The sequence below is a fragment of the Arachis stenosperma genome, chromosome 9 (genome assembly GCF_014773155.1).
Source record: "Arachis stenosperma cultivar V10309 chromosome 9, arast.V10309.gnm1.PFL2, whole genome shotgun sequence".
NCBI classification, from domain to species: domain Eukaryota; kingdom Viridiplantae; phylum Streptophyta; class Magnoliopsida; order Fabales; family Fabaceae; genus Arachis; species Arachis stenosperma.
This window is the reverse complement of record NC_080385.1, coordinates 27566133-27638221: the sequence shown is the minus strand read 5'-3', so window position 1 is coordinate 27638221 and position 72089 is coordinate 27566133. Positions and strand designations below refer to the sequence as shown.

At 35.3% G+C, this 72089-nt stretch overlaps 3 protein-coding genes across 4 annotated transcripts; 1 reads left to right on the top strand and 2 right to left on the bottom strand.

Moving 5' to 3' along the window:
- Positions 1-29138: 29138 nt before the first annotated feature.
- On the bottom strand, positions 29139-31930 carry LOC130951718 (uncharacterized). Of its 2 annotated transcripts, none has more exons than XM_057880424.1 (6): positions 31845-31930; positions 31258-31326; positions 30994-31134; positions 30809-30882; positions 30552-30689; positions 29139-29639 (listed from the first exon to the last, which is right to left on the bottom strand). In XM_057880424.1, the coding sequence occupies exons 2-5, from the start codon at positions 31315-31317 to the stop codon at positions 30557-30559; spliced, it is 408 nt and encodes a 135-aa protein (XP_057736407.1). In that variant the 5' UTR covers positions 31318-31326; positions 31845-31930; the 3' UTR covers positions 29139-29639; positions 30552-30556. The 2 variants fall into 2 exon arrangements, with proteins under 2 accessions (XP_057736407.1, XP_057736408.1); XM_057880425.1 differs by lacking the exon at positions 31845-31930 and adding an exon at positions 31649-31744.
- A 23635-nt stretch (positions 31931-55565) lies between these two features.
- Positions 55566-57769, top strand: LOC130950625 (putative expansin-A17). Its single transcript, XM_057879177.1, has 3 exons — positions 55566-55736; positions 56345-56666; positions 57164-57769. The coding sequence occupies exons 1-3, from the start codon at positions 55598-55600 to the stop codon at positions 57471-57473; spliced, it is 771 nt and encodes a 256-aa protein (XP_057735160.1). The 5' UTR covers positions 55566-55597; the 3' UTR covers positions 57474-57769.
- Positions 57770-58470: 701 nt separating this feature from the next.
- LOC130947839 (protein COP1 SUPPRESSOR 2) lies at positions 58471-61412 on the bottom strand. Its single transcript, XM_057876559.1, has 6 exons — positions 61168-61412; positions 60801-61016; positions 60403-60526; positions 60177-60250; positions 59292-59449; positions 58471-59128 (listed from the first exon to the last, which is right to left on the bottom strand). Exons 1-6 carry the CDS (start codon positions 61287-61289, stop codon positions 58959-58961), a joined length of 864 nt encoding a protein of 287 aa, XP_057732542.1. The 5' UTR covers positions 61290-61412; the 3' UTR covers positions 58471-58958.
- Between the last annotated feature and the right edge of the window lie 10677 nt (positions 61413-72089).

The following is a 72089-nucleotide window of genomic DNA, read 5'->3' as shown; positions in this document are numbered from 1 at the left end:
TATATCTATGTACAGGAAACTATTTTAAACTTTTAATTTTATTTTTTTTAATCAAGATTTACATTTTATCAAATTTTAGATTGTACCATAAAAAAGATAAACAAACTCAATAATCATGTATAATCAAATTCAGTAAACATGCAAATTTAGTAGTCAAATATAGCACTGAACATGAGTATAATCAAACTCAATAAACACATATAATCAAACTTAATAGTCAAATATAGCACTAAACTTGAGTATAATCAAACTCAATAAACACGTATAATCAAATTCAGTAGTTAAATATAGTACTGAACTTCAGTATAATCAAACTCAGTAATCAAATATAACACTAAATCTGAGTATAATTAACTCAGTAAACATGATAATCAAATTCAGTAGTAAAAAAATTTGCTAACATGATAGTCAAATTCAGTACTAAAAATTCAGTAGAAAATTTTTACAATTAATTCTTTTTCCCTCGATGTGTCCCAAATTTTTCTCGGACTTTCCTTCTTTCATCTCCAATTATTTTTTCTAAGGTTTCCGTTCCAACATTTGCATACGAACTAACTTGGGAGGCTTCTAGTTTTTTTTGTCTTGCCACTTTTGCCTCCTTCGGGTATCCAAACCTTTCTTTTTTTTTTTCTTTCTTTTCTTTTTATTGGTAATCTTTGGGGCTTCCTTATGTTATTTTTTCTTTTGTTTTTTCCCTTTCATTTTTTCATGAAATTGGTAACCCTTTGCTAGCTCCAAAATCTTAGTTCGAAAATTATTTTTGGTTCTCTTTCTACTCATTTTGGTGCAGTCTTCTTTTGCATTTTTCAAAATTAACAAATTAAACAACCAAAATCCAATCAAATTCAAAAAGTAAAAAAAGTTAAAACTCAATAATTAAATATCAACTATGCTATAATCAAACATATTGTAATATCATATTTTAAAAGTTGAGCATAATCTAACATACTCCAAATTATATCAAAAAAATTTAGTTATAATCAAACATGTTATAGATATCAACTATGCTATAATATCATTTTTAAAAATTGAGCATATCAAACTTATTTAGTATAATAATCAAACATACTCCAATTCATATTACAAAAATCCAGTTATAATCAATTAATAGTCTACTAATAGTCAAGAGCTAGAGGGAAAAAAATAAAAAGAACTGACCTCCTATATTATCAAATTTCCAATAAATCAAGCTACTCAATAAAGTTAAACAAAACAACTATACTATCAATCAATTGTTAAAAATAGCATACTAAGACTTCAATTCAAAACCCTAACTTAAATATTTTTAGTATAAATTTTTGTTTGAGAGTACAAATTATGCACAACACAAATTGATTTATAGAAGCTCAAAATGAAGAAGGAAAATGCAATCGAAGAAGCTTATAGAAGCTCAAAACAAACAAGAAAAATGCCGTAGAAGAAGCTGATAGAAGTACAAGGAATAGAAACTTACCTTGAAGAATTAAACAAGGAAAATGCAGTAGAAGAAATTTGCGCCTGAGACAGAGAGCACCGCGCCCAAGACAGAAGAAGGAGAATCGCAACCGCGTTTGAAAGAGAGCGAAGGAGAATCATGCCGCCGAAGAGAGAGGGAAGGAGAATCACCCTTGAGAGTGAGAATGAGGAAAGAGTCGCGTCGGAGAGTGAGAGTGAGAGTGATGAAAGGAGAAAGAGGACGGTTGTTTCAGCGCGTGTAAAGAGTGAAAATGAGTTTGAGAGTGAGATTTTGAAAGGGTGTTACTACACCAACAAGATACTTGCACTTCACTGGGTACTTGGCACAGTTTCACATTGATTGTATCACACTAAGTTTGGTGTTCTCACTTTAATATTGCCACACTTCACCCATGCAAGGTTGATGAGCAGGCTTTTGTATGGTCTAGAATTTCACTAATAAATTTTCGTTGCAAGTATAGTTTCTAAACTAACAATAATCCTTTCATACAAAATTTGTTTGTCACAAGTAACAAACTCCTAATAAATCTAATACCGAAGTATTTAAACCTCGGGTCGTCTCTCAAAGGAATTGCAGGGTAGTGTTCTTGTTATTGGTTATGAGTTGTATATTTTGGGGTTTTTGATAAGAAACAAGAAAAGTAAATTGTGATGAAAATCAAATGATAAAAAGGTATTGGCAATGTTTGGTGGTCAAGGATCTCTATCCTTATCACTAATCACAACATGATAATTGTAAGGATCAATCCCATTAAATCATCCTCTAACTAGTAAAGGAGAATCAAATGAGCTATATCAATCCAAGTCCATAGGTCCTAACTATTCACTAATTGAATTAATGAGAGCTAGAGTCAATGGCTACCAATCATCACTTACTTGGATATTAGTAACTCAAGAATTCCTAAGTTACCATCTCAAGCCAAGAACATAAAATTCTACTCTGACGCCATTCCAAGCATTTTATCAAACACTTGGAAGGCACAAAGGGAAAGCATAGTAAATTGACAATAAGAATGAATTCTAACAACAATTAATTGCAAAGAAATTAACAACAACAATCAAGGAAAACACAATTAACATGAATTACCTCAAGTTACATTAAAAAAAATAAAAGGAACAAGAGTAAATCAACTTACAAAGTATAGACACAAAATAGAGAAATTGCAACAAGAGAATAGAAAAACAAGATGTAGCAACATAGAATTGAATGGTAGAAGTAGATGAAGCAAGGATTAAAACCTAGATTTAAGAAATTCTATCCTAAACCTAATCCTAATTCTAGAGAGAAGGGAGAGCTTCTCTCTCTAGAAAAACTAATACTAAAACTAGATCTAAAGTCCTAATGTCTGTAAAATGATGGAATGGTGCCTTCCCCTTCAATCCTTGGTCCTCTTAAGCATTTTGGCGCTAAAGTTGGTTCCAAACTGGGCCCCACAGCCTTTGTGAATTCGCTAGGCACGATTTCACTTAAAAATCATGTGCCAGCACCGACGCGTACGCGTACAATACGTGTGCGCGTCCATGGGGTTTTTACAATCCACGCGTATGCATCTAGTGCGCGTGCACGTCCATGGACGTATCCCAAATCTTTGGCTTTTCCATGTGTTCTCCACTTTGCATGCTTTTCTCTTCACTCCTTTAATCCATTCCTAGCCTTTTCAACCTAAAATTACTAGCAAACACATCAAGGCATCTAGTGGAATCAAAGGAAGATTAAAATTATCAAATTAAGGGTCCAAAAGCATGTTTTCACATTTAAGCACAAATTAAGGGAGAATCACAAAACCATGCCATTTCATTGAATAAATGTGAGAAAAGATTAACAAAATGCTCTAAATTCATCACAAGATAAACCCTAAAAATAGGGTTTATCAAAGGTCTACCTCCATGCAACACATTAGTAACCTATTTATTTTATGTTTTTTATCTTTAATTTTTTTGTTTTATTTGAATAAGCATCTGCATTACTTGATTGCTTTCACTAGATAATCATGATTATTCCTATTTCTATCATTATTATTTTTCCTTTGTTGCTCGAGGACAAGAAACTACTCTAAGTTTGGTGTTGGAAGCTATGGAGGCAACAACAATGAATGAGGTGGTCAAGTTCTTTTACATTTTTTTACCTTTTATTTCATTTATTCCTTTCTATTCTGTTTGATTTTTCTTTTGCTTTTGCATTGTTTTTATGTTTTCTCATTCCCTGTCTTGTCTGCTGAACTTACTACTTGTAAGGTCCTCCTAAGCACTCTAATCACATAAAAAAGAGTTGTTCATATGAAGGAGAGTTAAATTTAATAAATAAAGTTATCTTATGAAAAGTGGTGGTACACTACTTATGATTGTCAAGGATTGAGCTAAAATGTTGATGATCTTGCATGAAAAAGAAGAATGATTTCTTATGAGCATGAGGTCTAGAGAAGTATTATGAGACCTCTAAATAAACAAAAAGATTCTTGAATTAAAAAAGAAAAAAAGAGAAGGAGGAAAAGAAATAGCAAAGAAACAGAACAAAGAAAAGAAATCAAGATAAAGATTAAAGGTTGCAAAGCTCTGAGCATTAATTGTTAAAGAGCCTAGTTATGTGTTTGTGGTGTTGATTATCCAAGGATAGGGCTCGAGTGACTAGATTTGAGGGGTGCCTCATCACCTGGTAACTTGGGCCATCTGGTACGGGATTATCGATAAAAAATTCACCATCAAGAGTTCCCTTGAGACAAAACATTTAGAAGACCAAAGAGGCTCTAGACATCGATGGCTGAGAAATCAAAATCTTTAACTATACATTTGTGGTGCAAACGTATCAAAGAGTGGCTCAGGTAATTAGATCTGAGGGGTGCCTTATCACCCGGTAATTTGGGCCAACTGGCCCGAGATTATCAATCGAATGCCCACAATCAAGAGTTGCCTTGAAAATGGAGCATTTAAAGTTGTCATCCCGAAATGCTCTCTGTAATAAATAAAGGATTCAAGGATCAATCAAAGCTTAAAAGAAGGGTATTATAATATCATCTGGCCTTAATTCCCGGGGATCCTTCACTCCCAAGAATGCAAGATTCATCAAGAAGGAAGAGAAATTAGAGATAATCACATGGTTTGCTAAACCTCACTCCTAAGAAGGGCATGAACTTCAAGAATGATTCAACCCTCCTTCATCTAATACAATTCTTTACTTTTCTTTTTCTTTCTTTTTCTTGAGGACAAGCAAAGTATTAAGTTTGGTATTGTGATGCATGAGCATCTTAAATACTTTTCATTGGCATTTCTTATAGAAAATTGATGACCTTTGCTTGGTAATTATATGATTTTCAAGGCTGTGCTTTGATTTCTTTGATTTTATCATTTTTATAAGGAATTGCTAGGGAAAGAGGAAGCTTAGAACATAAGTAGCAACTCAAGAGCAACAAATTGAAGCCTCTGGGTACACTTCATGTCCAACGGCAGAGAGGGAGTTGTGCGTCATGCATGCACACACAACTAGCGAAAAAGGGATACTATGCGTATGCATTTGTCATGTGTACACATGACGACAATAGCTGTGATGTGGGATCCCAGCCATGGCAAGGTTGGGGAGCAAACAGAGAGCAAAACTTCAGGTGTGAAGTGTAGTCGTGGGACGTGAAGACATAGTCGTTCGTCGTGGGGTGTTATGCGTATACATCTCATGTGCGTACGCACAACCAATGCGAAAAGGGACATCATGCGTACGCATGATAACATTAGTGTGCAACGTGAGAACAAAGCCGTGCGACGTGAAGAAAAGTAAACAGAGGCTGAATTAAAGCAAAGTGAAGCCACATTCAACATGGAACTCTTTACGTCTAACGTAAGGATCAAGACAGAGAGCGAATTGGACCAAGATTTGGCTTCACGTAACGTGAAGGGACTCACGTGTGACGTGGTATTATAGGTCACCTCCCAGGGGCTTTAATTCATCCACTAAGTCCTCTAATTTTTCAATACTTAAGTGATTTACTTAAGGCTCAACTTAAGCCCATAAATTCTATCATTAATTGAGGGTCATAAGGAGAAAGATCTAAAGTCTGACTTGGGAAGAAAAATATTAATGAGTTAGATTTTATTTTGATTTAAGTTGATTCTATTTTAAGTTTTGAATTTTGAATTTGTTTAGGGTTAGTATATAAGGAGAGAAGTCACACACGTGCTCTCTTCTTCGGCAGCTTTTACAATTCAAAATTTTTAATTTTTCTCTTGAAGCATGAGCCACTAATCTCCTTAGATAAAGTTAGGGGCTCTGTTGATTCCTATGGACTAACATTCTAGCTTTTTTACCTTTGATTAATGCATTGATATTTTCTTAAAAAAAAGTTTCCATTCTTCATCCAAATGATTTGAATGTGTTGGAAAACAATTCTTCTGTGACTTGAATTCTTTTAATTTCTTGAAAAAGTTAATTAATTAAATTAAGTTTAAAAACTTCTTCTCACAATTCTAAAGTTTGAAAACTAGACTTGATATGTGATATCGAATCAACTAGGAATGATTCTTGTGAATTGTGTAGTTCTGAAATCAGTGAGAGCGCTTCACTTCTTTTCTTAAATAATTGACTAAAGGATTAGCGATTAATTAGGTTAAAGCAAAATTGAATTAGTAAGGGATTGGGGTTCGATTACTAATGATTTACCATAGATATATCTTTGCATGATCAAGGTAGAAAGTGAAAAGTGTTTTTCCAGAAGTCTCAACATCTCTGAAACCTTAACTCTCTTAATCATGTTACTTTCTCAACCAGTTTTAGTTTACTCTTGTTTAATTCTCTATTTTCATGCTATTTGCTATTGAAACCCTAAGTTGTGCTTGTCTGACTAGGTTAATCAATTGACTATTTCTTGCTTAATTCGTTAATTCTCGTGAAAACAATAACCCACTCCTGAGATATTACTTGGTACGACTTTGTGTACTTTCCAATTGTCTGTGGTTTTGTAAAATCCACATCAATAGATCTACAAGAATTTCTTGATCCAAAATTGCAACCACCAATAACAACAAAATGAAATAAAATATCAAAGCACAATTAAGCTAGATGATGAAGAAATAAAAGAAGATGCAGCTGATCTAATTGCAGATCCATTTGCTATAGCAACTCACAGTGATAACACAGCAGCACGAAGTTGAGAAAAAGGATATGGCTGCAAGAATGAGGAAGAAGTAGGTGCGATGGCGCATGGCGAAAAGACGCGAAGGAAGAAGGAGATTGAGAGCAAACCAACACCATCTCTGATCTTCTATTCTAACTTCGAAGGCAACAGCAGGTAGAAGCAAGAGCGGTAACAACATTTGGCGAGACATTGTAACACCCTAATTAGCCTAAGCCATACCTCGCATCGTAAAACAAAGGTTAATCAAAGGTTACGATAGTTCTAAGCTTATACTTATATTATATAGAAGGAATTAATAATATCTAGAAGCCCGATGAAGGATATAGCTCAAAAACAGGATTTGAAAAGCGCAAAGTGTACTTACGAAGCTACTAACTTAGAGCACAAGAAACAGATGTAATATAACAAGATATAGTAGTATAATATCATAAGGATCTAGCCACAGCTCGCGAAGTTTAAGCCGGCTAGCCATAAACAGACCATATGTGAAACCAGACGGTAAAAACAGCTTATACAAGTTTTGTTCTCTCAAATACAAGCCTTTAGGCGAAACCAAAATGCAAAAGTGAGAGACATATACATAATAAACTGAAAAGACTCCAAAAGGTATCCAGATCCTCCGCTCCTGTCACCAATAGAATAACTCACCGTGGTAGGTTGCGACCTGTATCTGAAAATAACAACAGAGATATTGTATGAGAACCAGAGGTTCTCAGTATGGTAACAGTTCCCAGTGATGTAGGATATAAAACCCCGGGATGCCAAAGGTAATCCTAGACTCCATATCCATCACAAGATTCAAGCTTAAAGCATTCTAAAACAAATGAGCATAGTATATACTTCCTTAACAACACTTAAACCATTGCACCAAAAAGGGGTAATCTATCTTAAGGGATTTCTAATCTAATCGAACACCGCTGTCCCACAGCCTTCACCAACCGATCCTCCATGTGATCCCATCGCCACCACCTTCCGAACCTCCTCAATCTCAGTAGAAAACACAAATATATACAATACAAGTAAAACACATATAGATGCATATATAGCAGTTAATTCAAATAGCAATTAGACATGCTATACAGATAGGAAATCAATATCAAATCGGCAAAACATACAAATAGATAGAAAATACACATGGTGAATACCTGCCCTACTGGCTGTGATATCACATTGTCGGTTCAACTGCCAACCCGACACATCTCCATGGAGATGTTGCCCTTCGGATTCATGGTGTGGGTGCCCCCAAGATATAGTGCTCGGATCACTATTCAAGATTTTGCGCCTGTACGCTCTGATGATCCGAAGGGATGCGGGCAGGATTACCTTCGACCTCACATCTAAGCGCAAGCGGGACGAACCACCGCCCTTACGCCGCCGCCACTACCTCGACAGGCAGGATCCAACCTCGGCCCCTGCCGGGCGTATAGCGTCTCATAATCTCAATGAAAAAGTGGTATAGCGGTTTTCAAAACATTTATAGCACAAGATGGATCCATTGCTTCATTGAGAGTCCTCGACTCTTTCCAACTACTGTCATTTACATTTCAGTTCCTTGATCTCGCATCTCATTCATCAACCCTTCATCACACATCATCAACCTCCCCAGTACAATAGAAACCTAGCACTCTATTTGCTAACTTTTCCCAAATAGTGTGTCTAAGACCCTTAGCTCATCTTCCCATGTTAGAGTAACAAAAAATATGCCCAAAAGTCTTAAAAAGGTATTATAGAAGCTTACAACCTCGTCTGGAAGGTGAAATAGTTGAAAACAAAACAAAACTTGAGAAATAGGGCGTGTGCGTCCACACATGAGTGTGCGTGTGCACGCTCAGGAAATTTTTAAAGGTACGCACAGGTATCAAAACATAAAAGGATCTGTTCACTCGCACAACTTGTGCGAGCGCCCTCAACAGACTGGCCTCCCCAACGTGTGCGTGCGCGCGCACAAGCTGTGCCAACAATGCAGGCAGATTGCCTGCCTCTGCGTGTGTAGACGCACAGGTCTGTGCGTGCACACAGGTCGCCATTTACACAGAGTGTGTTTGCACAAGGCTGTGCGGGCGCACACACCAGAATACTCAGAATTCTGTAACTTTGCAAAATTTTCAGATTTTTAACACCAACTTTGAATGATCATAACTTCCTCTACAAAATTCCAAATTTCACAAACTTTATACCGATTTAAAGGGTTTTCAGAGATATTTAATTCTAAGAAATTTTAACAAATTTTGAAAATCGAGGCAAAAGTTATGATCGAACAAAGTTCACCAAAATTCCACTTTTACCCCAAAATCACAATTTTCACAATTCTTTCACAAAACACAACCAAATCAACCCAAACCACTCCAAAACTCAAATTCTCATCAAATTCGCACTCTATGGCATATTACACCAAACATACCACATTTTTCCTTATCCACAACATCAATATCAATATATTTCATATATTCAACTTCATTAACAATTCTCCAACTATATTACCCATAGATCAACACCAATATCACATTTATCAACATAGTCACTACTCAACTTCACAAATCATGCATCCTCAACATATCACTATAAATCATCATTATCAACTCAAAATTTCTCATTTCATCAATCATCATCATATAATTAAATCCATCAACTCATCAACCATTCAAATCCAATCCTATCCTATGGGTCACTAGCCTAAGTGTCCATGAATATTATATACTACACAGAGGGACCTGAAACCATACCTTAGCCGATTTCCAATATGAACCAAATAAGCTTCCAACCAAAATTCAACTACCAATATAGCTCCAACAAGCACCAACAACCTCCAAACTCACAATAATCAAACTATATATGCATAAACCATCACAAATCAACCTAGGGTTTCACTTAATCATAAACTTACAAGGGTTTAGTGGCTCTTACCTTTTCCAATAGATTTGGTAGCAAAAATCCAACGCTAAGCAAGGATTAGAGCAAACCTAAATATCCAAAATCACAAAAACTCACTTAATCCAAAATCCTAAATACCCAAAATTTAGAGGAGAGGAACTGGGAAGATTTCGAACTTTCCTTACCAGTTTCTTACATGGGTTTTGTAGAGCTCTTCACAAGGAACGCGTAGCCGCTGACGGCACGTAATCGAAACACTGTAGCTAAAGTTATAAGAGGAATAAGGAGAAGATGAATAGTGAATGAAACTCTCACCTCTCCTCTCTTCTATTCACGCTGCTGTTGCTGGTGTGGTGTTTAAGTGGCTGAAATGGCCACTTAATGGATTTATATAGTGTTAGGTTTGGGCTCAACTTGGACTCGGTCCAACTCGTTAGCGTTTTTTTGCCCGTTTGGCCCACTTTTGGGCCAAACCTTTAACATGAACGCCCAGTTTTCCACCTCTAATGTTTTTCTAAGGTTTTTGACTATTTCTACTTTTTCTCGTATAGTACCAGACAGACTTGAACCGGTTTAATCGATTCGCGATTTTTCACTGTCTTTTATAGAAAGCACATTTCCTGACTCAGAACGAACCACTGAGTCCAAAAATGATGCTTAAAACCTCAAAATCTCACTCTAACTTTTCGGAATCAAATTGGGGCAATATAACCTCTTAATTAATCAGTTTGATTAATTGCGGTTCTTATATTCTCCCCACCAAATAAGAAAACTTTCCCTCAAAATTTTAATTACTTGAGAAGAGCTCGGAATAATCCTTTCGCATCTCAGACTCCAATTCCCAAGTATGCTCTTCGACTCCTGCTTGCTTCCAAGCAACTTTAACTAACTGAACTTCTTTTCCTCGCAGCCTCTTTACACTGGTGTCGTCAATTCTAACCGGTGTCACTTGGAAAGTTAAATTCTCCCTCAACTCGACCGTCTCAGGCTCCAACAGATGAATCGCGTCCGACGTGTACTTACGGAGTTGTGACACGTGGAACACGTCATGTAGGTTAGATAGGTGAGGTGGCAAAGCCACTTGGTATGCTACCGGCCCGAAAGCCTTAGGATCTCAAACGGTCCTATATACCTTGGATTCAACTTCTTGGTTTTGATTACTCTTCCAATTCCAGTTGTGGGTGTAACTCGTAGAAACACATGCTCTCCCACTTTAAACCCTAACGGTTTCCTTCTCTGATCCGCATAACTCTTTTGTCGACTTTGAGCAGTCAAAATCCTTTCCCGTATTTTCTTTATCTTCTCTGTAGTCTCTGCTACCACATCTGGACCCAATACACTTGCTTCTCCTGATTCATACCAATAAAGTGGAGACTGACACTTTCGTCCATACAATGTCTCATACGGAGCCATCCCAATACTCGCATGAAAGCTATTGTTATATATAAACTCCACCAATGGCATGTAGTGGTCCCAACTTCTGGGTTGATCCAAAACACACGCTTTTAGCATATCCTCTAACGTCTGAATAGTCCTTTCTGACTGTCCATCTGTTTGTGGATGATACACCGTACTAAGACATAGCCTCGTACCTAAAGCCTTTTGAAAAGCTCTCCAAAACCTTGATGTGAATCGGGGATCACGGTCCAATACTATGCTCGACAACACACTATGCAACCTTACTATTTCCTTTATATACAACCTCGCTAGCTCCTCCATAAAACAGTTTACTCGAATAGGTATAAAATGAGCAGATTTGGTTAAGCGATCCACGATCACCCAAATCGCATCAAACTTTGGCCTAGTTCTCAGTAAACCGGTCACAAAATTCATTGCAATTCCTTCCCACTTCCACAGAGGAATCTCAAGAGGTGGTATCATTCGTGACGGCTTCTGATGCTCTACCTTCACCTTCTGACACGTCACACATTTGAATACTACTGTAGCTACATAACCTTTCATTTCAGACCACCAGAACATCTTCTTTAAGTCATACTACATCTTCGTACTTCAGGAATAAATGAAAAACCCACTGTTGTGAGCTTTTGATAACAAATCTTGCATAAACTTCTAACATCTGGTATACGAATCCTCCCCTTATATCTCCATAATCCTTCACCATCCTTAGAAAAATCCTCACACCTCTTATTACCAACTGGTTGGAACAATTTCTGAAGCTTCCGCTCATCTTGCTGACTCCCTTTGAATCTCCGTCTTAAACGTACTTGGAATTTGCAACTGGTTCAAACAAGTTCTTCTGGCAACCTCACCAATGTCCAGCTTAAGATCCACAACTTATCCACTAGCTCCTCTTCCGTGATACTCCTCCAAGCAATTGTTAAAGACTTCCGACTCCAAGCGTCTGTTACCACATTCACCTTTACAAAGTGATAACTCATTTCAAAATCGTAGTCCTCAAGCAACTACATCCATCTTCTCTGACGCATATCAAAATCTTCCTGATCAAGGATATCCTCGAAACTCTTATGATCATAAGAAGACACTGAACCTTACTACATACAAGTAGTGCTTCCAAATCTTCAGCGCCAACACAACGCCGCTAATTCCAAGTCATGACTTGGGTAGTCAACCTCATGCGGTCTCAGCTGACGCCATGCGTCAGCCACCACATTCCTGTGTTGCATTAACAAGCAACCTAAACCCTTCAGAGAAGCATCACAGTATACTTCGGATGGTTCATACGGTTCCAATAAGATTAAAACTAGTGCTAACGTTAACTTCGGCTTCAATGTTTGAAAACTCTCTTCACACTCCGGCGTCTAAAAAGACACTTCCTTCCTTGTCAACTTCGTCATCGGTAGTGCAATCCAGGAAAATCTTTCAATGAATCTTCGGTAATACATGGCTAAACCTAAGAAGCTTCTGACCCCCGTCACCCTTTGTCGGTCTTTCCCATTTCATCATCGTTTCCAACTTAGAAGGATCTACGATTATTCCTCCTTTGCTCACCACGTGACCTAGGAACTTCACTTCCCCCTTCCAGAACTCACACATCGACAACTTAGCGCACAACTTCTGCTGCATCACTCTGATTATCGTTGTTAAGAAATCGAAAGTTTTCCTTAAACCAAATACCGATTTTTGTAATGTTTGTCAAAACCTTTAAAACAACCTCAATCTAAATGAGTCTATTGCTAAAACCTTATTAAAATAGTCGAAGACCGTTTAATTGTAGATCAAACATTTTAAAGCCTGATTTGTCTAAATTCATTGAAACTTTTAAATCAAAACCTTTCCATTGATTCCCTTTTTGTTAAATTAAAATTCACAAACCAAAATCACAAATGAACAAAATCTTAGGGCTCACTCTTTCTTTTTAAATCATATCATTTGATCAAAAATTCCAATCTTAGTTTTAAAACCAAATCTTTCAAAATAGTTCATTCTAGACCAGATCACTGTTGAGTTTTCTAAAAGGAGTCAAAATAGTTTACTCGAAAGTTGCCTACTTCAAATCATGATTTTCTTAAATTAAAACTTTTCAAATTGGATCCCTTTCGATAAGAGAAATTGGAAACCATTTTCACAATTGAACAAAATCAAAGAACTCACTGTTCTTTTAAACCTTATCTCTTAAATCAAGATTTTCGACTAACTTTAAAAACCGAATCATTTAGGCCAAGGTTCCAAACCAGATTAGAAAACATTCTAAACCTTAAAACCGCAATAATCATAATTAAAAACCGCAAAGGCGTCAGTCTATACTCTCATTGCCACTAGTGCTGAACCGCAACCATCATCCATGCAGGGAACCGTTAAGACTTCTAGTCATATCTGTTAACTATTCCGGTACATCCACTTTGATCGTTTATCATCCCAAGTCCAAAATCCTCGGTTACCGCCACTAGAATCCTTCTTTCCCATGGTTTACTCCCAACAAAACCCCAAGCTCTCGTAACCCTAACAACAGTTTTTTTTTGCAAAAGATAGAACCAAACTATCCTCAGGTCCAGGAAATAGAATACTCAAGACATACGCTTATCCCTCGTCGAAGGATCCGACCCTGTCGCATCACGTGCATCCACGGCACACACACGGCCTGATTGTTGATTCTGATCCTTATCTCAGTTCCTCCCGCGACGACAATCTCTAACCAAATGTCCTGGTGCGCCACCCTTGTAACACAGCTTCTTACCCAACTGGCATGGGTTATTCGGATGGTAGTTCCCACATTCCTGACATTTTATAGTAGGGGAGTAAGCTCTTGACCGCTTTCCTTCACCATATCTCTTGAAGTTTTGTCCCATTGGTCCATGATAACCATTGCGTTTCCTACTAGAATTCCCTCTATGAGTGTTCCTTGACGAGGTTACTATCCTTGCATATTCCTCAACAAACTTCGCCATGTCCACCAATTCCAAAAATCTCCTCATCATAAGTGGAGCCACAGCACGCCTGATATCCTCTCTCAACCCCACTTCGTATCCGATGTATTTCCATTCCTCATAAGACTCAGGAGTACCCTGACTTATCCTCGAGAATCTACATAGTTCCTCAAACTTGCTGGTGTATTCTGCTATAGTCATGGACCCTTGCTTCAGCTGCAAGAGCTCCAATTCTGTGGCCTCCCTTAATGACTCATGAAAGTACTCCTATAGAAAGCTTCCTCGAATAACGCCCAGGTAATATTTACGTTCTGTTGGTGTCGCAATCGGCGCTCTCCTTGCCACCATTGTTGAGCTTCTCCCACCAGTTGATAAGTCGCATATTCGATGAACTTGTCATACGGTACATGTTGAGTTAGCAATGCACACTCCATAGCCTGGAACCAATCGTCTGCTTCAATATGGTTTGCCGAGCCATTGAAAACCAGCGGGTGATGAGCGGATAATTTATATGCTTTTTGGCATTGTTTTTAGGTAGTTTTTAGTATGATTTAGTTAGTTTTTAGGAGTATAATTATTAGTTTTTATGCAAAAATCACATTTATGGACTTTACTATGAGTTTGTGTATTTTTCTGTGATTTCAGGTATTTCTGGCTGAAATTGAGGGACCTGAGCAAAAATCTAATTTAGAGGCTGAAAAAGGACTGTAGATGCTGTTGGATTCTGACCTCCCTGCACTCGAAATAGATTTTCTGGAGCTACAGAAGCCCAATTGGCGCGATCTCAATTGCGTTGGAAAGTAGACATCTTGGGCTTTCCAGCAATATATAATAGTCTATACTTTGCCCGAGTTTTGATAACGCAAACTGGCGTTTTAATGCCAACTTTCTGCCCTTTTGGCGTTAAATGCCAGAACTGACATAAAAGCTGGTTTTAAACGCCCAAACTGACACCAGAGCTGGCGTTTAACTCCAAAAAAAGCCTATGCACGTGAAAGCTTCAATGCTCAGCCCAAGCACACACCAAGTGGGCCCCAGAAGTGGATTTTTGTATCATTTACTTATCTTTGTAAACCCTAGGTTACTAGTCATTATAAATAGGACCTTTTACTATTGTATTTTCATCAAGAGACCATTAGATCATTTTTGAGACTATCTTTGTATTACTGTTGATCTCTTGATCACGTTTAGGGGGCTGGCCATTCGGCCATGCCTGAACCTTCATCAGTTATGTATTTTCAACGGTGGAGTTTCTACACGTCATAGATTAAGGTGTGGAGCTCTGCCGTTCCTCATGAATTAATGTAATTACTACTGTTTTCCATTTAATTCAAGCTTATTCTTGTTCTAATATATTCATTCGTACTTCAACATGATGAATGTGATGATCAAGTGACACTCATCACCATTCTCACTTATGAACGCGTGCCTGACAACCACTTCCGTTCTACCTGAAAACAAGCTTGAATGTATATCTCTTGGCCTCCTAGTCCACGACGCATGGTTGCCTCTCCTGACAACAGAGCCTTACATTCCGTGAGATCAGAGTCTTCGTGGTATAAGCTAGAATCAATTGGCAGCATTCTTGAGATCTGGAAAGTCTAAACCTTGTCTGTGGTATTCCGAGTAGGATCTAGGATGGGATGACTATGACGAGCTTCAAACTCGCGAGTGCTGGGCGCAGTGACAGTGCGCAAAAGGATCATTGGATCTTATTTCAACACAAGTGAGAACCAACAGATGATTAGCCCTACGTAACCCGTAGCCGGACCATTTTTACAGAGAGGACGGATGGTAGCCATTGACAACGGTGATCCCCCAACATACAGCTTGCCATGGAAAGGAGTACGCATGACTGGATGAAGGCATTAGGAAAGCAGGGATTCAAAAGGAACAAAGCATCTCCATATGCTTATCTGAAATTCCTACCAATAAATTACATAAGTATCACTATCCTATTTTATGTTTTATTTCTCTTTTAATTATCAAAACCTCATAACCATTTGAATCTGCCTAACTGAGATTTACAAGATGACCCTAGCTTGCTTCAAGCCGACAATCTCCATGGGATCGACCCTTACTCACGTAAGGTATTACTTGGACGACCCAATGAACTTGCTGGTCAGCTGCGCGGAGTTATGAGAAAAGTGTGAACTCACGATTTCATGTACCAGCGGGCCAGCTTTCCAAAAAGAAGCTAGAGCCCTTGGGATGCCACTCAAGCTATCCTCAACACCTTCTCTATTTTTGTTTCTGCTTTCGGACGGTTGGATTGACCTCCGCACAACTTGCAGAGTCGCAGCAGTATTCGCTTCCATGGTGTTCGCCAGGTTCGCCATCGCCGCCGTGAACTCGGCATGGTTGTCAGCCGGTTGCTCATTCATACTCTCTCGTGAACGTGATCGACCTCGTCCGCGAGTGGCCATTGGGTTTCCTGTCTACACCAAACAATCGATATCGAGGTGATCAGTCCCAATATCAAAAGCCTAGTGTTTTAATTATCCCAAACAGGCACTCACAAACAAGCATGCTATGAAATATCAAGTAGATAACCTAAATAGCATGAAAGAAAAGACACAGAGTATGCAATGAAGCACAATCGGTCCATTCCTCAGGCTCACGAGGACGAACCGCTCTGATACCACTAAATGTACCACCCTAATTAGCCTAAGCCTTACCTCGCATCATAAAGCAAAGGTTAATTAAAGGTTATGATAGTTCTAAGCTTATACTTATATTATATAGACGGAATTAATAATATCTAGAAGCCCGATGAAGGATATAGCTCAAAAACAGGATTTGAAAAGTGCAAAGTGTACTAACGAAGCTACTAACTTAGAGCACAAGAAACAGATGTAATATAACAAGATATAGTAGTATAATATCATAAGGATCTAGCCACGGCTCGCGGAGTTTAAGCCGGCTAGCCATAAACAGACCATATGTGAAACCAGACAGTAAAACCAGCTTATACAAGTTTTGTTCTCTCAAATACAAGCCTCTAGGCGAAACCAAAATGCAAAAGTGAGAGGCATATACATAATAAATCGAAAAGACTCCAAAAGGTATCCAGATCCTCCGCTCCTGTCACCAATAGAACAACTCACCGTGGTGGGTTGCGACCTGCATCTGAAAACAACAACATAGATATGGTATGAGAACCGGAGGTTCTCATTATGGTAACAGTTCCCAGTGATGTAGGATATAAGACCCTGGGATGCCAAAGGTAATCCTAGACTCCATATCTATCACAAGATTCAAGCTTAAAGCATTCTAAAACAAATGAGCATAGTATATACTTCCTTAACAACACTTAAACCATTGCACCAAAAAGGGGTAATCTATCTTAAGGGATTTCTAATCTAATCGAACACCGCTGTCCCACAGCCTTCACCAACCGATCCTCCATGTGATCCCATCGCCACCACCTTCCGAACCTCCTCAATCTCAGTAGAAAACACAAATATATACAATACAAGTAAAACACATGTAGAGGCATATATAGCAGTTCAAATAACAATTAGACATGTTATACAGATAGGAAATCAATATCAAATCGGCAAAGCATACAAACAGATAGAAAATGCACATGATATATGCCTGCCCTACTGGCTGTGATATCACATTATCGGTTCAACTGCCAACCCGATACATCTCCATGGAGATGTTGCCCTTCGGATTCATGGTGTGGGTGCCCCCGAGATATAATGCTCGGATCACTATCCAAGATTTTGCGCCTGTACGCTCTGATGATCCGAAGGAATGCGAGCGGGATCTATTACCTCCGACCTCACATCTAAGCGCAAGCGGGATGAACCACCGCCCTTACACCACCGCCGCTGCTACCTCGACAGGCGGGATCCAACCTTGGCCCCTGCCGGGCGCATAGCGTCTCATAATCTCAATGAAAAAGTGGTACAGTGGTTTTCAAAATATTTATAGCACAAGATGGATCCATTGCTTCATTCAGAGTCCTCGACTCTTTCCAACCACTGTCATTTACATTTCAGTTCCTTGATCTCGCATCTCATTCATCAACCCTTCATCACACATCATCAACCTCCCCAGTACAAGCTGTGCCAACACTGCAGGCAGATTTCCTGCCTCTGCATGTGCGGACGCACAGGTTTGTGTGTGCACACAGGTCGCCATTTACGCAGAGTGTGCGTGCGTACAAGGCTGTGTGGGCGCACACGCCAGAATACTCAGAATTCTGTAACTTAAAGTTCACCAAAATTCCACTTTTACCCCAAAATCACAATTTTCACAATTCTTTTCATAAAACACAACCAAACCAACCGAAACCACTCCAAAACTCCAATTATCATCAAATTCACACTCTGTGGCATATTACACCAAACATACCACATTTTTCCTTATCCACAACATCAATATCAATATATTTCATATATTCAACTTCATTAACAATTCTCCAACTATATTACCCATAGATAAACACCAATATCACATTTATCAACATTGTCACTACTCAACTTCACAAATCATGCATCCTCAACATATCACTATAAATCATCATTATCAACTCAAAATTTCTCATTTCATTAATCATCATCATACAATTAAATCCATCAACTCATCAACCATTCAAATCCAATCCTATCCTATGGGTCACTAGCCTAAGTGTCCATGAATATTATATACTACATAGAGGGACCCAAAACCATACCTTGGCCGATTCCCAATATGAACCAAATGAGCTTCCAACCAAAATCCAACCACCAATGTAGCTCCAACAAGCACCAACAGGCTCCAAACTCACAATAATTAAACTATATATGCATAAACCATCACAAATCAACCTAGGATTTCACTTAATCACAAAATCACAAGGGTTTAGTGGCTCTTACCTTTTCCAACAGATTTGGTAGCAAAAATCCAATGCTAAGCAAGGATTAGAGTAAACTTAAACATCCAAAATCACAAAAACTCACTTAATCCAAAATCCTAAAAACCCAAAAATTAGAGGAGAGGAACTATGAAGATTTCGAACTTTCCTTACCAGTTTCTTATATGGGTTTTGTAGAACTCTTCACAAGAAACGTGTAGCCGCTGACAGCACACAAATCGGAACATCGTAGCTCAAGTTATAAGAGGAAGAAGGAGAAGATGAATAGTGAATGAAACTCTCACCTCTCCTCTCTTCTATTCACGCTGCTGCTGTTGGTGTGGTGTTTAAGTGGCTGAAATGGCCACTTAATGGATTTATATAGGCTATGTTTGGTTGGAAGGAAAGAAGTAGAGAGGAAATAAATAGAAAAGAAAGAAAAGAAAGGAAAGAAATTGAGTGGATTTTTATTTTCCTTAGATGAGTTTGGATGAAAGGAAAATAAGAAGGAAAGAAATGTTATAAAAAGATAATTTTATCCTTATATTATAAAATATATTAAAAAAGTAAAAGGGTAATATTGGAAGTAGAGAGAGAGATTTAGTTTTCTCTTCATTTTCTCTCTATTGTTGGAGGAGAAAAATTTGGTGGGTCCCACCAATATTTTTCCACACATTTTCCTTTCTCTCTTATTTCTCTTCTCAACCAAACAAGGGAAAATAACTATTTTCCTTCCAATTTCTTTCCCTCCCTTTTCTTTTCTCCCATTTTCACCTCAAACAAACATAGTGATAGTGTTAGGTTTGGGCCCAACTTGGACCCGGTCCAACCCGTTAGCATTTTTTTGGGCCAAACCTTTAACATTAACGCCCAGTTTTCCACCTCTAATGTTTTTCTAAGGTTTTTGACTATTTCCACTTTTTCTCGTGCAGTACCAGGTAGACATGAACCGATTCAACCGGTTCACTGTCGGTTTGCGATTTTTCACCATTTTTCGCAGAAAGCACATTTTCTGACTCAGAACGACCACTAAGTCCAAAAATGATGCTTAAAACCTCAAATTCTTACTCTAACTTTTTGGAATCAAATCGGGATAATATAACCTCTTAATTAACAGGTTCGATTAATTGCGGTTCTTACAGACATCAACGTCGTCATTGATAGCAGCAACAAACGGCATCACGCTTGTGGCAAGGCAGCTAGCTATGGTGGCGGTGCTATCCTTGTTTCACAAGAGGGAGCTTTGAAGAAGTAGAATTGTTGTTGTATAAAATATCTTTGGTTAGAATTATCGAGAGTTGTTGGAAGTTGCTGATATTTTGTAGACAACTGCCTAATTGTTATTGCCTTGTCCAACTTAATTAGTTAGAAAGCTTAATTATTTAGAAATATTAGCTACGAAGATTCCACACTTAGCTAGCGTATTATAACTATATATAGTGTGTCAATTATAATCAAGTGAAATTTTTTCACTCAATAATAAATCCAGTTTCTCATTCATCCCTTTAGTTCATCTATGCAATCTTTCTTTGCTCTTTCTTGTTTGAAGAACTGCAGCTCCGAACACGTTTTAACATGGTGCAATGAGCGTGGAGATGCTGTAGATTATTGAACACATAGAGAATCGACGATTTTGTCTCTTCCTTCTAGATCAACCATGACAGAACCTGGAGAAGGAGTGGAAAGCTCAATCACAGAATCAGAACTCTCAAAACCAAAATTTCTCTACAGAAAATTTACAAATCTTGGCAAGATTGATGAATCAACTTGCATCCCTACAATCGCAAGTAGGAAGAACCAACATCACTCCAATTCAAGATCCAACAAACCCATATTACCTTCATCCGAATAAAACTCCAGGTTTAATCCTCACTCAACTCCTTTAACGACACGCAATTAACATTCTTGGGCAAGATCAGCCTCATTATCCATAAAATCCAAGAATAAATTGGGATTTATTCACATATTTCTTCCAAAACCAGAAAGATCCTATCCAAATTTTTAACTCTAGGACAGATGCAATATTTTTGTATTATCATGGTTACATTCCTCTTTGAGCAAGGAATCTTGCTGAGTGTCCTCTCCTGCAACATAGCTTCAGACCTTTGGAACGATCTTAAACACAGGTTCTATGAGGGAGATTTATTTCGTGTAGCAGAACTCTAAGAAGAAATGTTTGCAATGAAGAAAGAAGAACTCTCTATCACATAATATTTCACCAAATTGAAGGAAATTTAGAAAGAACTTGATGAGTTCAGACCCCTTCCAAACTGCAATTGCGGGTCACAATGCTCATGTAGATTAAAAATTGTGCAAGAATACTATAATCAAGAATATGCTATCCGAATCTTGAGAGGATTAAATGATTAATATAGTAAAGTCAAGTCACAGATTATCTTCATGTCACCATTGTCAAAAGTTAATTCCATATACTCTATGCTTTTATAATAAGAAAGACAACTCATAGGACCTGATCATGCTAAAGAAAATATTATTGTGAATGTTGTAAACATTAATGCTGGTAGTACCAATTCTAAAGAATTCACTCCAAACTTTATCCCATTTATGTGAGGAGAAAGAAATGGCAATAATTGACCAAGCAAAGAAAAAATTGGAGCAGGTAGGGGATCAATGAGGGTTGTTCTCATTATGGCAAGTCTGGCCACATAGTTGAAACTTACTATCACAAATATGGTTTTTTCCTCATTTACAAAGAAGATTTGAAACTGCTAGTATCAACAACCTTATTGTTGCTAAGAATGCTCTTGATCCAAGCAACAATCTTAAAAGAAACTCAGCCCAAAATGAAGAGAAATAAAGCCTTGATGATTTGTTCTCTGAAGATCAAAAGAAAGTACTGATTACAGTCTTTCAATAGCAAAGAAGTGATCATCCTCATTCTACCCTCTAATCTCAAGCAATTGATACTATTATAGCTCTATCAGCAGGTGTTTATCATATTCTTTATGCATCTCACACATCTCTACAGTCTAATAATTGGATAGTGGACACTAGCGCTACTGCACATGTCACTTTTTCTTTTAAATTTTTTTCAAATTTACAATATAATTGACCCTATTTTGATAAAATGTCCTAATGGCACTGAAACAATTATAAATATTTATGGGACTGTTATGCTATCACAAACCTTTATTTTAACCAATATTCTCTATGTACCATCTTTTACATTCAATCTCGTCTCTATGTCCAAAGCAACTAATATTTTATCTTATGAATTTTTGTTCAAAATCACATATTTTGAGGTCTAGAACAACCATTCCATAAAGATGCATGATTGGGCATACTAACCAGAGAGGTGAACTATACATACTTGATAGAGAGACATTTTACAACTACTGCAAACCAACACTTACACAAACAGTAAGATCAAACAGTACTATACCAGGATACACTACTATCACTGCTAACAATTTCATTAATCATCACATTTGGTATTGTAGATTAGGCCACATTTTCAATAATAGGTTGTTAGAAATGCAAAAATATTACCCTTTTATTATTTTTTCTTTGAATAATATTTCCTATGAACGTTGCCATTATGTTAAATAAAAACATTTATTTTTTAGCTTAAGCTAAACAAAGTAAAAAAACTTGTTTGAGTTAGTCCACATGGACATTTGGAGATCTGTTTTCACCCCATTTTTTACTGAACACAAGTATTTTTTTTTACTATTGTTAAAGACAAAAGCAGATTCACATGGATTTTTTTTATAAAAAATAAAAATGAAACTCCCTTTCTTGTTCATTATTTTATGCAATTTGTTAAGCTTCAACATCAAATAAATGTTAAATGCATTCAAATTGATAATGGTGTTAAATTTAAAATGTCAAAATTCTATGAATCAAAAAGCATCCTCTACTAAATCTCATGTGTTGAAACACCTCAACAAAATGAGATGAAGGAGAAAAAAATACAAAAAAATATTAAACATAGCTAGATCACTCTTATTTAAGGTTAATTTACCAAAAAGATTTTGAAATCATGCCACTGCTCATGTTGTTCACATTCTTAATAGAGTGCCTAGCTCTGTCGGTAAGAACTCCTACCCATATCAACTTCTTTTTAGCAAAATGCCAAATATTCAACACCTTAAAGTGTTTGGATGCCTAGCTTTTGTATCAATCTTGACTGTTCCCAGAGAAAAATTTGATAAAAGAACAAGAAAATATTTTTTTTTAGGGATACGATATGGCACTAAAGGCTATTTACTCGTGGATGTTCACAACTAGGGTTAGCAATGGGTAGGGTAGGGTATGGTTTGGACTCTACCCTAACCCTACTCGCGGGTTGAAAAGTTTTTTAAAATTCTACCCTCTCCTACCCTACCCGTGGGTTGAGAATTTCTCAACCCTAACCCTACCCGCACCCTAAAATTCTAAACCCTACCCACAGAAAAATAAAAAAATTTTAAGCAAATATAAAATTCAAGCATTCTAAATTTTATACATATTAATAAAATAGAAAATAAAAAACTAAGTTCAAATTAAAATTAAAAACAACAAAATCTTAAAGAAATCTAACATAAAATTACAAATAATATGACCATCAACTAGCTTGGTGGTTATTTCAAATTTTATAAGAAAAAGATTGTAGGTTCAACACTCACTTTTTTCACTACATATATAACTTTTACATATATATTATATAATATATTAGAGGTGCGAATATAATAGAGTAGGGTATACCCTGAATCTGTACCCTACCCTACTCGCAGACAAACTCACATCGCACCCTACCCTACTCACAGCGGGTCGGGTAGCCAACCCTACCTAAACGGATTGGTTTGGGTTGGGTACCTGCGAGTAGGATATACATTGTCAGCCCTATTCACAATAAACAATTTTTTATAAGTAGAAATGTTATTTTTTATGAGAATATTTTTTCTTATCTTAACTTCCAAAATACTGCATGTTTCACTAACTTTCAATCTCATTTACCTATGCATCCTCAAAACACTATTACTTGTAATGACAACACTTCTCATTTTTTTTTTTTAACTATATGTCTATATCATTCCTAACATAACATCTAGCACTACTTTCACACACACATGGCATGATGCATCCCATTATTTTCAAAACCATGATGATATAACAGGTAGAAATTCCACGAACACTACTCAAGACAATGGTCTCACACCTTACACACAACCCATTATTGCTGATAATGCTATTTTACAAAGGTCTACAAGGGAAAGACATAGACCAAGCTACCTAGATGGTTATCAATGTATGCATACAACCGTCTCTCCAAGTCATGACCAACCATTTACTCCTCAGAGGTATCCCATGTCAAATCATTTATGCTATGACTCTCTTTCTCAATCACACAAGTCTTTATCTATCACCATTTCAACAAATCCTGAACCAACATCCTATGAACAAGCAATCATTCATGATTGCTGGAGACAAGCCATCAAATCTGAGCTACAATTATTGGAGGACAACAACACTTGGACGATCACCGCTCTCCCAAAAGGAGAAAAGGCAATTGGGTGTAAATGGATTTTTAATAACAAAATATAAATTTGATAGGAGCATCGAAAGGCACAAAGAAAGACTTGTTGCGAAGGGATTTACACAAACTCAAGGTTATGATTACTTTGACACTTTCAGTCCAGTCATTAAAATGATAACCTTTCGATTTCTCTTAGCCATTGTTGCAAGCAAAACTTAATTCCTCCACCAAATTTTTTGCATGGTGACCTACCTGAAAAGTCTATACGAAAGTGCCTCAAGGTTTGAGTGCTCCACCAAGGTCAATTTGCAAGCTCCAGCGCTTTTTATACGGCCTCAAACAGGCAAGTTGCTAATGAAATTCAAAGCTCTGCTCAGCCTTGCTGTATTTGGGTTACGCTCAATGGAAGGCAGACCATTCCTTGTACACTAAGTCAACTTCAACAACTTTTACATTCATATTGATCTATGTAGATGATCTAGTAATCGCATGGGATAACATAAATGAAATTCAGAATATCATGAAGAAGCTGGATAATTTGTTCAAAATCAAAGACTTGGGTGAGCTTAAATTCTTCCTAGGTATGGAAGTAGCACGAAGCAAACAAGGTATAGCTCTATACCAACAAAAATACACCCTAGATTTACTAAAAGAATATGGACTGCTCAATTGTAAATCTGCCAGTAGCCCAATGAACTATTTCGCCCAACTTTCAAAGACCACAGGAACACCTTTGGAGGGTATGAAGCCTTATAGGAGACTTATTGGAAGATTAATTTACCTCACAAACACGAGAGCTGACATATGTTATGCTGTCAGCAAGCTTAGTCAGTTCTTAGGCTATGCAACGAATGAGCACTTTAAAGTTGCCTGCACATTTTGAGATATTTAAAGCAAGCTCCATCAAAAGGATTGTTATTTGACTGCAGTTGTGATTTAATACTGCAAGGCTTCACTGATTCTGATTGGGAAACCTGCCCAGATACTCGAAGGTCAGTGTCAGGGTATTTCTTCTTTGTTGGCTGCTTCTTATAGTTTCATGGAAAAGCAAAAAATAGAAAACTGTGGCTCGATCATCATTAGAGATAGAATATTGAGCCATGGCCTTGGCCACTTGTGAAGGAATTTGGCTCACTTATATACTAGACAGTTTCAGAATTAAGCTAGTAAAGCCCTTGACATTGTTTTGTGATAATCAATGAGCAAGACATATAGCTTCTAATCCAATATTTTACCAAAGAATAAAACACATAAAAATAGATTATCACAAGGTCAGGGAGATAGTGCAAGATGAAACCTTAAAGTTGATGCCGATGCCATCAAGAAAGCAAACAACAGATGTCTTAACTAAAGCTCTATCTGCAGAACCATTTGAAACATTATGTGGTAAGCTAGGCATGTATAACATATACACTCCTAGTTTAAGGGGCTGTTGCTATATAAAATATTTTTTATTAAAATTATCGAAAATTGTTAGAAGTTGCTGATATCTTGTGGACAGCTACCTAATTGCTATTGGCTAGTCCAACTTAATTAGTTAGAAAGCTTAATTAGTTAGAAATATTAGCTATAGAGATTCCACACTTAGCTAACATATTGTAACTATATATAGTGTGTCCATTATTATAATCAAGTGAAATATTTTTTCACTCAATAAAAAATTCAATTTCGGATTCATCTCTTTAGTTCATTTCTGCAATCTTTCTCTGCTCTTTCTTGTTTGAAGAACTGCAGCTTCGAACAAGTTTCAACAAGAATCATGGAGGGTGGCGGCATGAGTGTGAAGGGCATTGAGGTTGCAATCACAAACATCGTTCAAATACCACAAGCGCCATGCAACCAAGAAAGCAATGGCATCGCGGCGACGAACGGCGTAAGTGGTCATGGTTGCATGACCAAGAGAGGGATGCCTACGATTACAACGATGGCGACATGTGGGAGGGTAGAGGAAGAGCAAAGAAAAATTGGGTTGGGATTACTATTTTGTTAAACAAAGCCCAACTTTTCAATAAGCTTGCAACAATATATTCTTTCAAATTTATCCTAAGAGTTCAAACAATATTTCTGTTTATTCCAATTAGACTTTGGGACTCTAGAAAGACTTTTATGTTTGTATGTAAGGTGATTGCTATAGTGATGATGACTATTTTTTTTCTCATGTGATCAACTGACTTGGTATAGTAGTGGTCTCGACACGTTATCTTTATTCTTGACCAGTAGGTTTGGGTTCAGATGACTAGTTTTAGAGGACTAGAGAAGTCACCCTATGTTTTCCTGGTAGTTATCAAGGAATATGGATTGTGGGAAAATTGATAAAATAGTAAGGTGAAGGGTTAATCACCATTAATTTTGTAATTTTTATGAAATGTATGTTTCACTGACTTAGTAATTAATTCCTTATTTTACTACTTTACTAATTTTTTTATTTTAAAGTATCCTGATCCATTATCAAGTAATTAACATCAATATTATAATTAGGACGATTATTTTCATACTACACTCGTTAATTATAGGCCACCATGCCCCTTTTTGTTGGGTTTTACAATGTTTGTCTAAGTTGGAAGAAGTGGTCTACATAATAATATCCAAAAACCAAAACTTGTCTAAATAATAATAAGGGTAAAATGTTAAATTGGTCTCCTATTTTTGAGTGTAATCCTTTTTTAGTTATTAATGTTTAAAGTGTCTTATTTAAATCTAAAAGAATTTCATTTAGTTTTAATATAGTCTCACCGTGAGGTCAGTTAAATAATTAACTGAATGTCCTACATGACAGCAGTAAGAACAAAATTGATAATCTGGAGAACAAATACAAACTCTAAAGGTACAAAATAAACCGTAGATGTATCAATACATTTAATTATTATTTTTTTTACAATTTAAAAGAAATATTTTCTATAAAACTAAGGAGAATGATAAATAAATGTATTGATACATTCACGATTAATTTTGTGCCTCTGGAACTTGTACTTATTCTCCAAATTATCGACCTTCTGTCATGTAAGACATTCCGTTAATTATTTAACTTTGACATCACGGTGGGACTATATTGAAGCTAAGTGAAACTTTTTTGGATTCAAACTTTAAATTTTAAGCACTAAAACAGGGTTACGCCCAAACATAGGAGACTAATTTAATACTTTACCCTAATAATAATAATAATAATAATAATAATAATAATAATAATAATAAACTTATTTCTAAAGCATATATTACTTATTAAAAAAATTTTTGTTGCTAAATAATTATTCTTCTATTATATATTATACCATGATTTAATTATTATTTAATAAATCATGTACTAAAATTAATTATTCTATCTATAAAAGTAAAATATATTTTTTTGAGAAAATAAATAATGCCCATTTTAAATTTAATTTGATCTCATATAAGTATTTAATATTACTTATTTTAATAATGACACTATTAAATGAATAGAAAAATGAAGAATAATAAATATTTATTTATTTAAAAAATTTCCAATACAAAATTTTATATTTATGTAATTATTATTATTATTATTATTATTATTATTATTATTATTATTATTATTATTATTATTATTATTATATACACGTACAGATGGACATGTTATTAACCTATAATAGCTCTACTTTTATAAGAATTAATTCCTAGAAATACAGTAATCAGTTATTGATTGTATGACACAAAATATGACTTAAAGTTATCAGTATCTATCTATTTTCGATCAATACTAATCTATATTAAAAAAATATATAACAAACACTAGTGACAAATAATGTGCCATTTCAGCCAAATATAAATACATAATTAATGTAGTAAATTTATAGTACATAATTACTAACTACCAAATAACAAACACTACTTTCCATCCAATATTGAAGGAAACAAAAACCTATCACATTAATAATGAGAAAAATCCAAAGCAATTACACAAAAAAAAAAAAATCATAACAACACTGCTTTAAAAATTTAAAGAAAAAAAAAGTAAAAAACACAAAATGGACCCCAAGGCCCATATTTACAAAATAAAAAAATCATAAATCTTGCTAATTATTCTAAATTTCTAATAATACTAATGACCTGACAAGTTACCAAAAAATTTTAGTATGGAGCAAAGTGCAAACCGAACCTTTATTGTTTTGGTGAATAGAGGGGGTCAAAGATCCTAAACAACAGAAAAGAAAGAAACAAAGACAACAAGAGGCCTAACACTCACCTCTCATCCTAAAACAGCCAAAACAATCAGGGGAAGCAAACCGAACCTAACTCTAACTCTTCTAAGACATACCTGACTCCTATGAAAAAGAACATAAAACATGTCATTCTCCTTGCTATACCAACTCAGTTCATCATATGAGAAAAAAAAATAGACATCATCACCTTAGCATTACCCTGCATATGTAATAGGATAGAAATAATTGTTTTTCAGAATTATTTACTTTCTAATTTTTTTTAATATTTGTAATTAAGAGTAATTATACTTAGAATTTAAATAGTGTTTTTTATTTTTTTCCAACCTTGAGTTAGTTTGCCGGATAGAATATTGTTAGGATAGGCCTATTAATTAGGCCCATATGAATTATTTAACTAATTAGGATTATAAATAGAAAATTATCATTGTATTGATAAGGAATTAATAAATTGATATTGATTGAACTTTGGTAAATTAGAGTTTCTCTCCCTAATATAAAACGGAAGTTCTAACATATTTAAATCTTATGTATTTCTCTGTAATCTGTAAGTATTGTTTAGTTTTTCTATTAATAAAAGTTTTATTTTTTGTCAAAAAAAAATTATGTCCAAAAAAAAAAGACCATCACCGTATTTTCTATTGAAAATGTTTCCAGAAATTAAGAAAAGTTTGAAAATGTGTAAATATTGATTTTAGATTTACGGAGGTTTTACAAAATATTTTCATTGGAAATTTTCTTATAATTTGCAATCAAAAGTGTTTTCACTCAATTTTTTATTATCACTGAAAATTAAAATGAAAATGAGCAAACCCTAATATTTCACTGTACAATATTGTCATCCTGTTTTCAATCACATAGGTATATCAGTGTTCCCGGTATACTTGAAATTTTTCCTATCACTATATGTAACACCAGTACCGAAAAGTAAAAGATAAAAATCTATAGAAGCAATCTATAAACAATGGCTTTTGGTGTTTCAAACAGGAATAAAGGGAAAGTTGCAAAGGCATGAGATACCCACTTCATCGCCGCATTTTCACTGAGATAAGTCAATGAAGTATAGGAGAGTAAGAAGAATCAGTTCTATACTTGTTTGCGAAATTTAGTTCTAAACTGTCAATAGTAGCCCAAGAACATTCTTTTTTTTTCCCTCTTACACTTGCTCCCAAGCAGAGCAACACTGAATTGATACGGCATTTTGGCTATCAGACCACACTTGTCACTTAACCATCTATATATTTAATAAAAAGAGTATTTATAATGATGCACCAATTGGTTCCAGATAAAAGAAAATACAGATGACGAACTTCACAGTTTCCACTTAAACAGGAGATATACGAAAACCTGCACAGGATCATCTCAATATCAACCCCTTCAACAATGTCAGGCTCTAACAAAGCTCTAATCATCATCAGGAATAGGCAAGGCATGTTAATTTCAAGCATAGGCAAACTCAAAGAAGAAATGCATTAAGAGAAGGCTACTCAACTTGTGGGATTGACAATTGTACTAATTTGCTTGAATGTTATGAATTATGACTGTTGTTATCAAAATATCTGTTAATTACATCCTTGAACATTTTTACTTTGGACTAATTAGCCCTTGAAGAAAAAAATATCAATTAAGTTCTCCACGATAACAAACGATGGATATGTATGTCTTTTTGTTAATGGGAGATGGATATGTATGTCCTTTTCTTAGCGGGAGTGCAAAAGGAAATGGAGTCGTCCATGTATTTCATTATCTACAGTGGTGCATGTCTCGTTACTGTTACTGCCATATGAGCATGAAAATGATGTCGTTTTGAACAATCAAGCATTTATTATTTTTTGAGTTTCCATCTAATCTTTATGAACTGCTCTCTATTTATCACGAATCCTACTAAGACAAGTAAAATTTCGTTCCAAAAATTGTTATCTACAATCTTTCATAAATAGACACGTTGTACTAGTTAGGTTTTATATGATGAATTAATAGAAGGACATCACATGTCTACCATTTGCTATCGTGAATGACCAAATTGGTACTTTTTTTTTTTCAAGAGCTAATTAATCTAGGGTCGAAATTTTCAAGGACATAGTTGTTACTTTTCTCTTAATCTAATATGACCACACTCCAAATCAAATAAAACAGATCCTAATGCTTCAACACACGAATTCAAAATTCTACCAACTTCCAAAGGTAGTACCATTTCCTCGTAGATCTATGGGGCCAAGTGATTGTGTTAATGCATGTTCACATACATTAGAAAAATACCTTCACTAATCATTCTGATTGAGCTGAAGTAGATATCGAGCATTATGCAGAACAGCATTAGCTTCCTCATTTGAGGCATCAATTGCACGCAATTCTTTAATTTCTTCCTGCCATTTCTCCACTTGCTCCTTATGAATCCTACACATTATGAGTTATCAGTTATAAAGAGTTTTACCATGGAAATCATATAAAACAACAATAAAAAAGTAAGAATAGGTATATGAGCTCAAAAGTTTTCAGTTTCATAGCTCACATACATAATCAGTTTCTCCTCAAATTCATTGCTTAATTCCTTAAACATTGTTTTCCCTGATTCCAAGAGCTCAGACACCTAAATGCATACCATCATTTCAGCAAGGTCAAAACTCAAAATTGATTTCCATAAAGTATCACAAGAATATTCACAGTGTGCTATAACAATTATACACATATATAGCTTTACCCTTTGAGTAAAATTCTCAATTTTCTCAAGAATAAGAGAGATATTCAGTTCCATTTCCTCAGATCCAGTAATGTTGGCCTCCATTTCTTCCTCTTGTACAGTACGTACTGAATCTGCTTCAGCTTTCCCCTCTTCTTCCCCCTTATTTATTACCAAAAATTGCAAAAAGAATAAACAAAACTAAATAAATAACACACAGTACGGTGCCGAAGAGGACGAAAGGTAAAATTCATGAGAAAATTGTTGAAGGATAAAAATGAGAACCTCAGGTTTCAAGCGTTTCCTTGTAGCTCCATTCTCTGAGCTTTCCCTTCGAGTTGACATTGGTTAAACCTAAGCACACAATTTAACCATAAAAGATATTTTCCTTCTAAATCTAGATCCAACTTTATGCATATTAACCAAAAAATTAGAAAATTCAAAATTCATCTAATAATCTTTATTTCCTTAAAAACAAGGCACACATAGTAGTGAACCGGAACTAACTAGTGTGAAACCCTAGCGTAGAACGTAAATCCGAATTTTCCAAACTAGAACTACACAATAGAAAAAACGAATTAGAATTCAGGATTGAACTATTGCAACTGTAAATAATGTGATAATGATTTGAATGAGAACGTAAATCGCGAAGAAAATCCAAATTCAAAGCACTAACAACGAACATGGAAACGGTGTGACTGCGTAATGATTGATTGAATTGCAAGCATCAATTAATCAAAAGATATATCATAGAAAAGAAGACACTAAAAAGAAACGATAAATTGAATTTTCTTTTTCTCCGCTGATGGATTTGCGTGATTATATTTGTAAGACAGTAAGAGCAGTGAAAACAAGTGGAAACGAATTTTTACCGGTTAATTGAATTTGCGAAGATGGATAGCGTTGTTAATCTTGGAATTTCAGAGTAGCAAGAGAAGTATGTGAACGAAAGAGAAAAAGCAAAAGGACTAATATAGTCGTTCACGTTCATGATTTTGAAAGCGCGCGTCTTTTTTTTTTGTACTCTTATTCTTTTTTTCGAGGATATTTCAACAAAAATTCACAAATCTTGTGGTTAATTTTTTTTATATGATTTACACATGTGAGTTATGTTGGGTTATGAAGTTTTGGGGTGATATACACTTTTGTGACAGCGTTATTTTTTGTGAATTAAAGAGAAAAAAATTGGATTGTCCAATTTCTTTGCAGAGAGAAAAAGGAATTCAAATCGGATGGTCCGATTTGTATGAAATAGAAGTTGGGTTGGATTGAAATCGGACCCACCGATTTCTGGCTTGGAAATTTTTTTAATGCGACTATGCGAGCGAACACTAGTCAAACCCACCAATTTTAGATCTGTAAACAATTTGAAATTTGAAACGCGGTCGGACCGTCCGATTTACTTGTTCATGTATACATAAACCAAAATTGCACGAAACTTCCCACTTCTTCTTCTTCTTCATCGTGAGTTTCGAATCTAAGCTCATGTTCTTTCTCTCCTCTCATTCTTCTCCTCCATTTTTGCAGAAAAAATAATAGTGAGATTTAGAGTGTTTAATATCATTATGGATGATAGAGTTATCTTGAAAATTTATTATTATAGACAAATTTTATTACAAACATACGAGAGAGTTCAATTTGTTTGTGAAAATACATTAGATGTTGTTATTCTGTTCACATTGTCATTTGAGAAATTAAAAGGTGTGATTTGTGAGAAGATAAATTCTCAAATATCTAGGAGAGTATCATGTATTTTGTACATGTATCGTTTATCTATGTTTGGTGGGTTCATTCAATTTCAAACAAAATATGTGGTTGATGAAGCGAGCATGCATGAAATATTTTCAATGATCTATACAAGTGTGCGAGGCATGCCGAACCCCAACTAAACTGTATGATCCTAGTGAAGTTATAGAGCAAAGGCAAAAATTTCCAGTGCACCGCTGCACCCAACTTGTCTCCAAATAGAATTGTCCCAAATAACAACATTATGTGACACTTTACATACCTCTGAATGTGAATATCATCAGTCAATACTATGCGATCTTTCAAATCCCTAAACCACGTCAATTTTATAAAGTTTTCTCTACAGTCCGTCTTCCTCGATGCAATCCCAAACTGGTGCAAGCACTCGGCCTCCAAGGCCTCAAAACTACTCATGGCCAATCCTGTAACCAAAAGATCATTTGTCGGCAGACCGAGAATTATCGCAACGTCCTCCAACGGCACAGCACACTCACCAACCGGATAATAAAATGTGTGAGTCTCAGGCCGCCATCTCTCGATTAGAGCATTAATCATTGCTGACTGGCATTGGATGACTCCAATCTGAAAAACATGATAAAAACCAATCTCCCGTAAATGCCCCTCAACAATTTGGTTGTATGGATATGCGGCATAAAGTGATCACATATCAACATCCGTGAATCCTACAATATCACATTTTCATTATAACTGTCAGTATATAATTATATTAACAATAACATAATTATACTCAGGGCAAATGACTTGATTAAATCAAATAGCTTCCAATATTACCTGAATGTCCCCAGATAGAAAAGCGACGTCAAAGTCCCAAACCACATTTCTATATAAATCGAATTGAGTCAATTCGATTTAGCGGAACACGTAGTAAATTGAATCCAATGGATTCGAATTAGGCAAAAAACGTAGTTCAACTAGAATCGAATCAAATCAATTCGATTTGATGTTCTTCTACTAAATCGAAACAAATCGACTCAATATACAGATGAACTTAAATCGAATCAAATAGGTTCGATTTATAATTGAACGTAAATTGAATCGCTTAAATTCAATTTACACATGCACCAACGTTATCGTAAATCAAAACTAATTGTTTCAATTTATAAAGCAATGAGGTATATAAAAATGAGCTCATACATGAAATCTTGTAGAAGAGTGAGATTCACAATAGCTAGTGATGAGAATTTTTGTAGCTCTTGTGCACTATAGATGGTCAATTAAGAAGAAAACGCGATCAGAAATTAAGTTCACTGACAAGGCTGAGTGTTTTTCTCATATCTTCGACCAGTTTCGCTGAGTTTAAGAATACTATACTCCAGAGACTAGGACTGCATGACGTGAAACGGGTGGAGAAGTTATTCAATAGAATTTTGGTTTCCGTGTTACGCGATGATGTAAAGTATGATTCATTCGTTATTAGCAGTGACGAAGATTTACAAGTGCTGTTTCATTGTCGCCGTCGGTTTCCTGAGGTGAGGACTCCGGAGTTGTTAGCAAAGCTTGTGGATGTGGCATCTAGTTCTAGAGGTTCGAATAGGAATCTCCATTCCACAGGACATCTAGCCAGCTCTAGTGCCATGCCTGTTGGATCATCGTCAGCAGTGTCGGTGATTGCACCCGAGCCAGATTTAGTGGCTTCACCATCCTTTGCCATTAATCTGAATTGCAATTGTGATGTATTAGTTGGTGAGGCTGGAGCGTTGGGAGAGGGTGCAATCGCGGCATGCAGTTCTCCTCCGTTTGTTCTGATTTTCGGAGAGGTTGGAGCACCCGATGGGGTTGAGGATGCATTGCATGATGATGATGATGATGATGATGTGGAGCCCGCAACAATTGCTGATGATAGCGACGAGGAGACACCACGGACGACTCCACCTGTGGGTGGGGGAACATCTAGTTCAGGTACTAATTAGTACCCCCCACCCCGCACTTCTCTGCTCTGGACATAGATGCCATGGCACCTCAGGAGGATCCCTCTGTAGATATTGGCTTCGGGACAAGAGACACGCAAAATGTAGGAGGTGTAGCTGAATTTCAGGTAGGTCAGCAGTTTCAGGATAAAGAGGAAGTCGTATTTAGGGTGAAGACCTATAGCATTCACCGCGGGGTTGAGTACAAGGTATTGGAGTCAGATCACCGCAAGTACTATGGTAAGTGCAAGGAGTTCAGGAGCGAGTGTGCATGGCTCATCCGAGTCAGCCTCCGCCAGCGCAAAGGGATTCGGGAAGTAAAACGGTACAATGGTCCTCATACTTGTCTAGCCACATCGATCTCTAGTGACCACAGAAAGCTTGATTATCATGTCATATCGTCCTTCATAATGCCCATGATTAGAGCTGATGTTGCCACGTCGATCAAGGTATTGCAGAATTCCAGGGAAGCACACTTCGGCTTCAGACCGACGTACAGGAGGGTTTGGATGGCCAAACAAAAGGTTGTCATAGATTTACGGAGACTGGAAAGATTCGTATAATGAGTTGCCACAATGGATATTGGGCTTGCAGATCACTATGACAGGTAGTGTAGGTGTGTTGAGGACGAGTCCTGTTCGAGTTGGTGGGCAACTGGATGACTCTACAGCTTATTTTCATCGTCTGTTTTAGATATTCCCACTCTATGTTGAGGCATTTCGACATTGCAAGCCGTTGGTCAGTGTGGACGGTACCCACCTGTACGGCAAATACAGTGGTACACTGCTTATCGCGATTGAACAAGATGGCAACTCCAACATCATCCCTAATGCTTTTGCACTTGTGGAAGGTGAAAATGCAGAGTTGTGGTCATTCTTTCTGTCTCACCTTCGGGCTCATGTGACGCCTCAACCGGGTATACTTGTCATATCAGATAGGCACAACGGGATAAAGTTTGCGTTGGAGGCTCATGATGGGGGATGGCTTCCGCCTACTGCATATGGGGCGTTCTGCATCCGTCACGTGGTGGCTAATTTTTCCCTGACTTTCAAGGGCAAGGATGCAAGCAGTGGCGGAGCTTGAAACGAAATTTTGGGGGGGGGGCTAGACAGAAGATAATTTTCAAGATACTTTTGATATGGATCCCATTTAAGATAAGCTCGTCTAACATTTCTTTGATTTGGATAATATTGCCAAATTTGAAGCCATTTTTCAGGGTATCGTTCTAAAGAATTAAGATCAAACTCATCAGATGTAACTTTTTAAACTTTTGAAGGTTATATCTTACTTTTTTCGTGATTCATTAAAGTAGAAGAACTATCTACAGGTGTTGATATTGTAAAAGTTATACGTTTTCCTTCTTGAATATTAGCCTTCTTCTTAAAAAATGCATCATCAACTCTTTGATTTTTTATGACTATTTTATATAGAAATTTGAATATATATCCGGTAAAATATGTAAAAAAGAAATTAAAAGGACAAATACAATAATATCAATACTTATTGAATATTCTAATTATCATATAAAAAATTAAATTAAATAAACATTAAAATATAAAATAATATTAAATTACATAAATAAAAAATACTTAATTTTTTATATTTGAACTCAAACGTAGAGGGAGTGTTGCTTATTGAATAGAGAGCTGCGAAATGCAAATACAGTCAATTCAGTTCAAATCCAATATGTTTTGAATGTTTAAAACTAAAAATTATTGTACAATAAAAGCAAGAGATGAAGATTAAACTTTGGTATTTTAAGTCATAATAAAATATTTGAGCCAACTGAACTATTTTTTATTTTTTGAAAAAGTATTATTAATTTTTTTAATAAAAGTTTGGGGGGGCCATGGCCACCCCTTGTCTGAACTAAGCTCCGCCACTGGATGCAAGGAGGCTACTAGTGAATGCTGCATATGCGAAGATGGAGGTCGAGTTTCAGTACTGGTTTGACATCCTGCGTACGTTTGATCATGCGATGTGCGGCTGGGCTAATCAAATTGACTATGCACATTGGACTCAGCATCAGGATGAAGGTCGCAGATTTGGGCACATGACTACGAATATATCTGAGTGTATGAACTCGATCCTAAAGGGTGTTAGGAACCTTCGGGTGTGTGCATTGGTAAAGGCCACATATGGGAGATTGGCCAAGCTATTCATTCAGACGGGAAAAGAGGTCGAGGCACAGTTAGGAACTGGGCAGCAGTTCAGTTAGTATATGCTTAAGGCGATCGAAGCCAACCTGAAGGCCTCAAGGCGCTTCACCGTGACTTTGTACGACAGAGACAACTCAGAGTTTATGGTGGCTGAGACCAGTCCGACAGGGAGCTTTTCACTTGGCTCATACAAAGTATCCCTCACGGACCAGACATGTGATTGTGGATATTTTTAGGCACTTCATTATCCATGCTGGCATGCGTTGGCATGCTGTGCATATGCACGCTTGACGTGGTCCGCCTATGTCCACGAGGTGTATCATCTTAGCTTCGTGTGTGATGTTTATCGGATGGGATTCATACCTCCGATTCCTGAGGGATTCTAGCCGCCATATGATGGTTCGACCGTCATATCGGACCCGACCAAGAGACAGGCGACTGAAAGACGCCCCAGGACCACCAGGATTCGGACTTCAATGGACGAGGCTAACCAAAACTGGCCCAAGAGATGTGGACTTTCCCGAAAACTCGGCCACACACGTAGGAGTTGTCCCCAGAGAGGAGTGGTAATTAGTTCTGCAACTACTAGTAATGTGTAGTGTTTATGCTTTTTATTATGTCATGTTGTATTTCAGTTTAGCGTTTTATTTCCGACGTACGATTTATTGTAAGTAATAGCTATCTACTGTCGATGTTAATTTAAATTTATTATGCATAATGTTTTAACAATAGGGTATTCGTGCGGACTAGTGAATCCTTATGTTAATAAAGTTTATCAGCGATTTCTTTTTCATAAGACAATATAACATAAGGTAAGGATGTTTTGCGTGACTTAACTACTACACATAAATAAGTGAAACTGAAGTCCAGATAATAGAATACATAAAACATGTCACATAAATAAGTCTCCATACATAACTAATACAGGAATACATAAAACATGTAACGAAGCTGCTATGTCCTCATAGGAGATGTGATCCGGTAAAGCGGCGCCGATGACGTCTGACCCGCCTGCCTCTCTGTGCCAGAGGGACCTCATCACCATCGCCGTCATCGTCACCATCCTCGTCACCATCCCCTCCCTAGGGTTCTGCGTCCGGTGTGCCAGCATATGATGTAGACGGACCGGGCTGTAATGAACTGGGCCCTGCGAAAGCAGATGGGGTGTCCCACCCAAGGCGAACGTGTCGTCCAGATGTCCAGAAGGAGGCTCGTTCAGATCCACATCAACCGGAGTCTGGGATCCAGGAAGCAGAGACCTGCGCCTGGCCAGCTCATCCTCCTGCATGATCATGCTGATCTCACCTAGAAAGTGTGACCCTCCAAACTCTGCATCGAGGCCCTTACTACCGAGCAAGTCCGACAACATCTGACCTGGGATAATATACGGCTGATGCTCGTGCAGACTATCATCACACGCAGGAACCCCAGCGAAATAGTCTCCAAATCCGCAACCAGAAATATCATCACCCCCTGAATTCACTACTCCCCCACCCACGCTGCCTCCGTCACCCCCACCTCTGTGACCACCTGAGCCTCCTGCACCCGCGACCCCACCTCCACGGCCCTGACCATCATCGGATCCCTCGTCATCCCCGTCACCACCTCCCCCTCGATCCTCGTCCCCCCCCAACCGTTCTCATCATCCCCTCCTCCACCGCCACGTCGAGCACAGCCTCGACCACGACCCCTGACTCCACGCAAGCCACGATCCCTCCCACCTCGCCTGCCACGTCCCCTCCCCTCCATCACATCAATGGCCTCCTCCAGCCAAATCCACTCACGCTGGCTAGATCGTATTCCAACACGGTGCCTCCTAGCAACCCTACGGCTACGATTGTCCGAAACATTAGGCAGCTGGTCCAAGTCTGGGACTCGTCCAGGACCTCACTGAATCACCTGAGTTGGTATCGCAGTTGCCCTAGGGTCACCTAGGATGAGCTCAGGTGATAAAAACTTCCTGCCGTGTTGATACCACCAATCAAAGTACTCATGAGAAGGTCCTGGATCAGGTACAACGTCAAACTATAGCACGTGTTGCGCCCTGTTGGCCCAATAAATGTGCCAACTCTGTAGTGTCAATGGAAACCAACGATTTCCACCCCTCCCATCCTTTGACATCAGAAAATCTATGTTCAGGGTAGCACGTGGCCTACCCTGAACCCCCCTAAACTGAGGAAGCACCCAATCTACCAAATGCCACTCAATGACAGCGAAATAGATCAATGCTATCGCAGCCCTCCACAGAGTCATATGGCGTGGCTCCAATATCTCTGGGTGTACCACCTGCACGACCTCCGCCAGGCTATATGGCATCCACAGAAACTACGCATACAAGTTCATATTGTTAGTCAACATAAATTAATAAAGATGCAAAAACAACATGAATATATTAATACTCACATCCCCGGCTGGAGTAAATCAATCCTCAGTTTCCAATTCGCGACATGAGGCCCCTTATCGCTCAAGCTCGGCTGATAACCTGACCATCTGATAACCACAACATTTAGTTAACAATAAAGTTAACTGCTAAAAATGGAAAACAGTTTACATAACAAAAGGGAGAGTACCTCGACGTCAATGTCCAATGAAAAACATCAAATCCGTTCAGCCGGAATCCAGGGAACCTCCAAAAGATCCACGACTGGAGGAGGTACAGTGGACCAGCCAACTTGACGACATTTCTATTTGCCATGCGGCACATGCACCTGTATAGCCATGACAATGCAGCAGAACCCCAACTGTACTAACCTATGTCCTCCAACCTGGCGACGTACGGCAGCCATCGGATGTGGAGGCGGGTACCTAACTTGTCCCCAAACAGCTGCATCGATAGGAGCATCATGATGTACGCAAGGGCATACCTGCTAATCGTCTCCTCATCTGCTCCCTGTGGAAGCTCACTAAACGTCTCCTCAAACCATGTGCACTTCATTGTGAACTTGTCGATGCAGTTCACAAGAGGCAATACCCCGAGCAGCTCCTCAAACCACACCCATGGTGGTCGGCCACCCGCTATATATCGTGGAAAGTCTATCAGGCATCCGCTAACATACTGATCGTCGATCAGGAGACCAAGGTGGTACGCTACATCCTGTAGGGTTATCATGCACTCCCCAAATGGCATGTGAAATGTATGCATCTCAAGGCGGCATCTCTCTATGAAGGCACTGACCAACGGCTCGTCCAACTGAAACAAACTTTTGTTCAGTCTTGCAAGATGGTACAGATCAGCCATCTACAAGTAAAGAACGATCCTATCATCCAACATCATATCATGCTGCTGTCTCATGCTACTGATGCATCGATGGGGCTGCATAAGAATAGAAAATTCTTTCTCAAATTCGTCACCAAAAAACTGCTCGATGCATCAAAATTTCTAGTAATCGCAGACGTTGCATGCCAATACTTTGAAAACATTTTTACAATAAATCCCTACCAATCTTTTATAGATAAAAATGCTAACCATTACATTACTCACGATCCAATTCTTCAACGTAACAAAAAAATTATTAATATGAGATAAAAATATGTTCTTTTTATTGATACACATAAAAACCTGTAGTTAACCCTATTCTATAGTTAATGACTCACTAAGTCTAACATGAACTAAATTCAAATATCTGTTTTTGGATTTATTTTAAAAATCCCAAACTAACAGTTCTAACCAACTACTAATTTGTTTAAAAAATATTAAAAAACACTAACCTCGAGGTGGACGGCACCAGCAATATGCGCGACTCCATCTAGTCGATATAGACGATTCGGATCGCCCTCCATGCATGCAGATTCGGTTGTTCCCGGGTTGCTTTTAGAGAATTTCGGATCTAGTTGGTGGGGTTGGGGTGGGGTATGAGGTTTCTTTGTTCGAATAAACTAATTTTGATTTGTTTATATAGCAAAGATCCAAGGAAATCGAATCAATTAGATTCTAATTATGCTCGCCGATAAGTACATGTAAATCGAAACAAGTAAGTTCGATTTAACCATCAAATCGAATCAAGTGGTTTCGATTGACGTTGGACTTGTAATCCGTTGGCTAAATTGAATCCTCTTAATTCGATTTACATGTATTTGGAAATCGAATTCACTAAATTCGATTTATTAATATTTTAACCATGAACGTAATTCGAATTGATTTGATTCGATTTTCATTCAAGTTCGTTTTTCACTTATTTCGAGTCTAATGAATTCGATTTATATATAAATCTTATTTAGGACTTTGACATTGCATTTTTTTGTTTTGGACATTCACGACATATTGAAAGTCATTGGGTTTATTCAGGTCATTTGTCCTTATACTCACATGTCCGTTATAACTACCAGTAAAATTATATTTCACACTCATATTTATTAGCTTATAACAAAAACTAATTAACTTTAAATGCATAACTAGAATAAGTTCAATAATGATAAATTATTTATAAAACTTATATATATTTTTTCTTTACTTTACATAACATAATCAGAATAAGTTTGCAAGTGCATTTCACACTCATATTATTATTATTATTATTATTATTATTATTATTATTATTATTATATTAAAAACCAACATTATTATTAATAATAATCATAAAATATTATATTAAATTTGTAATTTAAGTTTGCTCTTTATTAATTTATTGTATAAATTACACTAAATTATGTTAAATTTAATTATTAATAATAATAAATAATTTATTAAATTTATATTTTTTTAACTTAAACTATCCTAAATTCATACTTCTACTTCTAAATTCATATTTCTACTGAGTACATACAATTAAAACAAACATATATTAATTAAAATTTCATTCCTAACATATAATAATAATTAAAAATTGATTTCATTCTGTCATTCCACCCAAAACATAATAATCAATAATCATAAATTTCATTTCAAAACAAAACATAATTATTAATCAAAATTATTTACAGACTTTATAAACTAATTAATTCTACTCTATTCACTATTTCTAAAACTTAACAATAATCATATCATCCGTACATATTAAATTAGTGCTACTATATATTGTTACTAAAATCTAATATTATCACTATTATTTTTATTAAATTAAAATATTAAATAACAAAAACTTACATAATTTGAATATCCAAAATAATTAACAATATAAAATTTTAGCTGATTCACTTCTTTAATTCTTGATCTTCTTGGCATTGTGTTTAAATTTGTTTCCTGCTACTATGTGGTCCAGCAATGGCTGAAAATGGAGATGGTTGTGGAGTTAGGGAACAAATAGAAAGAAATTTGTATATGAGAGTGAAAATGATAGCTGTTGAGAGGGGGTAACATTCGAAAGGGTTATTGGATGCATCGAAGCCAACCAGGGACCAGCTGCATGCGCACCATGTGAAAGCCAATACACAAATCGGATGGTTCGATTTGTGTACTGCCCGATTACAGTCCCCCCTCATCAGACCGTTCGATTTGTTTTGCAGAGCCCTCATAACCCGGTGAAACACCATAAACCTCTATAACGCTGCTATACACCAACACTTTCTCCATATCAAAATTAAAAAAAACTCCTATCTTGTTGCTTACAACATTATTTTTAAATTTTGTTATTAATAAAAATATTTTTAAATTATTTAAAAATATGATAAAATATTTAAATGCGATGGAAAAAATAGAACAACTTTTTTATTACAGGAGATCATTTTTAGGACTTTTTAAATAAATAATTTAAATATTTTATTTATTGATATATATTATTTGTAGCGTATTTACTACTTTTTATAATTTTACTTATGTTATTTATACTATAAATAAATTGAGATTGAACATTAACATACATGTATAACATTTGCATATGTGATAAATGAAAAAAGTAATTTGCATGTATTTCGTTTACACTGTAAACGAAATATTAGAGAAGTTAATTTATTTGTATTGTAAACGAGATAAAATACAACAAAATTTGATTAGCTATAAAAGATCTGCAACCATTTATATTTTCTACAAATATTTCACTTCTTCTTCTCTTCTGTTACTTCAATAAATTTAGTAAAACTGTCTAATGGTAGTGAATATGTTGTTATAAGTGTTTATCCCAATTGTCACATGAGAAATAGTGACACTAGAGTTATATTTGAGTGTGATAATCCTATTTTGTTGCACACTCAGAGAATAAATTCTTTGTCTGGTCTAAAGAATTTAATATTGACGAACCTCGGTGCTAACGGGATAAAAGCGGTAAGAAGAGTTGGGTATAGGTTACTAGCACCGATGGAAAAAGGAGTATTTTAGTTTTGTCTATTTTGACTCGATGGCGATGAGCATGTGCGCCTCATGTTTGATGTCCACGAGAGAATCATGGCGGAACAAGTAATGGAGCTTTCTGCTGTCTGTAGTGGTAGTTCTGGCCACTCGAATTTTGTTTAGGATGACCCACCTGTTACATCACCACCCCTGCACTGTGTTAGTCCGGTGATAAACATAAACGTGGATGGTAAGAAATATGCTACCGAAAGCAAGCAAAGTGATTCTTCTAAGGATAATGATAAAGAGGAGTTTGTATCAGAGATTCAGGTCGATGGATCAGTTCAGTATCTTTTTTTTGTTCTATAACTAATTCTAGAGTTATTAGCTATATCCATTCCACTATCATATATTGGAGGCACATGTACAACTCGCAGTTGATAATCAATTTTCTTAATGTGTCACGTTGTGTTTAGCCGGTTGATCCGTTGATGTCATCATTTCATGCATATGTGCATGTCATAATATCTGAGTACCTCAAGAATATCAAGTAAAATATCCAAACGAAGGAAAAAGGAAGTCAACGAAGATGTAAAAGTGACATGAGTCACGCTGTAAATTAAATTACTTCTTTATATAGGTACAGATCTTACTTATCTCATTTACACTGTAAATAAAATAAATCTTGTATCACAATACGTGTACAAATGTGATACATGTCTGACGAAATGTGTCTTATCTCGTTTATAAGATAAATGAATTATACATAAGTTGGCTAAGGATTCGATGGTCTCAGAATGTTTGGACCATTAAATGGTCCCGTAACAAAACATGTTTTTTAAGTTTTTTTAATAACTGCTAAATATTCCTTTTCTAATTTAAATTACAAATTAACCCCATATATTTTATTTAATTATAAAAACTATTTTTTATTTTATAAATTATTATTTTATCATTCATCGATTATGTTTATTAACAATCAAAATAAAAAATAATAACGAATTAGATCTTCAATTGATCGTAATAAACTTTTTGACCATTCCAATCGATTAAAAGTTTATATTTGATCCGTGATGTTCGTCCAGGGCTGTGAAATTGTGTTTCTTTGAAAATCAATCGATTGGATTATCAAAACAATCGATTGAATTTCAGGTTTCTCATAATTCAATCGATTGGACTACAGGTTATCACAAAATAATCGATTGAAAATTGCAAGGTAGGATGGTTTTTGCAAAAATCAATCGATTGGTCATATTACCCAATCGATTGAACGATGATTAAAATGTGGGTTTTTTAAAATTCAATCGATTGCTTATACTACCCAATCGATTGAATGCTTCAAAATAACCTGAGGTCTCACAATTCAATCGATTGGTTGTGTTACCCAATCGATTGAAGTCATCAAAACAATATGGATTTGCACAATTCAATCGATTGGTTGTGTTACCCAATCGATTGAAAGCTTCAAAGCAATATGGATTTTTCCAATTCAATCGATTGGTTGTGTTACCCAATCGATTGAAAGCTTTTACAATTATTCTCTATTTCTATGCACTATAGAAATATTTTAGTTTAAAAGATTCATATTTTTATGATGAAGTAATGTCATTTTCATTTATTATTTCAACAACAATGCCATACAAATTTTATGTCTTGTGAATTATATTTTATTTTATATAATTAATTTATGTAAAAAAATTCCCTATCTTTTTATTTGTTTGCATTCTATTTTGTTCTTTTTATTTGTTCAAGATTTGACCTTTCTATTGAATCTTGACTAGAAAAAAAAACACCATGCAATATATATCAAAACATTTTAATAATCTGTTCATATATTGCTAAGACATATATGAAGTATATATATTACAAATTTTTAATCAATTCTTCCTAGATTAACAATGGAAGCCCCTTTTCCAATCCTCCATTAGAGCGATAGGACTTTTAGACTTATCATCTTCAGATTTTACAAGTTTCTCAGGAGGCACACGATAGGGGTGTGCATAAAAAAACCAAAATGTGGTTAACCGGTTAAAAAATCATAACCACATTTTGGTTAACCAGTTTAATAAAACCATTTTAAAAACCATATCCATATTTTTTAAAATTGGTTAACCAAAACCAAATTTAAAAAAATCGGTTTTTAACAGGTTAACCAAAACCAAAACCAAATTAAAATCAAAACCTAATTTCAAAACCAAATTACATACTCTTTCTCTCTCTCTCTCTATCTCTCTCTCCCTTCCTCTTTCTTTCTCTCTCTCTCTCTCCCCTCTCTCTCTCTCTCTCTCTCTCTCCCTCTCTCTCTCTCTCTCTCTCTCTCTCTCCCTCTCCCTCTCCTCTCTCTCTCTTTTCCTCTTCTCCTCCTCCTCTCTCTCTCTCTCTCTCTCTCTCTCTCTCTTTCTCCTCCTTTCTCTCTCTCCTCTCCTTTTCCTCTCCCTTCTCTCTCTCTCTCTCTTCTCTCTCTCTCTCTCTCTCTCTCTCTCTTCTTTTTCCCTCTTTCTCTCCTCTGCTCTCTCCCTTGTCTCTCTACTTCCCTTTCTTCATCTCTTTCTCTCTCTCCCCTCTTTCTCTTTCTCTCTCTCTCTATCTCTCTCCACCTCGACTTTCTTTCTCTTTCCCTTGTCTCTAACTTTCTCTCCCTCTCTCTTTCTCCCCTTTCCTTTCTCTCTCCTTCTCTCTGCCTCTCTCTCCTTCTCGCTCTTCACTGCCTCTCTCTTTCTCCTTACCTCTTCTCCCCATACCTTCTCTCTCTTCCTCTCTCTCCTCTCTTTTCTCTCTTTAATCATCTCTCCTCTTTTTCTATCTCTATCCTCTCTCTTCCCCTCCTATCTCTCTCTCTCCTCTCCTCTCTCTCTCTCTCCTCTCCTATCTATCTCCTTTCTCCTATTTCTTCCTTTTCTCTCTCTCTCCCCGCTCCTTCCTATCTCTCTCTCTCTCATTTCCCTCCCCTCTTTTCTCCCTTTTCTTTTCTTTTCTCTCTTTCTCTCTCTCACTCCTCTTTTTCTTTTTCTTCTTTATCTCTATCCCATTTTCTCTCTCTCCTCCTCTTCCTCTTCCTTTTCTCTCTCTCCTCTTTCTTCTTACTCTCTTTTCTCTTTCTCTCTCAACCTTCTCTCAATCTCTATCCCTCTTCTATCTTTTTCCTCTTCTCTAAAGCGAGAGAGAAGAGAGAGAGGAGGAGAAGATAAAGGAGAAGAAAGAAAAAAAGAGAGAGATAAGAAGAGAGAAGAAGGATAGGAGAAAGAGATGAAGAGAGAGAAAGAGGACAAAGAGAGAAAAAGAAAGAGGGGAGAGAGAGAGAGGATGGGGAGAGAGAAGGAGAGAAAAAGATAGAAAAAGAGAAGGAGAAAGAGAAAAGAGAGGATGGGAGAGAGAATGAAAGAGGGAGATGAGGGGAGAGAGAGAGAGCATGGGGAGAGAGAGGGAGAAAAGGATAGAGAGAAAGAAAGGGGAGGGGGAGAAAGATGGAAAAGGGAGAGAGAGAGATAGATAAAGAGAAAGGGGAGAGAGAGAGAGAAAAGAAAAAGAAGATGAGAGAGAAAAATGGGAGAGAGAGAGAGAGAGAGAGAAGGAAGAGAATTGGAGAGAGAAAGGAGGGGGTAGAGAGAAATAGAAGAGAGGGGAGAGATAGAGAGAGGAAGAGAAAGAGAAGGGAGGGGGAGAAAGAGTGGAAGGGGAAAAAGAGAAAGAGAGAAGAGGAGGGGGAGAGAAAATGAGATAAAAAAAAGTTACTCGTATCATTTAGAAAGAAAATTATTTATATTAGAAAAAATTATTTATAGAAAATGTTGAAAAGAGATAAGAAAGAAAAAGGAACAAAAGCAATGGAAGGGATTTCATTATTTACAAATGTTACTCGTATCATTTAGAAAGAAAAAAATTAGATTAAAAAAATTCAATTAAAAAAAGGTTCGAAAAGTTTGGGTTTTTTTATGTAAAAATATTAATTTTTGTGTAAAAAATTATTTTTACATGTAAAAACCAATTTTATGGTATAAAAACTAATTTTTTAATATAAAAACCGGTTATTTTTTAAAAACCAGTTTTTGTTTTAATAACCGGTTAAAAACCGGTTTTAAATTTCACTAACCGGTTAATAACCGGTTTCATCATGTAAAACCAATTTGGTTAATTAACCAATACTATATTTTTGGTTAACCAAAAAACTGGTTTGGTTTTTGGATTAACCAAACCATGAACACCCCTAGCACACGATCCGTTATTTTCTCATTGTAAAGCTCTAATAACGTTACTTTCATGTTGTGCTCTGCATTCTAAGCCTCCAATATATCGAACATCTGTTTCACAGCTCTGGAGATGACACCAGCATCACTCGGCAATTTGCCATTCTACACGATGAAGAGCACAGAAGGATAATTGGATTTCAATACAAAACATTTGAGCAGACATAAAAAGCAATTAAAACAGGAGAATATTGAATATCTCCTGCACCGCCGATATCCCCTGCACCACCGGTATTTCCAGTTGGGGGTATTTGATATAAATTTCTCAAAAAAAGAGGAACATTTCAAGCAACGAATTTCCTGTCAAAATTAAGAACAATCATTACCAGCCAATACATGATTTCAAAAAATGGTAAGTCAAGAGACATTATAACTAGGCATCGAGTCATAAGCCTGCATCGTTCTCTCATGATACATAAAGAGATTGATACACGATTCCAATTGTGGGATTGAATAATTGGTGATAGATTATTTACCAATTTATAATGTTAATATTAAAGAAAAGATAAGATTAGAGTATCTAAATCAAAATAAAGTCTTAAAAATTGAAGATAGAATTTTAAAGTTAAGATAGATGAATAATAAGATAATAATTTATAAAAACGATAAGAAAATTGAAAATGGCGTAATACACAATTCAATCGATTGGGTAACACAACCAATCGATTGAATTGAGCAAATCCATATTTCTTTGATGACTTCAATCGATTGGATAACACAACCAATCGATTGAATTGTGAGACCTCAAGTTGCTTTGGAGCATTCAATCGATTGGGTAGTATAAGAAATCGATTGAGTTTTAAAAAACCAACATTTTAGTCATCGTTCAATCAATTAGGTAATATAACCAATCGATTGATTTTTGCCAAAACCATGCTGCCTTGCAATTTTCAATTGATTGTTTATTTTGTGATAACCTGTAGTTCAATCGATTGAGTTATGGGAAATCTGAAATCGATTGATTTTCAAATAAACACGATTTCACAACTCTGGACAAACGTCACGAATCAAATATCATAGCCAAAAAGTTTATTACGATCAATGGAAGATCTAATTCGTTATTATTTTTTATTTTGATTGTTAATAAACATAATAGATGAATGATAAAATAATAATTTATAAAATAAAAAATAATTTTTATAATTAAATAAAATATATGGAGTTAATTTGTAATTAAAATTAGAAAAGAACTATTTAGCGGTTGTTAAAAAAACTTAAAAAACATATTTTATTATGAGACCATTTAATGGTCCAAACGTTCTAAGACCATCGAATCCAATGTCACGTAAGTTTGTGTAAACGAAATAAATAAAAAAATATAAATTAATAAATATGCTACAAATTATTTATATTCATAAATAAAATAATTAAATTATTTATTTAAAAAATTCTTATTTTTATTACATTTTAAAATTATTTAAAAATAATTTTATTGCTAATAAAATTTAAAGGTACTTTTTCCAGCAATAAAATAAAGAGTATATTTTTTATAATTTACTCTTTTCTAGAGTAAAAGGTTTCGGTGCTTGCCTTTGAAGTTCGAACCAACTCGTGCAGACGGTATCAAATAAGTCAATAACTATAGATGGTTCTTGCTTCTTGGTCTTAATCTGGATTTGTTTAAATGAACTTTAAAAAAAATTAAGTTCTTAAAAATAATTTTTAGAAAGATAAAAAATAATTTGATATATATTTTGATATTTTATTTATAAGAAACTAATTGTCCAAGTATGTATAAAAATTTTGTTAGTATTTTTTATTCACTAACATTTTGCATATATTTCAAACTATAATTGAGAATCAAATTATTACATAATTGATTAAATACTGATTTTTTTATTTTAAATTATTTAAAAAGTTATCTTTGATCTCTTTCTTTTAATTCTAATACCCATTGATCTATCTAATTTTTTTTAAAGAGACCAATTTTCTTAAAATGTTTGTCTCTTTTGCATATATTGCAAAAAATATTTAAATATTTTCAATTATATGTTTTAAGTAGGAACAAAATACGTAAAAAGAAATATGCGGTATAATAAGAGTAACATTTTAAAAAAAATCACATTTAATAACATAAATTAACAAGATCCATAAATATAAGGCTAAAATAAAAATTCTCTTAATGATCTCTAATTCTTTTTTTTCTGATATCGATAAATGCTCACCGAAAAAAGAAGATCCAGTATCAATAAGTACAAAAAAACAAATCAAAATAAATAAAAAAATCATGAATGACAAAAGATGAAAAGTAATGATAAAAAGAATAAAAATTCCATAAAAGGGAATGGTGACAAAGGCACAAAATGGACATCTAGAACTAAGAACTAAGATGTTAATATCATACCAATGATAACAATCTAAACTTCCAACATAATATGATCATACTAAAAGTTAAGCATTATTAATTTGTCTTCATAACTATTAATTATTATTTAATGTATGAGCTTGATTCATTATTAAAACGTAGTGTTATTTTGTGGGATAAAATTTTTTTTGTGAAAATGTTTGACAAATATAATATACATAGACAAAATCATAAAGGATAATAGATAAGACAATTATAAACAACTACATATATATATATATATATATATATATATACATCTTGTATAATAGTATTCAGTCATCTAGCCCTCAACAACATACAGAACTATATATATATATCCAAGAAGTTTTTAAGCTGACATTCGAGCAAGTCTGAATTCTATATCCCTACGCTCTCTAAGCTACAAAAGTGAAGAAAAGACACTCTAAATCTTCAGGACTTGAATTAAGTTGACATTATCAAAATGTAAATATCATCCTCTGCACCTGTATTTTGACCCAATTTTACCGTCGAATTAAATCAGCAAAACAACGCGTTTAATTAAACTGTGATATCTAACGGTAACATTAGTGCCGATGAGTTACATTTTCACTTCAATAATTACTATCGGCTTTAAAGACAAAAAAATCTATTTCAACGATAACTTTTTATGACGACGAATTTTTTCTCATTTTCATCAGAAAAATCGACAGTAAATCCGCTAATATAAATGAACACTAAATCTGATGATAATGTTTTTTTGTAGTAATAATTTCTCAAAATATAAAGAGAAGTTTATAATAATCTCTTATATATTATAAAAATAATACTCATATAAAGAAATTACAATATATAAAAAATCTTATTATTTTATCTCTTAATTTTCACTCACTCAAAATTTTACAAAACATGGCATAAACATATATGAACCTACAAACAACCAACTATTTATATAAAGGTAATGGCGGTTAACATGAAAAAAAAAAAAAAAAAACTTAGCTAAGCTTTAATGCTTTATAATAGTAGTACATTTTCAACTTGTACTCTGTCCACAAATTGCAAGTTGTATGTATATGTTGGCAACATGCATACCAGATTACCCGGTAACATATATAGTAGCACCTTCTATCAGTAAGCGCTTATTTTTTCACCTGTATATATTGTCTATAATAAGTGCTTTTTTTTTTTTTCACTCTAGTCAAAATCAGATTTATTTTTGCTTTTCTTAAGTAAATAGTAGCACCTTCTATCAAATTCCAATTTGATAACATGCATAAGCATTAATTTTTTACTTGAATTTTTTACTACAAATTGTAATTTGACAAAGTATATCAAAACTCATTTTATATTCTCACAACATTGACAAAAGATGATGTTTGTTGAGCTTCCTTGGTCAATGAACAATCATAGTAAAAGTTGATTGTGAACGAACCGGTCAAAAATTGAGCAACCATTTAAAAAATAGATAAATAAACTGAATCGATTTGATTTTTTAGGCGTTAACTAATTTAAAATAGTAAAATATAAAAAAAATTTGATTGAATGTTGATTAAATCTTTAAATATCTAATTTACTAGTCTCATAATTGGTTTGGTTTTTAGAATTTGAGGAACCGTTTCTAAAATTATATAAGTTAACATAACGAATTTAAATTTATTCAAACCCATCTTTCGAATACCATACTAAAAAACTCATCCAGTGAAAAATCGTACCGTTAAATATCTTTTTGTACAGCCCATTAGACAATTACCATTATAACACGCTATGCTATTTCAGTATCTTTAAAACATTAGAAGATTTTCAATCCTAAAATTTTTTTATTTAATTTTATTCTTTTTTTTTTAAAAATGTTCTATATATGAAAAAATATGTAGTACGATTCAACAAGGAACAATGTGTTAGTTACGGGGTGAGGTAGTAGTTGGTTTCGCTTGACTATGTCACGAGCCATGTGCTATATTGGTGGAAGTTCCATTAGATGTGGCATAATGTATGGCATCTATTCATGAGTACTCTTATATAGATGACTTATTAGTAATTATCAATTTGATTATTGCAAACAATCAAATATATAATAATACTCTTCATTTCTTTATAATCAAGGCTAAGCACTGCACATATTAAGGTATAGCATGTTACAACTTACTACTACCACTAAATTAAAGCAAATGGTTTTATACATTTTTATAATTCTCTTATGTGTACGAATTGTCCTTCTGATTTATAATTATTATAGTGGTAGCTTAAAATTGAATTTTTGCATAGTGTTACAGTTTTTTCTTTTTTTTTTCTTTGGTATAAATGGAATAAGCTTGGTATTAATCACTATCAAATCAGAAAATACTTCAGACTCTTTAATAGAGTTTTAATATTTTATACTAATTGGCCACAAATTTTAAGAGAAGAATTATTTAAGATGAGCTCACCTATGATCCAAGAATGCCTGAATGGGAGAGGTATTCATCACCCATCAGTAAGGTAATAAATGTTTAAATAAAATTTTTTGCCAAATAAATTTTTTGGATTCAATTTCTATATTTTTTCGGTTTTCGTCTATTATAGTTCAAAAGGATTTTTTTTTATTCTTGTAAATTTTTCAGTTAAGTATTGATGTGATAAGTTTAATTCTGATGTAACAAATTAAAAAAGATATATAAAAATAAAAATAAATATTTTATAGAAAGATAAAAAACTTATTTAAGTAGTTAATAACACATAACTTTGATATACTCTATTGATCTAATAATAATAGACAATGCAGCTCATTTTAGAACAGCCTCATTCCATTAATTTGGTTTAGAAAATTGATGTCTTTTTTTCTAGCATTACATATATCACATTATAATATTCTTATCTGTCAGGTTGGTCAGTCAAGCATTCAAATAGAATATATTCTAACCAAATAAATACTCTATTGTTAGAAAATAATTGTCATATTGTTTTTCTTGATATATTAAAAAATTAATATATTTAAAAATATTTTATATCCAAATATATCATCCTTTAATATATTAAAAAGCTAAAATAATAATTATTTTAAACCGAATTATAGTAATACATGGCTTATACGGAAATGCAGGAAGTGCAAATTGCATTCACATTTCACTTGTAGTTTATGTACCACTAACGTACCACGGATCATAAAACTGACAAGACATGTTCTTCACTGCATAATGACATTTCGTAAACCACACATTTCTCCTTCTAGAGAAAGACCAGCATTAATCCTTCATGTTAGAATTTGGAATTTATTTGAGTTTATAGTTATATTATATGAAAGATTTTAAATATATCCGGAACAGGTGTTTCAGTCATCTTAATCATCGATTTTAATTAAAATATATTATACATATTTTTTATAACTAAAATAAAAAATTAAAATTATTGAAACACCAATATTCATGATACATTCAAAATTTTTTGGGATAAGTACTTTTTTCGTCCCCAAGGTCTGGGGTCAAAATCAAAATCGTCCCTGATCTTTTTTTGTTATTAAAATCATCCTCAACGTTACAAAATGTTATAAAATCGTCCTTTTTTACTTTTATTTTTTTGTTTTTACCAAATTACCCTTTATTATTAAAAAATTTATAAAATAAAATAATTATAAAATAAATAAAAAAAAGAAGAAAAGGGGGTGGGGGGAGTCCGGGAGGAGGGGGAAAAGAAAATCGGAGGGGAAGGGGGGCCGCGCTCCACGCCGTTCGGTCGCACCGCCGTCGCGCCGTGCTCATCCCGCCGCGCCCCACCGCGCCTCGCCGCCAGATCCGCGCCTCACGCCGTCACCCATGGAGCCACGAGCTGCGCCGGTCACTGCTGCTTCGCCGCCGCACCGCACCGCATCAACCCACCACCACTTCTTCTTCTTCTTTTTCTTCTTCTTGTTATGTGAAATCTGTGAATTTTCTGTTGATGATGATGATGACCGTGAAGAGTGGGTGAGGGGTGGGGGGTGAAGGAGTGGGTGAGGTGAGGGTGGGGGTGAGGTGTTGAGGGGTGGGGTGGGGGAGGAGGCAGTGAGGGGTGGCGGGTGAGGTGAGGGTTGAGGGGGTGAGGGTTGAGGGGTGGGGGTGAGGTGAGGGGGTGGGGGGTGGGGGTGGTGGTGAAGGTGGTGGTGGTGTTTGTGGTGGTGGTGGTGGTGAAGGTGAAGAGGAGAATGATGATGATGAGGGGTGGGGGCAGGGGTGGGAATGGCGGGAAGGGGAGGAGGGAAGGGAGGGGGGAGGAGGGGAGACCGGCGGTGAGGGGGGTTAGGGAAGGGAGGGTGGTGGTGGTGGTGGTAGGAGAATGATGATGATAAGGGTATTTTAGTCCAAAAATTCGGGAAAGGATGATTTTAAAGCGTTTTTAAACGTTAAGGATGATTTTAATAAAAAAAAAGATCGGGGACGATTTTGATTTCGACCCCAAACCTTGGGGACGAAAAAAGTAGTTATCCCAAATTTTTCTTATATTATATCCGCTAAAAGTGTAAAAATAGTGTTATAAATTTATAATACCATCAAATAAATCAAATACACGCATATTTGTATTGTCTTTAAAATAACAAATAATTGAGTAAAAATTTCTATGGATATGACAAATCATTATTTAAATTTATACTGAAATTTTGTACGAATTAAATTTATTTTTTGAGCATTTAGATTTTTCCTTAATTACAATCTAGTAACAATAAAGCGAATCATGAAAGGGTTTTTTCCTTTTTTAACATAGAGTGTTATTAGCATAGTTGTAAAAACCGGACCGGACCGACCGGTTCGACCGGAAAACCGGTGAATCGGACCATGTACCGGTCCGGTTTGGTATATTGACCGCTTAAGGAAATGAACCGGTCAAAACCGGTACGAATCGATCAAACCGGTCAAAACCGACACGGACCAGAACCGAACCGGTCCGGTCAACGGCTAACTTGCGTGCTGATGACGTCAGCATGCGGTTGTTAAATTTGGAAAAATACATTTGCAGGGAGTAAGAGTCGAACTTGGGTCTTCTAAATTGAAGACCAAGTTGACAACCACTGCGCTACCTGTTTATTTAGCATTGCTGATGCTTTTTATAATATATATTTCATTTTTTATAACTAATACATATATATATATATATATATATATATACATGAAAATATTTAACTCAATATTTTTTAAATTAATTATTTTTTAATTGAAGTACAAATTAATTAATTTTAAAATAAAAAATAATAATGAATATAAAAATAAAATAAAAAGTATTTATTCTGAGAAAAAAATTAATTTATATAATTATTCAATTATACAAAAATATTTAGACTTTAAAATTATTCTTTGGATATAATTCATAGATTGTTATTCTTATTGTGTCTAATTAAGATACTATATAGTAGTATGAACTAATTATATGTCTATTTTTGTATTAATTATTTATAGAATTCAACTTAATTGTTCTTAAAATATTAGTAAAAATATGTATTTTTCAAAATTTAATTTTAAGTTTTTGACTATTTTTATTTTTTATTTATATAGTACCGAGTCAACCGGTTCAACCAGTGACCCACCGGTTGAACCAGTGACCCAGTGACCCAGTGACTTGACCGGTTCGATTACCGGTTCGGTTCTGACAACTATGGTTATTAGTACATATTTTATATATATAGTAGTGTCATATATCGTACCATCTAAATTTAACAAAGTTTAGTTTTATTGATTATTTTTTAGTCTATTGAAGATGAATATTAATTATAGATTATATGTGCCAATTTCCAAGACGGCAGTGTTGAGATTCAACTACCCAGCGTTACATTATTTGGAAGGGTTGAGTATTTTTCACATTTGTCTCACCCCATTGCTTGTTTCCTTAAAATATTCACATATGATACGACATTATGATGTGTCACACAATGGTTCTTTTTATAATAAGAGAACTTTTCGGTCAACTCCATATTTTAGTTCATATTTTGAAAATGAGTTAGTTAACTACACTTATAAATAACCCTTAGGAGCTCTCCATAATCTTCAGCAGCAAACTAAGTAACTAACTAATTCTTGCGCCGACACAGAGTGTAAGAGATGGAAAAACTAATCTTCAGTGTTGTAATAATATTGCTTTTGAGTTTATTAACCACACAGCATAAAGTAGTAGCATCCTCATCGTGGCAACAAGCTCATGCAACATTCTATGGTGGAAGTGATGCCTCAGATACAATGGGTATCAATATAATAATACATCTACATTTTATTTTATTGTTTATGATTTCAGTTTGATTTTTACATTATAATCTAATAAGATTTGGTCTTTAAACTGTGTTTAGAACGAGAGACATATAATTAGGTGCTATTATATGATATTCTTAGTGTTGTAATTGCATGATATTCATCCTAACAATTGATTGTTTTGGTGGTAATCACGAAAGATAATTTCGTTGTTGAGACGATAGCATTTGTTTATGGTGTCTCATGGATTAGGAATGTGAGTGATTATATTTATAAAGGCCATAGTATTTTTGTGAGTTATATTGTTTTGGGATTGTAGCGTGCCGTAAAATTACTCTCGCATGTGGGATCGAGATTCTTAAATGAATTATAAAAAAAAAAAAAAAACAGAAAGAAAACATGATGAGGCAAGACACTGAGATAGAGAAATGAAAAATATAGGAATTAGAATCATTTTTTTAGATGTGCATAACATTAAACAAATAACAACTTTAATATTAGGCAATGCATGAATTAGAGGACATTGAATTAAAGTACAAAATAAGAGCATATATACCTTATAAAAAGAAATGAGTAATTCAATTTGTGTTGTTTTGTTACTAGGTGGAGCATGTGGGTATGGAAATCTATACACTGATGGTTATGGAGTTAAAACAGCTGCATTGAGTACTGCTTTGTTCAACGACGGTAAGGCATGTGGTGGTTGCTATCAGATAGTTTGTGATGCAACAAAAGTGCCACAATGGTGCCTAAAGGGCACTTCCATCACAATTACTGCCACAAATTTCTGTCCTCCAAACTATGCACTCCCTAATGACAATGGTGGTTGGTGCAATCCTCCAAGGCCTCACTTTGACATGTCTCAACCTGCCTTTGAGAAGATTGCCAAGTACAAGGCTGGAATTGTTCCTATTTTCTACAGAAGGTATATTAACCATTACTATTGAAACAAAATTGTTCCAGAACCCAGATTTTGCATTAATTTTACAATCATATTAAGTGTTTGTCAAAAATCAGTCATCAAATCAACTACATGTATAAAATATATGTTCAATATAATATATACAATAAAAATAAGTTAAATAAAACATATATTTATATATAAATACATAATGATTAATATGGTCGGAAATTTTCTATGTGCACAAAACATTTTTGTTAATTTTACCAATATTCTAGGTTTTTAACTAATATTTTTCTATATATGCTAAGTATTGTTGAGTATCAATGGGTTTAATGTGTTTAACATTATATCTTTACATGTAGGAATATACATTAGCATCTTCTGATATCTATGTATAATATCACCAAATGAGCATTAATATTGTTTATATTTTATCCTTAAACTTATTCAAAGTAGTCACACTAATGAGCACAGCAAGCTAAGTAGTATAGTGCAAATTTTGTGCTGCATCTATGCAGAGTTGGGTGCAAAAGAACGGGAGGCATTAGATTCACCATTAATGGAAGAGACTACTTTGAGCTAGTGCTAATAAGCAACGTGGGTGGGGCAGGAGATATCTCTAAAGTTTGGATCAAAGGGTACAAAATGAACAACTGGGAAACCATGTCAAGAAATTGGGGTTCTAACTGGCAAAGCTTGAGCTACCTCAATGGCCAGAGCTTGTCATTCAAAATCCAACTCAGCAATGGAAGGATTCGCACAGCATACAATGTGGCACCATCCAATTGGAACTTTGGCCAGTCTTTCACCAGCAACATTCAGTTCTAAATCTTCTGTAATTATGTAATCCATTTTAAGTGCTAATCTGTTTGTTCAAAGGAATGTTTTAAGGTTAGTGTGTGACTTCACATGGGCAAGCAATTTTAGGTGTTGTGAAGCTCATTGACTTGGCTGATTAATTTTCTTTTGTTTTTATGGTTGCTAAATGAACTTGGGAAACACTTTTATGTTATCCCAAAGATTGAAGATTGTGAAATATTTTGCTGATTCCATCATTCCATGTATTCCTCTCTGCCATATCTTCTGGACAATGAAATATACTTATTCAAATATTCCATGTTCAACTTTTTCTGCTTTAACCCTACGCTTATTATTTTTTCTATGGTAGTGCGTAACACAAAAGCATATGTCAGGAGATGTGTTTTTCAATGGTATGGAGAAAAGAAACGGGTGCCTCCGATTTCTTGGTTAGTTGCACAATGACCTGAAAAAAATAAATAAATAAATAAATAACACAAATCGAATCATACGATTTATATTTTTAAAAATAAAAAATAAGTAATGTTACACATTTAAGTCTTTTTATGAATCAAGTTCAACTAAATTAAATAATAAGACTTAAAATAATGCTATTTATAATTGACTTTTGTTAATATTAGACCAACTTGGTTAAACTTAATTAACAAAAACACTTGAATGTATAACATTATTCATAAAAAAAATTAACATTGAAATCGGACTCTCTGATTTTTATTTTCAAAAATAAATTTAAAAGTACAAATTGAACCTCTAAAAGTACAAAACGGACTGTCTGATTTGATTAATATCAATTTAAAAAAAATTAACTCCATTCCAAATCAAAAAAACAAACAAACAAACAAACAAACTTCCTACAAGGTATTACACACATATTTAATCAATATAAGCAAAATTAGCCTTAACCCTAAGCACACTCAACAAATTAACACTGAGATAAGCAACATGCCTCATGTCTACTATGAGGATAGAAACAAAATAAAGTAGCTCTGAAGTTTGACACAGCAGCTTGATCAATATGCAACTTTTCAAATGAAAAACAAATTGAAAATCAGTATAGTAGATGTACTAATAAGGTGCCTAAACTTCTTAGCACCGTTATCATTTATGTCGATTGCTACAAACTCATTCACCAGTGTTAATTGTTACAAACAAGCTAGTTATGGACAACCAACCAGAAATGTCATAAGCCAAATATCACAATTCTTCTTCAAACTCTGAACATGGGCCGCTGTAAGATTTTAGACACATGATGCTGGTAGTAGCTAGGTTATCCATTTCGTCACCTCTCGACGATTTTTCTGGATAAAAGATATTGTGAAGCAGCATATAAGAAAACATGAACAGCTGGTGGATCTTCTGTCACTGAGTCAACAAGGAACTAATGCAGATTGATGGCATGGCACTCAGCAAGTGTTGGACTTCTAAATTCTTGATATTAATGCTGCTATAAAAATACATATGGCACCACTAATATTATCACGTGTCTGACGTGTGTTATCTCCGCATTACACGATGGCGTTCTCGTTTCCTGAAGCGCTCTAGCATGAATTCATCTGTTGCAGCTTGTCTCTGTCCTGCTCCTGCAGCTTCATTGCCCGAATCATTTTGTTTGGACCCAGAACTATCAACCTGTGTAGTTCTATCTTTGTACAGCTCTGGGTGTTCTGTAAAGTAGACAACTTTTTTAGTCAGAAACTGAAATAACTCAGCAATACAAAGGAAATCGACAGTCTCTATCAACTAAAGGATTCAAAACAAATTCTGACACCTAAATGAAGGCCGAAATGACACCAAATAGTCATGCATGGAGAAACATTGAAATGCTACCTCTTCTGAGTTTTTCAGCATAGTCCCTGCCACGCTGGAAATAATCAGCACTGTAGCTTGAGGGAATGCTGAATTCTGATTTTGTCCGACCCATGAGCCTTTTCTCCTGCAAAAGCTTTTTGGCAGCCTCTGTTTCTTCAATATTTTTTAACTTATATCTGTAAACACAAGATCGAGCCATTAAGACATACATCACCTATTTTTCTTAATTATTCATGGACTAAACATTAAGAATGCGAGATGGGAGTGGATCCTCTTAATTTCTACTAGGTCAAGTGCGATCTCACCATACAAGTTTTAAGTGGAACCAAGAGAAAATATATGAGAGAAGAAATATACGAGAGAAGAGATTATATGGTCAGGGATTACACTTGACAAGTCAAGTGCGAAAAACAATTGAGAGAATCAATTCCTATGCCTAGTAGCCACTAACAACATATACTAAAAAGGAGAGAAGATATTGCTTTGTTATGGCCACTGCACACAGTGAATTTATTGCCAGTTTCATATTTTCTCACTGATGTTCAGTTTTATCTCTTTTTATCATATAAACAATGATCACAATTCACACATTTGGCAAGTATAATTCAGGCAGCCAAGCACGACTAAAAGACATTTTACAATTAAAAAAAGCAAGGAACAAAGATGATCATCTGGAATATGTCATGAGGAACGGAAATTTCAATCGCGAAGCCAATGTTATAAAAATGTGATGCCGACTATAGGTTCATAAAATCAAATTATTATGCAGATATATCATGCATACTTTCTATCCAAAAACAATTAAATAAATAAATCATGCATACCCACTATTTAGTGAAATGTGTAAAATAACAAAGCCACCAAAAACACTCATGATTGCAATAGATACAAGAAAAAGCATACTCGATTGGAAGCTGAACCTCAGCAATACCAGTAGTCCACTGAGTAGAACTTTCTTCTGAATTTCGCCTTTTAACCTGACAAGAAATAATATTTGCAATTGTTATTTTAGATATTCAGAGTTCAGACACTAAATGAAAGAGATTTGATAATTGCAGCTGCAATAAACCAAAGCCAAAAAATGGGGACATTGCATATTGCCGAATAAAGGGAAGTTGCAGCAACTCACTTTCAAATGCTCAGGGATTTTGTACAGTTCATCTTCTGCACGTTTCAACTCATTCTCAACTTGATCAGCTTCATCAATTTTCCTTCCCCTCTTCTTTGCTAATTCTTGCTCAATATACTTTACCCTATTCAATTAACCAAATCTCATAAATATCAGAGAAATGTTAAATAACTTACTAACATTTTCTCTTGTATTTGCCTTACATTTGAGCCAACACTAACCAATTATTCACTTTTCTTTACTTAAGTGTAACATTTCCCTTAATATCAAATTGCACTAAAGACCAACCAGCTACCTCCAAATCAAATTGGAAAAACACATCAAACATAATAACAACACAACATGATACATAACACATTAAACACATTGAATAAATAAATAGAAAAATGTACACATACATATTAGGATCTTCAACCATAACAGCAGTCTCTTGAGCAAAGGTATCCTGAAGAACAAGCTCGTCCTTGTCGCCGCCATCTCCGTCATTCTTTTCAGCAGATTTCGCAGCTAAACCGCTTCCAATTGCGGTCTGCACCTGCAAACTAGGGTTTGCGGGAATTCCAGATTTTCTTTCTCTCTGCTTCTGGAGGAGCTTAATCTCTTCCAGCGCCATTCTGTTCCACCATTTTTTTTTAAAACTTTCATCAGTATAATTGAAACCGCTAAAAGGAGACACTATCATGAGTTAAACCAATCATAATGGGGAAAAAATATTGTTTTTCTTTTAAACGGAAAAAGTTAAAAAGGAAAAATGGAAAAGATGACCTTCTTTCTCGTTCATCGTCGGATTCATTTTTGTTTTCGTATTGTTGGGGTTCGTCTTCTTCGATTGGAGCACTCCTCTTTCGATAGTTCTTCTTTCGCTGCTGCTGCTGCTGTTCCTCCATAGTTTCTGCTCTTGAGCAGCAACACGATCTTCGTTGAAACGCAACGTATAAGACCTTCGACAAAATACACCGTTTTGTGGTTTTAGGCTTTTAGCTCTTCGACAGTTCGACCTCTTCCCTTTCTCCCTTCTTTTTCATTTTTTTTAATAAAAACGAACTAATTTCCACTGCATATTACAAATATAGCCTCAACTTGTTTGTTATTGGAATTATTTCTGTTTTTTTTTTTTTTTATAAGGTTGCGAAAATCGAACCAGTCAATAAATTAGTAAGGTCACCAATTTATTAATTTACTAGTTCGAGTGAAATTTAATTGAGGTTCAACCGATTTAATTAAATATTAAATAAAATTATCTTTAATTTAATATATAATTTTAAATATATAAATTCAATAATTTATAACTTAATAAAATTTAAAATTTTACAATTTCACATAATAAATTATCTATAATTTAATATTAGTTCACAAACAATCTCAAACATTAAAGTTCATAACTAAAAACAATCAAAACGCACATAAAGACAAACACATAATGTTCTACTATCAAAACTCAAAAGAAACACTAACAAACAATGGTTTCAAACTTGCACACAATATAATGATATATAGGTACAAGGCCTTCTCTTCAAATATTTTTTGGCAAAAGATAGGAGACTTTTAAATATCATCTAAAGACCAATTGATACATTTATTATCTGAGTACATAAAATCCAAAACTGTGTGTCCCAATAGATAATGCATTAAACTATAACATAAGACCAGAAGTTCTACTTCAACAATGATGAGAGAAACTATCATCTTCAATTGTTTCATTACCTCCTCTCAAATTGAGATTCATGGCAATGTGGATCTAACCATTCCTTTGGGGACCTTTTTGCCATGTTGGCATTCACTTTCCCATCACCAATAAGTTCCCTTAGGTTGTCCACTTTGTTTTTTCTACCAGTCCTACTAGTTCTCTAATCATCTTCTTTCAGCTTTTGCTTGAATATCAGAAGTAGAAAATCTATGTGTTTGGATGCATGTAACTTTAAGGACAGAGAACTCAACCAATCAAATAAGTATATAGAGTACAAAATTGGAAACCAACGTCAAATCAATCACTCTAACAATTCAGTTAAAACTTGAAAAGAAACAGTTGAATCAAAGGAGAATATCAACTCATGCCTGAGCTATGAGCATTCAACACAAGACTCACACAAAAAAGAGGGGACGAGATCCAAGTCATCCAACTCCAAATTTGCTCTCAACGTCACAACCTTCTTCCTCTCTAAAAAATTGTGGGTATTGATTTTGGTTTGCTGTTTGTATGGCTTCGGAAAATGTTTATGTGATTATATACCCTAATGGAGAAATTTCTCATATGGCAGAAGGTATTACATTCGTTTGTGACGATCCACTTTGGATAATGATTTCGCCACAGATATTGTTGCAAGATCTGAAGAATCTGATTCTGATGCATACCGGAATGGTTGGGAAAAAAGAAATCACGAAGCTGACTTACAAGATGCCAGTTGCAGTGGCCAACTCGTTTGCGTATCAAAAAATGTAGATAAAATCTTATCAGCATGTTTCGATGATGTTTTCTTATCATCGCAGCATAGGAAGCATCTATTCGTTGGAGCTTTGTGTGAATCTTCAAGATATTGGTGGAAGCTCATCCAGTTCCAATAATGTGGAGGGTGTAAGAATTTCATTGTCCTTATGTGGCCGGCGGAAACCTCACCTAGAAGTTCATGACACCATTCCCAAATATCTCTTTGGTAAAACTTGCTCCATGACCTCAAAGTACCACTGACAGGCTGACCATCAACAGGTAGACCTAACTGCATTACAACATCCTCCAGGGTTATGGTACACTCGCCCCAAGGGAGGTGAAATGTGTGTGTCTCGGATTGCTATCGTTCGACAAAGGCGCTAATAAGTGGATTGTCATACTCGAAGCGCTTTATCAAAGAGGCATGGTAAAATCCTGTCCGTCTCAAATAAGGCTCAAGCCTCTGCCGCCTAATTTTCATGCTTGGATCTGTAGGATCTGACATGAAAACGTTGACGAGTGTGCCATGAAGAGTAAGAACACATGTGGGCTGCAATATAAGATAGCAAGAAAGAAAATAATTAAAAATACTATAACAAATTTTTAATATTAAAAAAATTAGTTCCAATAACATTGCTGACAAGATCAATCAGCTTAACAATGTAAACTAACATTATGGAGCAGATGTGCCGCTATATGAAGTTCGTCCAACCGATTCAGGTTCTCCTCCACATTAACCCTACCCCCACTCATGATAAGTTAATTTTTTTTTTCAAACACAGCACCACACAAACACCTCTTCCCAGCTTTCTTTTACCACCCACCTTTTTTTTCACCTCGTTTTCCTTTCAACCGTGCATGAAGTCCCATCCCCAACACCCCTTTATAATTTTCTTAGCTCCCTTCCCAAGTGTCCCCTGCCACCCAACACAACCAATGCATGTGAGGTACGGGTTCTGCTGTTGCAGCTTTGACCACCCACTTCGTGGGCACCACGCACGAAAATTCCCAATTCGTGGCCGCAGCCTGCGTAATGAAGCATTTCGTTGCCGCTGCCCTTGAGGTGCTCCATTTCGTGCGCGCTAAGCCTAGAATGAGGCATTTCGTGGATGCCAGCCACGAAATGGTGATGCCTGCCAATGTCAGCTCCATTTCGTTGCCGCCTCCCATAAATTGAACTGCAATCTTATTTTGTAAGCGCCCTCCAAGAATTGGGCCTGTGCATTTGTGGAACAATTTGCTGCGGTGCGTATTTCCATAATTAATATTTTTTGAATAGTTATTTATATAAAAAAGCCTTATACTATTATATATTACAAGTATTTATTAAAAAATAGTATTAATAAATAATATATAATTATAAAAAATAAGTAAATTTATAACTAAAATTAAAAGAATTAAATAGAAGTAAACTATTTGATGAAAGATACCTATATGTATTATAATTTGCATATATATTAATAAGATGTAAGACAGCTTAACGGCTATAAAGGACATTTTTTTTCCTAAAAAGATAGGGTTCGAATCCCATCTCACACATTTCTTAAAATTTTAATTTCAAGCAATTCGATCGGATCGGTATTTACCGGTTTATTTCGAATTTGACCGGTTTGTTCTGATTCTTAATATTGTGCGGTCCAAATATCGGACCGAATCGGTATTGGATCTGGTTCACTAATTTTTTGGTTGAACCAATCGATCCGATCCGGTCCAGTTTTAATAACTATGGTATCATTTTGCACTATGTATACTAAAAAATTATTAACCTAACTATAAAATAGAAAAAAGAGAGATGCTTATTACAATCGAAGTTAGGTTTAGTGGTTTAGTGATGGTAAAGGAATTCTTTTTTTATTGGAGCACTCCTTTTTCGATAATTCTTTTTTCGCTGCTGTTACTCTCCCTTCTTAGTTTCTATTCTTGAGTAGCAACACGATCTTTGTTGAAGAGAAATGTGTTGTGTAAAGCCTTCGACAAAATGCACTGTTTTGCGTTTTTAGGCTTTATCTTTTCGACAGTTCAACCTCTTTCTTTTTTTCCTTTTTTTTTCTTTTTTTTTTTTGTAAAAGTTAAAACGAACTAATTTCCAATGCATATTATAAATATCGGCTCAATTCTTTTTGTTATTGAGATTATTTGTGTGTCTTTCCATCTTATTTTCTAATTGTTGTGTTATACATGTACGTGAATTTTAAAAAGTGAAATTTATTAAAGATAATTACCGAATTGTTATTTTCAAAAATTTTTCAATTCACTAAAAATGATTTCGGCAATGCCAATTTGGATTTTAGAAATTTTAGAAAAAAATTTAGTTCATTCAAAATTCATTCAGCAATGTTGAATTGTTGTATAAAATAAATAAAATTTTGAAAACTGTAAAACTGCAATACCGTTTTAGCATTATGCGAGTGACATATTCTCAGTATGTCAGTGCTATTTTGTACTATGTGTATTAAAAAATTAGAGGTAAATATCAAATTGGTATCCGAAAGATTCTGACACTGATAAAATAGTATCTGATTTTTACTATTGATAAAAAGTACCTAAAAATTTTAAAATTTGACAAGCGTGTTCCCGAGCTCACCGGAGCAAATCTCTGGCAAGCACAATGCTAACGTGGCCACCGTATTTTGGTGACTTGGTAAAGTACTCCCAAACTCTAATCCCTCCATCCCTAACACATACTCCCCCTCCCTCTCCCTCCCCCTACCTAATGCACACTCCTTCCTCCCTCTCCCTCCCCATCGCATCCCCCCTTCCCTCTCCCTCCCCATCACGAACCCTATCTCACACATTTCTTGAAATTTTAATTTCAAGCGATTCAATCGGACCGGTATTCACCGGTTTATTTCGAATTTGACCGGTTTGTTCTGATTCTTAATATTGTGCGGTCCAAATATAAGATCGGACTGGTATTAGATCTGGTTCACTAATTTTTTGGTTGAACCAACCGATCCGGTCCGGTTTAGTTTTAATAACTATGGTATCATTTTGCACTATGTATACTAAAAAATTATTAACGTAACTATAAAATAGAAAAAAGAGAGATGCTTATTAAAATCGAAGTTAGGTTTAGTGGTTTAGTGATGGTAAAGGATATTCTTTTTTTATTGGAGCACTCCTCTTTCGATAATTCTTTTTTCGCTGCTGTTACTCTCCCTTCTTAGTTTCTATTTTGAGTGGCAACACGATCTTTGTTGAAGAGAAATGCGTTGTGTAAAGCATTTGACAAAATGCACTGTTTTGCGTTTTTAGGCTTTATCTCTTCGACAGTTCAACCTCTTCCTTTTTTCCTTTTTTTTCTTTTTTTTTTGTGAAAGTTAAAACGAACTAATTTCCAATGCATATTATAAATATCGGCTCAATTCTTTTTGTTATTGAGATTATTTGTGTGTCTTTCCATCTTATTTTATAATTGTTGTGTTATACATGTATGTGGGTTTTTAAAAGTGAAATTTATTAAAGATAATTGCCAAATTGTTATTTTCAAAATTTTTTCAATTCACTAAAAATGATTTCGGCAATGCCAATTTGTATTTTAGAAATTTTAGGAAAAAATTTAGTTCATTCAAAATCCATTCGGTAATGTCGAATTGTTGTATAAAATAAATAAAAATTTCGAAAACTGTAAAATGGCAGTACCGTTTTAGCATTACGTGAGTGACATATTCTCAGTATGTCAGTGCTATTTTGTACTATGTGTATTAAAAAATTAGAGGTAAATACCAAAATGGTATGATAAAATAGTATCTGATTTTTGCTATTGACAAAAAGTCCCTAAAAGATTTTAAAATTTGACAAGCGTGTCTCCGAGCTCACCGGAGTAAATCTCTGGCGAGCACAATGCTAACGTGGCCACCATGTTTTGGTGACTTGGTAAACTACTCCCAAACCCTAATCCCTCCATCCCTAACACATACTCCCCCTCCCTCTCCCTCCCCGCTACCTAATGCACGCTCCTTCATCCCTCTCCCTTCCCATCGCATCCCCCTTCCTTCTCCCTCCCCATCACAGCCCCCCCTCCCCAATGCACCTTCCCCCTCCTTCTCCCTCCCCATCACAGCCCCTTCCCAACATACACTCCCCCTTCCCTACCTCAAAATCATCACTCGCAATAACAACCACCTCAACATCAACAACAACAGTAAGCAATAACAACAACAGTAACTCCAACGCACATTTTCCTCTCCCTCTCTATCGCAGCAACAACCTCAACAACAACAATCTCAACAGCAAGAGCACCATCAAGGACCACCGCCACCACCATCAGAGCCACAATAAGGCCTGAAATAGTTGCATCCCCTCAGTCCCTCAGTCTTTCTCTCTTTCTCTCTTTATATTTATATATGCAAGTTACGTATTTGTGTAAATGTTTGTGAGTGTGTGAATGGATATTATTATTATTATTATTATTATTATTATTATTATTATTATTATTATTATTATTATTATTATTATTATTATTATTATTATTATTATGGTCCTCTTTCGAGAAGAAAAGGAAGGAAGGAGGAAAAGGAGAGAAGGAAGAACAAGCAACGTTAGGTTCTGAATGTGTAAATTCTTCTGTTAGTTCTGTTTGAGATTTTGATGGTGTTGTTTCTACTGTTATTGTTGCTTCTATTGCTGCAATTGGGATGGAGAGAGAAGGGGAGAGTGTGTGAAGGTTGTGGTAGGCTTAGAGAAGGGGGGTTGAATCTATGCCTTCCTTTTAGGTTGCTGTTATGACCTTTTTAAACAAAATTACAATTCTGATTCTGTTTGAACTCAACAGCAGAAATTTATGAGACAATTTATTTTTGTCTCATGAATATCAGAAAACAGAACTTAGCAGAGAAGAGAAAAGCGAACACCAGCATGTTTCCTGGTTCGGTTGCCTTGTGTTATGCAACCTACATCCAGTCTCCTCCACAATAATGGAAGAATTTCACTATAGTTAACAGAATTACATACACCAATTTCACACTCAAGTTCTATCCTAACTTGACATTGGCTATACTAACTCCTAATTATTCACTCTTAGTGCTAAACCAACTAAGAAAGGGATACCAAACAGGTACAAGATACAAGACACTTAGCTAACCTAAAGAAATCAGAAAAATAACTCTAGGCTTTTCTCTCAAGTGTATCACTCAGCCTTTTTTCACTCATGGCTTTTACTTGAGCTTTCTCACAATGCATTTTCTCACAAGAAATTACAGAAAGATAAACTTGGAAAAGTACATTACAATCAGTTAAAACATGAAGAAGATTGACTTCATCAGCAGCCTCTTTGCTATGTGCAAAACCAGATTCGCAAACCTCAGATGCAGTTCTTCAGTGTTGGCCGAATGCTTTTTTGAAAGAGAGCATTATCCAAGTAGAGGAACTTTTTACAGAACACAACTCACAAACTCTGGTTTTCTCTCCTTGGTTTCTGAATGAACAGCAAACCTCTTTTATCTCCTAGCATGTTGATGGGTTCATCTTCCTAGGTCAACTCCTTGAGCACTGAGCTTTACCAACCCCCAAGCTCACTTTTTCTTCTCAAACATCAAATTAGGACCTTTGCTTCTGACTTTTCCAACTTGACTGAAAGCCATGAAGGAGTAACCGAAATTATCTTCCAATGGTCAACCAAATCTGAACCATAGAGATGCAACTTGGTCCCCAAGAATCTCTTGTGACCGTGGATTTCTAGCAGTGAAGAACAGAGATCAACTTTTCCCTTGAATGCCATTTTCGGATAGAGTAGAGAGATAGAAAGAAGAGAGGAAGATCTGATGCATGCAAGATGAGATGGATTACCTTTATCCTAAGATTGATTTGGATTAGATTTTCTGTTTTAGCTTCTGTGCTTCAAGCTTAAGCTTTCTCTCTCTTGCTTCTTTGGTTTCTAGCTTAGTGAAAAAGCTCTCTCTCTTTCTTACTTTTTCTGAAGTTGATTTGACTTGGTCAGAGAGTAGAGGAACGTTGCACTTCAAGAGAGAGAAGACTTCAATCTTACAAAAGAAGCTTTGTGAGATGGATACGGGTTTGGATTGAATTTCCATTAAGCAACCCGGTTGGCCCATCAGATCCTTTGGCTTTGTTTCTTTTGGGCTGAGTTTGTTTATTTACCCATCAGCCTTGCTAAATTATTATTATACCATTTGGGCTGCATAAAATGAATTTGGCCTGCAACATGAAATAAATAATTAGCAATATATACTTATTAATACTTAACACTAATTATTTATTTTGCCCAAAAATAATGTTTGTCATCATTAATTATTTTAGTTAATATCTTAACTCAACAGTGTGCGTTAGGGAGAAGGCTGCGATGGGGAAGGAGAGGAAAGTGGGTTGCGATGGGGATGGAGTGTGTATTGGGTAGGGGGAGGGCTGCGATGGAGAGGGAGAAGGAATGGGAGTATGTGTTAGGGAGGGAGGGATTATAGTTTGGGGGTGGTTTTCCAAGTCACTAAAATACGGTGGCCACGTTAGCATTGTTGCATTCGAAGTTAGGTTTAGTGGTTTAGTGATGGTAAAAGGTATTCTTCTTGCCTTCTTCCTACGTTATGTATTTTGTCTATTTCTTAAGTTCTATATTTTGAGTGAGAACAAAATGTTTAAATGTATAGAATGGAGGGTTACGTTAATTTAAAAATATACTATAATGGTCAGATTTTACCTCAAATACATGAGGGTGTAAAGTTTTGTATGTGAGAATTCATGTGTTATTGTTGTTCCTCTTGGAATATCATATGAAGCACTTAAGAATATACTTTGTCAAAGTATAAATTACTAAGTATTAAATAGGGGTGGCAATGGGGCAGGTTTTTGCTCTACCCAATCCTGCCCCGCTCAACAAAAACTCGAATCGAACCCGCCCCGCCTCTACCTGCGAATAGTAAAATGTTAAACCCTAACCTGCCCCTGCGAGTACCCGCTCCGCTCCTACCCACCCCTATAATTATTAAATTCAAAAAATTAAATTAAATTTTAAAAATTATATAACCATTATGTACATACATAACATAAATTAAAGTAAAAAATTTAAATATGATACAATATTATTAATCTTTTACTAATTATTTTATATATATTACATATATTATATATTAAATATATATATTTATATATCTCTTATATATACCAGGGCGGGTAGGGGCGGGTTTAACCTAAACCCGACCCCGACACGCCCCGTCCAAGAACCCGTCCCGTTAAAACCCGCCCCAGTGCAAGGGCGGGTAATTGCCCGCCCGAACGGGTAGGGGTGGGGTGGGTACCCGCAGGTTCGGGTAGTGTTGCCACCCCTAGTATTAAAGAGAGTACAAATATTTTGTACAGATAATCTGTGTTGACATTGGGTGGTTTTATTCAATTTCAAATAATGCATGTGGTTGATGAAACAAGTATGCAAAAAATATTTTCGATCTATTATCAAACTAGAGCACAAGTCTCAATTATCGAGTTTTATGTTGAGTTCGAAGAAATCATTAAGATTGATTTACTGGAGCCTAACATAGACTAGACAGGGTATAACAGTGAAAGTGAAGTAGAGTTTGAAGGTAATAACCAAAGTCTTGGTCCAACTAAAGATGGAGATGAAAAAGATATAATGGTTGACAAAGATGTGACAGATTTTACAAATGTACTAGCGGGTTGGCATCCATCCGAAAAGTCATCTTTTATGCATATTTTGAATGTTGATGTCATGCATACACCAAAATTTTATGAGTATGTCAATGCAAGTAATTACTAGTGGTAGCATATTTTTAATTATGATCTTAGTAATCGTGTTAATTAGAAATTTAGATATAGTTGATTATTTTAGTCAATTATTAGTTTTGTTATTATTATTTTAATTGTTATTATAGAGATAATTAATTATTTTAGTCAATATAAGTTTAGCATTCTATGATTTATTTCATATTCTTATTGGTGCAGCCCCACCCATTGTCGCAGACAATGAATTCATCATTGGAATGGAGTTTAACTCAAGAGAGACTGTGGTTGCAGCAATTAAAGCGTATACTATTTGTAGAGGTGTCGATTACAAGGTGTTTGAATTAGAACCTACGACATTCTGTACAAAATGTGTACAATACGGAATAACCTGTAATTGGCTTATCAGAGTTAGTCTTATCAAAAGACAATATTGTTAGGGTATAAGAAGATACAGCAATAGCCACACATACATCAGAGCAGCCATTTCCTAAGATCATGCTAAATTGGACTTAGAGACAATTACAGAGGTGATAAAGTCATTGGTTGAAGATGACTTATCTTTAAAGGTGAAATCTGTAATTGCTGAAGTACAGTCAAAGTTCAATTATACGATAAGTTATTGCAATGCATGATTGGCTAAATAAAAGGCAATTGAAAAAATATTTGGTGGATGAAAAACTTCTTATGAAACTTTACCCACATGATTTGAAGTAATGGTAGCAAAAGAATCATCAACAACCGTTGAATACGAAACTACATATGCCTACTAAAGGAATGAGTTGGTTAAGGATATTTGAATTCTGACGCGAGCCTTTTGGGTTTTCTATCATTACATTAAAGTATTTAAAAGCTGCAAACCACTAGTACAAGTATACGACACACACGTTGTTGTTGTGGCTATTGATGTGGTGGTAATGGTGGTTGTTGTTATTTTTGTTGTTGTTGTTGCTGTTGGTGTGGGGGTAGCTGCCCCACATGATCGGAGAGCCATAGGTGATCACCAAATGTGGAAATGTACTAGTCTATGTACTGATTGGATGGTTCATAGCTCTCAACACGTTGACCAGTTAGAACGCATGCAAAATTATTTGTCCAGGCCGAGATCCAGTCTTTATGTTCAATTGCCCAATCCTTTCTCGTCAGCCGCGATCGAAGCATCTACTTCCCACCACTACATAAACAAGTACTAACCAACGGCACCATTCATCGTCCCCATAAATTGAATTAGGCAATATTAAATCACAAGATTTAATTTCTCGTCATTTCTTACTTACAAAAAAAATTCCCCACCCACATAACTATTCAAGCAGGTGTCAATTTCTCCCCAAATCGAATACCTTCTTCGATACCCTATTCCTCCCTATAAAAAAATATTAGTATTTCAGATGTATATTACTTTCTTTTTATAGGGAGATAACTTTATTTTTTGGTTATTTTCTCTGGTGCACGAAATTGTGATCAATACTTTTCACAACTCAAATAATCCCCGGTAATGAATCCAAAAACTTGGTGTTCAATACCATGGCATAAACACAACTTCGCACAACTAACCAGCAAGTGCACTGGGTCG

Excerpts from the sequence above, each read along its gene's own strand:
- LOC130951718 (XM_057880424.1), bottom strand. The coding sequence starts at position 31,317 with ATGTCAACTCGAAGGGAAAGCTCAGAGAATGGAGCTACAAGGAAACGC. Across the intron at positions 30,883-30,993 it reads TTGAGAATTTTACTCAAAGG|GTGTCTGAGCTCTTGGAATC; the intron begins GTAAAGCTATAT and ends GTATGCATTTAG. Across the intron at positions 30,690-30,808 it reads TTTGAGGAGAAACTGATTAT|GATTCATAAGGAGCAAGTGG; the intron begins GTATGTGAGCTA and ends CATAATGTGTAG.
- LOC130950625 (XM_057879177.1), top strand. The coding sequence starts at position 55,598 with ATGGAAAAACTAATCTTCAGTGTTGTAATAATATTGCTTTTGAGTTTA. Across the intron at positions 55,737-56,344 it reads TGATGCCTCAGATACAATGG|GTGGAGCATGTGGGTATGGA; the intron begins GTATCAATATAA and ends TTTTGTTACTAG. Across the intron at positions 56,667-57,163 it reads GTTCCTATTTTCTACAGAAG|AGTTGGGTGCAAAAGAACGG; the intron begins GTATATTAACCA and ends GCATCTATGCAG.
- LOC130947839 (XM_057876559.1), bottom strand. The coding sequence starts at position 61,289 with ATGGAGGAACAGCAGCAGCAGCAGCGAAAGAAGAACTATCGAAAGAGG. Across the intron at positions 60,251-60,402 it reads AAATCCCTGAGCATTTGAAA|GTTAAAAGGCGAAATTCAGA; the intron begins GTGAGTTGCTGC and ends ATTTCTTGTCAG. Across the intron at positions 59,450-60,176 it reads GAGGTTCAGCTTCCAATCGA|ATATAAGTTAAAAAATATTG; the intron begins GTATGCTTTTTC and ends TTGTGTTTACAG.